Source organism: Paramisgurnus dabryanus, chromosome 3, assembly GCF_030506205.2.
Source record: "Paramisgurnus dabryanus chromosome 3, PD_genome_1.1, whole genome shotgun sequence".
NCBI lineage: Eukaryota > Metazoa > Chordata > Actinopteri > Cypriniformes > Cobitidae > Paramisgurnus > Paramisgurnus dabryanus.
This window is the reverse complement of record NC_133339.1, coordinates 35577077-35638506: the sequence shown is the minus strand read 5'-3', so window position 1 is coordinate 35638506 and position 61430 is coordinate 35577077. Positions and strand designations below refer to the sequence as shown.

The following is a 61430-nucleotide window of genomic DNA, read 5'->3' as shown; positions in this document are numbered from 1 at the left end:
GGAAGAATAAAGAATGCAAAACTACTAAACTTGTATCATTAGACCCATATGCTTTTACAGAAGAAAATATATTTGTATTTAGTCATTCCCTGGCAGAGACAAAAAGGGAATGAACAATATACCATAAAGGACTAAACCTACCATCTTAACAAACTAAACACAAAACAAGTCTAAATGTAAAATGAAATAAAACGTATAAACAAAATGCATATCTTTAAACAATTCATTATTGGACTTTATTTTTTATCATGAATAATCATATTTATACACAATCAGTATAATATTCTTATGTATGTTTTTGTGCATTTACATATTTTCTACATGTATGTGTGCCTCATTAAATAATCATTTGATCAGCTTTCAAAATCAGTGACTATAAAACAATATTACTTAAAACACCCAGAATGACAAGCTTACTGTCTCAGTTTGACACAGAAGTTGATTTCCACGTGGTACCAAATGAGGTGTGACCATAACAGGTGTTTGCAACTGCTTCGTAAGCTTATTTTCATCTGTAAAACAGTTTCTGAAAGACAGAGGGCGCTTCATTCTTGTCCTTTACATACCATACATAAATTTGATAAACACACATATTTACAGAAGGACAATATGAATGGGCGTAGATAAAATCTGATAACAGACCGGTACCACAGATACATTTTGTAACATCTACCATACTTCTTTTCCAGCGTTGGCAGAAATAACTCATTGTCTGGTGTTGCTTACATGTACTAATTTGACATTTATATTCTGTTAATTTCTCGTTTTTAGCTGTTATTATAACATTTTTTCCCTAAAGTATTCAACAGTTGCGTCTATTTCTGGCCTCCCCTGGTTTCCCGCCTGGCTGACGTCAGCATAAAGTTATTTTCATGAATGGAGGGGGCGGTCACGAGGAGCCGGTGACGTCAGTGCTTGCGGAAGCACAGAGTGGAATGTTGATACATTGTTGTTGTTTTGTAGTTAATTTAGTTCAGGGAAACACTTCGGGTCGATTGCAGGACGCGTACTCCGACCGAGACCGGACTCGAGCCGTCGATCCCAGGACACTTCACTGACATTCTACGCATCCCCGACAAAAATTCCGCGTTCACAAGGTAAAGTGTGCGAGCTTTTCTGGGAGATGTTTTGAAATTCCTGTTGAAATTGCTGATGTTCTCACGGTGACCGATAAGACTTCAGGCTGAACGTAACATTCATGTTATTGATCTAAGTGTAATTTAATACATGTTTCTTTAATATGATACAGTTTAATATTAAACTTCACGTGATATGGAAAAGAAGCATACGCGTTATGTAGTAATCCGCGGAACATTTGATTGTAAAAACATTGTATCGCGCGGACACGTGTTACATTTTTCAACTTGACAACAGGATTACTTCCAACACCGCATCTTGTTTTCTGCTTTTGTATAAATTGCAACTTTTATATGTACACATGTAGCTTACATAAAAAAAGTTTCAATGTTTATTTTTTATTGAAGTTTGATACATTTTAAAGAGGTAACGTAGGCACATCCATGATAGTTGACAGGACACTTTCAAACAAGTAAACCGCGGCGCCTCGTCTTATTTTTAGAGACGTTTAGCAATACGATTTTATCTTTTTTGCGTTTTTTTAAACTGGGGGTAATTTCAAAAGAATTAATATTACGACATGAGGAAAACACGTGGTGTGCATTTGGGAATTCTGGGACAAAGGGCACTGTGTGTGCAGTTAAAGAAACGCCAGGACATCTAACAACTACATTAAAATCCCGACTCATCCCAGCCGCGCGGAAAGAATCAGTTACTCGCGCTCTTTAATCAACATGCGGGTTCACAATAATGTGACGTTATGTCAAATCCTCCGCGCGCGGGGCCGTGAACGCGCACTGTGTTGTGAATACGACCGTGTGTCTCTGTAGAAGGCGCACCTAACCTTATGTCTCTGTGAGAGAGTCCTGGCTGTGAAGTTTTTGTTAGGATACTGCAAAAGTACTTGCATATCAAAATAAAATATTTTAATTATATAGCAAAAGCCTTAATCTTTATTCTCTACCAAACCCTACGATAAATAAGACGTTTTTATTTATGTAATCTTAAGAATACAATACAATAGATTCCTATTGTTTTATGAAAAACACTTAAAAATTACAGGGAATGTAATGTATATTACTTTGTGTTGTGTAGGTGATTAGAAATATTTAAGAAGTGAACAAAGATTTTGTCCACTATATTCTGGCAGGTTAACACTAGAGCTACGCCCTCACAGGAACAATGAGTCATAACTGGATAATGTGATTCATTTCCACAATGGATGATCAAATAACTGTCCTGAACCAATATAAAGTGATAAAACCAAATTAAACCGAAGCCTTTCCATTATTAGAGGAGTCCAAGTTAGTTGTATCCTCAAAGAGAATATGCATTAAATAATATCTGGTATGAAACGTAACCATCTACGGTAACTATTAAAAAGCCCGCCATCCATGTGTGAGGGGCCAGTTTAGACCACTTAGTAAGTTGGCTTTGTTTTTTAAGAGTCAGCAGAAGATCAAGTGTTGATGTTATCTGCTAAATCAGCAGCAGGCTTTGACTTGGAACAGACTGAGGGGTATCGGTTGGAATGCCTGCCAATGCTCAGCCAGTTGCTGGGTCGAAATAAATTTGGGTCTGCATTGATTTTAGTACAAATAACTTCCTCCTGCATGTCTGAGATGATTGATGTGTTCTCTCATGACCTTTGTCCCATGGCTTGGAAAATTTCGAAGGTGGGCAACTTTATCATGCATCTTTATTTATACTGTATGTGGGGTTGTTTGCCCTTGTCTGTGGATTAGTCTGACTCAGATTTGCTGAGGTATCTGTGGTGATAGCCTCCCACAACTAGTACGTTGTCTACTTGCTCCATTTAGAAATCCAGGGGAAGTGCACGCACTGCACTGTCATAAGACACACTCGTGGGATGGTCACTAGTAGGAGCAGGCATTTGTGCCCTGTCACTAAGCAATGCCCTGTGAGTAAACATACTTAGATCAGCAGTGTTGGTGTTTCGCTAGTCACATGTCGCAGTTACATCTGGTTTCCAAAGCTTATCATGGTAGTATCTAGTAACTTGCACATCTAAACATAGCATAATGCAAAATCAATGGCAAAAAAAGCAGCGGCATATTTGGAGAAGTGGAACTGTTACAGTACTCTTTGTGGTTAGAGCAGTGGGTCTTGAAAGTGAATGAGACCGAGGTATTTCGTGAGTTTATGACACAAAATGAAACGACGGGGAACTCCAAACCCGACTCTTGTGACAATCGCGCCTGCTCTGTTCTGTTTAAGCATCACATTTTGACCTAGGTTGTGACAATTTCACTGGTCTTCATGAAGTCTTATTGATTTAAAGTGGTCTCCAAATGGAACATCATGATGTCTTTCTTCTTATAAATAAAATTTCATATTAAAAAGATTACTGTTTTTTAACAGGAAGTCATCATATGTAATGTAAAGAACATTATGTAAAAGAATAACCTTGATATCTTAAATATTGACTAAGAAAGACCATGTCAAAGATTGAAATCAATGTGTAATGAATTTAGCCTATATTTCACAGACAGGGTCACGTATAGTAAAAAAAGCTGTTGTTATTGTTGTATATTGTATAAGCATAAGCCTTAGTAAAAGCTTATGGTGTGTCTGCACCACAAAACTGCACCCTGCCCTTTTTCTACTGCCCTTCGCTGGTTTCTGAAATGTAGAGGAGTGACCTCACCGCACTGTGGTCAGGTCTATGGAAGAGCTGTCTGGTACTTATTTCTCAAGAGCTCATTTGGATGTTTTGATTCTGTGTTGCACAATCCTCATGTCTGTCATGTTTGCTGAAGACTATTAGTTAAACTTTAAATGTTTGATCACGTAAGGGTGGAGTAAGCAAAGCTGGTCTTACATCAGAAATGTGTAAAAATGAGGGGTGGGTGGTCACATTTATTCCAGAATTTTTTTTTTACCTCTGCTTATTAACCACGTTGCAGTTCTTGTCATACGAACTGGATGGGTTTGCCTTTGCTTAGCGCATACTTGACATTCCTCCGAATCCCTGTGTCCCCAGGTGGAAAGCAGCTTCACAGTTATAGCTGCAGTCCGCAGAACGTTCCGGCGGTTCCGCTAACCGTTCCCAAGGTTCCACATACTTTTCCTTCCGCCCCACGGAACAACAGGATTTTCCAGGAAACGTCAGTTCGGGAGGGCGTGATTCCCTACCGATCGTTTTCGCTCTTACCAGTAAACAGCATGACTCACGGCTCTGCTATGCTCTCCATTTCCTTTACATAATATCCCTGTGAAAGAGCCGTTACACTCTGGAATACAGTGGGCCGGGACCAAAGGGGAAGGAGCTCTCCATCTCCCTGTGGAAAAACAGAGCCGAGTCTCTGAACGAAGCTTTCTGTGGCTCACGTAGCCGTGAAGTGGCACGTCTGTTATGTGCTGAGCCCAAACTGTTTAACCAGTGGAGTAAAAGGGGAAAACAAACAACACGGATAACCCTAAACGCAAGAAAGCTCGGCTTTGAAGTGTTGTTTGGCTTTGCACAAGGCCTTGTCTAATTTAACAACTTTACAAGGGGTAAAAACAAGGGAATCTCACATGTGCTAACATGGCAACAGTGGCGTCAAATTCCGTAAGTGGGGAGGTACTTTGTGGGTTGTTTCTCCGAAAGTTTACAATCTCAAGGTTCAAATATGCAGTAACCCTGTCGTATTGCTCAGGGAGCCTAAAAATAACGTCATCCCCTTAAGTGCTAAAGCCTGCAGTACTTAGTAAACATAATTTGTGCGTGCCAGAGGTTTGGTAATGATCCGCCTCCGTTGTTTTATTGGGATCAGATGTTACGTAAGCTATTACTTGTAATGTAAGTGATATGACGCTAAGACTTGTTGTAGTTTGCATCATGGTTTGTAATAAATGGAAAACTTCACAATATTTGGCTGAACAACTTGACAGGACAATCCTTTCCGCTTTACTCAAGATGCCAATTTATTGAATTTACAGCTGATCTGTTTCAGAGTTTCCCAACTCCAGCCCTCACGTATCTCCACCCAGAATGTTTTAGATGTCGTCTTATATAAAACTCTTATCAGCCTCTAAAATATGTGTTTTTGACTTCGTGCGGCGTCGTACAGACTGACAGGTGTATGACATCAAAGTACTGCAAGAGCGGTTTATGATTTCTTGAGTCGCTTTCGCTGCTTTGATTTCATCCGCCTGTCGTTTTTTGCGGCACTGCATGAAGTCAAGCATAAGTAATGTCTCCCTAGTAAACCGACTAACAATCCAATGAGCTGAATCATTATACTGTATATAAGGAGACGTCTAAACATTCTGGGAGGAGGAACACAAGGACTGGAGACTGATCTGTTTTATGAAGGAAGATGTAAAGGTTAATGTAGATACTATGTGTGGGTTTAGCAACATCACCTACATCTCCATGATACCACTGGCATGTCTGAACAGCCTCAGCTGGGGATTACATGAATACTTTCAGTTCTTTATACACTCACACTTTCAATACAGCAGTGTTAATCAGGGATAAAGTTGTGTAAACCAAGCCATGGTAAATGTTTATTCAGTCTGTGAATATGTTTAAGAACTAGGCAGCATTGCCTCAGGCAAAGGTTTGTAGTTTTTCACAGTATTGTTATTGTTGAGGCTTAGCTTGGCCGGATAAAGGAACCTTTACATCTGTCTTATGAGGTAATCATACACACACTTTTTGTTGCTGCATTTTAAAATGTTTTGCTAAATGTACTCCGTCAAGTTGCTTTAAAGTAATCAACATCCTTATGAACGCTTAAGCCCAAGGTATACCTGTGCCATCTGCGTACGTGCGCTGCCCGCGAAACATCATTTTCGTCACCAGAAGGGTCCGCGTTCATCCGCGTGCACTAGTGTTGGGCAATGTGGCAACACTGTCATGACCGCAACCGTCTTAAAACTGATGCCATTAATCCATCCACATCATTAAGTCCAGACGCTCTAAAATTTCCTGCGTGCCAGGGAGTGGGAACAACAAACTCGCAGGTTTTAATCCTTTGTGCGCTAACAACCTCTCTAGTGCAAGTCAATGTCAGAGCCGCGCGTTAGGGATGCACCGATACCACTTTTTTGGAGTACGAGTACTTGCATTTCAGTACTTGCCGATACCGAGTACTTAATAAAAAACATGATTTAAATTTACAGGTAACCGCTTTAGTCATATAATTTCACAAAAAACAAGGGACAAGTTTTCCAGTTTGTTGTAAACTCTGCCTCTTTGGACAACACGAGGCATTAACCCCTTACACGCCGCTCAAACATAGACATTTCTCAGACCGTGGTATCGATCCCTGGTATCGGGGGACTTTTAACAAGTACTTTAGAAAATGTGGTATCGAGGCCGATACCCGATACCAGTATCGGTATCGGTGCATCCCAACCGCGCGTATTACAAGTTCAGGTGCTAGAAGGAGTCCATGCTGCGCGCATTCAGGTCCGAGCAAGAGGCCAAGACGCGAGCATTGAGTCCATGTGCGTGTGAGAAGGAATCTGCATGGACTGCGAGTTGACTGAGCGTTTGTGATTGGAGATCCGAAAATATCCACATTTGTATAACTCTTGTTTAAGACATATTCCGAGCTGCAAATTCTTGGAAAGAAATAAGCCAGAATCTGGGAAGAGATTAAGTGTATTGCTATCAACACTGGAAAAATCTACGGGACAGATATGTGAAGTCCTCTAAAAAACTGAAGGGAAGATCCTGAACGTTGTTTGCAATGCACTAGCATCTTTTCTTCATCTTCTTCTATCCTGATTTTGTGCATGTCCTGTACACGGACGTGACTCTGGGCCATGACCGAAACATTTACAATGCGCATGTGCCAAACTCCGCCAAAGGAAGTATACCCAGCCCTTTATAGTGTTCGTAGTAGACATTTCTTAATTTGTGTCATTGCACTTTTTTACAATTTATCTGTCAGCAAACCTGGTATCACAGGAATGCGTACGACATATTTTACGAAGTGAATTGTACAAAAACGCACATTAATAGTAATAAACAATAAAAAAATCCCACACCTAATTCCAACGTCACAAGGGCGAAAGAAAATCTTACAAAAACGTACAAATGTGGTCATACAAGTTAATGCGAATTAGCCACCTTTTAAAATGCATACGAATTGCCATGAGATTGTGTTGCTTTAAATTTACTGGAGGTTTGTAAAATACATAGTGGTATTTAAAGGCTCCGTGAACTGGAAGTTGCGATTGACTTTACTTCCGTGTTGTTATGTATTTCAGAGTGAAACAAAATAAAATTGCAGGGAAATAGTGGGCGTGGCTTGTTGTGTTTTGCCCGAGCTGTCTAAAGGGGATCGCACACCGGCCGCGCCGTTCTAAAAAAATCGAACACATTGTTTTCTATGAGTATACGCACACCGGTGGCGCCTGTCCGCGCCGCCCAGCTGTGACTCAGGAAGTTGCTCAAATCCCTGTCGCGCAACTCACATAGTTTAACATTAAATAACATCATATTTGTCCCAAATCATTAACGATTAACATTGGCTGCTAACGTATATTTTGCATTTTGAAGTAGACGCTATCTGACAAAGCTCTCGCTATTTAATGTGCACTTCCAGTTTACAATACCTCAGAGTTGTCATAGACGCGACGCGGCGCAACGCTGAGCTGCGCGGCCGGTGTGCGATCCCCTTAACTGACTTCATCTGAGAATATTGTTCGACTTCATGTGGCGCCTCTAGAACTGACAGGCGGATGACGTCAAAGTACCACGAGAGTGAGTCGAAGGGGGGCGGAAGTAAATTTTCACATTTTGATTGAAGTTTATGAGGGCACATGAATAAAAAAATACTTACACGGATACATTGTTTATAGTAAACACTGCAATGTAACATTAAAAAAAATAAGTATGAGCAGTTTTAATTTCATTGTATCTTACATTGCATTTATTAAGTGTTGTTAATTAGATTTTTCTATAAATATGCTATATAAGTAGCATTAAATATAAAGTGAAGTGAATCTGGTTATATTAAGTTGATTGTAGTCATGATGAATGATCTAGTAGTAAGCACATTATGCATAGCTCTGTGAATATAAAGTGGGGCCCCATGCTTTTCTCAGTTTCAGTATGTGTATGGAATGTGGCTTAGTTGTCCACACTTAATACCCTTTCTGTGGCTTTCACAGCCCCCCCCAACATGGATTCATTTTTTTCGTTTAGCTTCAGACTGTCAAACGTTCAACATCAAAGGCAACATTCACTCCAATGACTTGTGCCCAGGAAACCATGAAAACATGGATCTGGCCTTGGAATATTAGGGTTTTCCTCTCTGTGAGGGCAGAGCAGGAAAGAGGGGCCCCTGTCAGTTCACCCCAGTTCTCTGTGCACATGGACAGGGGGACCGTGTACTGGAGGAATTTTAAGGAAGTGTGTTTGTGTGTGTGAGAAAGAGCTGAAAGGCTGGAGGCCCCATGAATGAGAAGGATTTTTTTTTTACTTGATTCCATGGTCCTCCTTGGAAAGAAAGACAGGGTCTCCCCTGTCACAGCCATTTTAAAACCAGTCGTGCTGAGCCAAAAGCTCTTCTTGTCAGGGCTGGCCTTGTGTTGTTTGTCACACAGTTTAAGATAACACATGAGAACAGTTTAGACTCAATATTTAAAGTTGTTTGCATGGACTGGCCAAAAAAAGAAATTCATTCAATGAATTACTTTCTAATGTTGTTACAATAACCAGACATGCATGCTTACAATTAAATACTGTATATTCTTTTGCTATTTTATTTGTGAATGAACATTGCGTAGTTTTCAAGTTTGATTGAAACAAAACTAGTTGAGGGATCGTAAGTGTAGCCCTCACATCAAGGGCCAGATGGTATGAATCAAGTCTTGGGTAATTGTCGTGGTGGTATTTGGTTTCAACTGCTTAGTACTATACTCTTTTGTCCTGTCATAACCAAAACATTTAAACCAGCAACTGATGCACATCCGATGTGGTTTACTAAGGCCGAATCAATTGAATGACTCAAAATTCACCAATCATGCATGGTCAGTGAATCTGCTCACTTGTCGGTGATACTTAATGTAACCATTACCAAAGAATTCCCACTAAAATGAAACGGACACTTAAAATGGCATGCAGAGGGTTTAGGGCCGGATGACTAGAGAGGAGAAATAAGCTGAGCAAGTTGGAACGTGGGCTATCTTAACTACAAAGATATGTGCTCCGAATGGAATGTATTTTTCATTCCGGAATCAAAGATTAAAAGCCCAAAGGAATAATCCTTCACACGAGACAGTTGCAGGTAAAAGTGTAGCTTGCATTAGAGATTCCACAAGTATTTTGCTTTGTAATGAGTTGTTGCTTTTAAATTTCCACTCAAAATTGTGTCACTGGCAACTGAAGGTTTGTGTCAGCATGCTGCGCTAAATATAACAAGCACAGTTAAATAAGGACATGAAATCAGCCAGGAAAGCCGTGTGTAATAGGACCCAGTCTTTCAGTCACAGTTCTAAAGCTGATAAAGAACATTGTCTAAAAGCACAAATATAACAGTGACCGTTTAAGGGAAACTATTCCCGTGTGACAGATTGCCTTCTGGAATGTTCCATTTACTGAACGGCAAAGGCTTGACAACAGCAAAAGTCAACGTTACGTTCTAATTAAAGCTGTACATGTGTGGTCTATACTTTTTATTATGTTTAATGGGAGTAACAATAAAAATATTTTCTTAGTGTTGTGTGTCTTAGTTTCCAATACGGTTATCTGAACATCCTCAAAAGATATATTTACTTAAGTAGCGAGATAATGGAAAAATAAATGGTCTAGAAATAAAAAACAATGTTTTTGCTTACATTGAAAAAGCTGTTTTCCACTGGGGTAAGAAAAATAATATCATTCAATATAATAGTATGATAACAAAATAATTTTTAATCAAAGCCCATTGGAAATATATTTTTTTAAAGCAAAAACATTACAAAAAAATAACAACAACACTATCTTGATATTTCATTTTTTTCTAATATTGCCCATATTTGGTCTTTTTCCGACGCACCTATTACTAACAGTTGTGCGAGGGTGATTGTTGATTGAAGCAAAAACATTGCTAAACTTTTGTTAGATTTCTCTAAAATAAACACGCGAGTGCTTGTGCTACTTTGTGTTTTATGTTTTTAAGGATACAACTGTGTTGAAAAACACAGGAAAGACATAAAGGACAACGTTACGTTTTTACAGTATGCAAGTTAGATAACCTTTAAATCATATCAAACTGAAACAGCGCTAATTGTCTAGTTTGTGTTTCACTTTTGTTTTCTTAGAAAACACTTTTTAGAAACCTATAAAATATATTTTTATTCAAGTATGATATTTTCTATTATAAATATTATTAATATATGTTTTAATGTTGAGTTTTAATGCTACAAAGGGTCTTGCTTTGAGTCTTTGCTAGATTTCATTTTAAAAGCCGTTTCCGTGTGTGCTGAACGTATGAATGAAGCTTGTTTACCATTTTTCTGGTCACGTGACACGTTCTTCCCACACCCATGGGTCTCCATAGCAACAGACTTGAGTAGACTTCACGCGTTCCGATGCTGCTGCTGCTATGGGACGCATGTTGAGTGTGTCTTATGCACCGGCAACGGTTTTTTTATTTGGCAATGGCGGGAGTCTCGACTCCATGAGCTCCAACGTACAGAATGGCTTTTATAAATATAGCGCAGCAGTAAAAATAGCCTGACGTGAACTGCTCGGAGAGATCAGACAAAGCCTCGTGCTGAGTGTTGTTGACCCGCTGCTATTATTGCGCTCTTGTAACCTGGCGTGGTCAACTTCGTGTGCTTTGCATACCGATCGGCGTATGTCAGCAAAGTACCGCGATAGTGATCCGAGAGCTCACCTTCTGACTAGTTCTCACTTTACTTTGATGTCATAGTGCCGGTGGTCTGCTCCCCACCACATAAAGTCGAACACGCCTACAGTCCAGTAAGCTTCAACGTGAGAACAGCCAGTAAACAGCCCGACTCTTGTCTGACTCAGTATCGAAGCGCCCTCTGCATGGCATTTCTAGTAATGTCATTTAACTCAGCAGTTTCATTGCAATGTGCATGGCACACATTGGTTTGGTACAAAATATATTTTTTTGCAAGTGTAACGTTTATAAATCTTATATGCTTTTTCTGTCATTTTCTTTTAGGCAGATTTCTGAGGAAGTCTGAATAGCTGCTTGTATGCAGGGCATGACGACTCATTTTAAAGCGAGCAAACCTTTAAAGGTAAGACTGTGTTCATAAATATAATCTTTATCTCTAAATTTCATGATATTCACATCCAGGGGCCCAGGGCCAACTAGAGAGCCTCAACAAACTTCCAAAGGGGCCTCAAGATGACTTAAAATTATATATATAAAAAAAACGAGAAGCATTAGAATAATTTGGATATTTTTCTAACAAACATAAACCTGTTTATTTATGTCAAGCTCTCGTATACTTGATTTGGTAGAAATTCTGAGGGGGGGGGCTTCAAATGTTGTGGACAATAGGGGGCTTTAAAGTGAAAAAGGTTGAGAACTCCTGTGTTAAAGGGAACATTTCACAAGACTTTTTTAAAATGTCAAATAAATCTTTGGTTTCCCCAGAGTACATATTTGAAGTTTTAGCTCAAAATGCCATATAGATAATTTATTATAGCATGTTAAAAATGCCACTTTGTAGGTGTGAGCAAAAATGTGCCATTTTGGGTGTGTCCTTTTAAATGCAAATGAGCTGATCTCCGGCAGTGTCGCAGTTGGATAGTGCAGATTAAGGGGTGGTATTATCCCCTTCTGACATCACAAAGGGAGTCAAATTTCAATGACCTATTTTTGCACATGCTTGTAGAGAATGGTTTATCAAAACTAATTTACTGGACTGATCTTTTTCACATTTTCTAGGTTAATAGAAGCACTGGGAACCCAATTATAGCACTTAAACATGGAACACAGTCATGAAATGTCCCCTTTAAGACCTTTTCACACAGAGATTACGGAAAATACACGAAAAATGCGCCCGGGATTTGTCCGGGAACGTTTGATTTTTGGTTCATTCACACTGCCAATGATTTTCTGGAATCTGTGCGTGCATTCAAACAAATACCGTAAAGATCCCACAAATACACATGACACATTTTTTTCCACAGCGTCTGTAGTTTGCTAATTAGCCGTGATTTCTCTCTCTAGAAACGCATTTTAGTTTATGACAAGATCATAAGGAACGCGTAATGCGCTGTTTTTTCATGCTGGTGAATGATCTCAGCTTCAGCGCGGATAGTGACAAGCTCCCTGATCTCTGCTTCAGTCTAGTTTGCCATCATTTCTCGTCATGTATGTTGATCTGCGTTTAAATTCCTGTGTCAAAGAATTAAAATGTAACTTCTGGTTGCGATGACATGAGCGTCCTTACTACGCCACGCCCCTTACGGCATTGTTTCTGCTTCTTGTTTCTGCATTTACGGCAATGTTACTAGGTCTCTTAATACGAGTGATCCCAGAACATTTACGGGACGCGTTTGCGCTCACACAGAAGCCCCTCTTACAATTTTACAGAAATTTTCTGGAAGCAAAGTGCTGTGTGAATGAGGTTTTAGATTATTGCATGGTTGTTTGTGTATAATGTTGTTTCACTCTGTTTGCATCGACTTTGATTATATATTTTTGCATTTTCTACCATGCAGCTAAAGAAGGAGGCGGGTGAGAATGCACCGGCACTCAGCGATGACGAGCTGGTGGCCATGTCGGTACGGGAGCTCAACCAGCACCTGCGCGGGTTGACCAAGGAAGACGTGGTTCGACTGAAACAGCGCCGTCGCACGCTAAAGAACCGCGGCTACGCTGCCAGCTGCCGCATCAAGCGCGTCACGCAGAAGGAAGAGCTCGAACGGCAAAAAATAGAGCTGCAACACGAAGTGGACAAGCTGGCCCGTGAAAATGCCAGCATGCGCCTAGAGCTCGAAGCGCTCCGTGCGAAGTACGAGGCCCTGCAATGCTTTGCCAGGACTGTCACACGAGGGCCTCCTGGTAAGGTGGCCACCACAAGCGTCATCACTATTGTTAAATCTGCCAATCACAACCCCAGCTCCGCCCCCTTCTCGGCACATTCGTAGTGATGATTGACGGTGTCCGCCCGGCTCCTGATCTTTGGACCTAGACTGGCCCCTGGTCTACACTGAGAGTCAGTTTAGTGATCAGACAAAAGGGAGGGTGAAGGACTACAACAGGCTGCATCCATTTTTTTTTCTATTTCTCACTCACAAAACACACCCATCCAAAACCTAATCTATATTGTCTGTGCACTGTGCTTTAAACTCCGGCACCGGCAGGGCACACTGGCCGTTTTGTGCGCTTTACTTTAGGCTGAGACTTAGCAGAGATGAGCACTTGTTAAAGTGTGACATAGTACTTGATTTAACCTGCCAGTTTGGGTGCCTGTGGCATATTGCATATATGTCAGAAACTGGATAACAATATATTGTATCATCATAGCACAGGAACATTGCAATATTGATAATGATGAGTCCCGAATAGTAAAATGCATCCTGGTCATGGTCTAAAACCAGGTTCAAGGTTCAGAATGATGATACATGTGCATCAAGAAGCGTTGTATGTTTTTTGATAAATAGAAGGAAATTAACCATCGGAAAATGAGACAATCCTGTCTTAAAGTAAACAGTTTAAACATAGGATTTTCAAATAGGAAAAAGGCACTTATTTTACTGTTGAAATACAGTATAATACTATGAAGCACTTGCAAAGCAGACTGACGTTGTATGTAAATATTCTAGACGGAAAACGCAAAGTGATCAAGTTTTGAGGGCACTTGATGGTGTTTTTAATATTTTTCTTTTTTACGAGAGGTTGATGATAACGTCCGTTATCTTAAAGATATACTGTTTTTTCTGACCTGTCTCTATACGACACCATAAAATGGTAGGTAATCCATATTGGATATAGCGATAACAGGAGCTGTCTTGGCAAATAAATGTTCAATTATAACCTGTATATTACAGAACTGAGACACAGCCTTAAGCTTAAGAAATAACGTCAGATTTAAGCTCCCGAAAATTCCGTCCGATCAGAAAGCATTCCTACTGCTAAGTCACTGAAGGTGCCACTGCCGGTGTTGGTAACCCTGACTAAATGTACGTATATTACATGCAAATATTTTGACACAGACTCTTGGGTAAGAACAATCTTGATGCCTTTTATATCTCCATTTAAACCAGTGCATCATTTCTTTGTTCCAAAAAACCCCTGATCTGTCATAAGAATTAAGATGTCTAAAATCAAGATTGTCTCTTACGTAAGTGGCTATGACTGTTCCACCACAGCAGAAAAAACAAAACATTAAGGGTCTTGTTATTCTCTTAGCACACTTTTTACATGTCCACAAGTGTTATATATATATGACTTTTAATCCCTGATTGCTATCTAGAGCAATGTTTTGCATCAGATTTTATATGTACACAGGACATGAAATACATTCAGTGTGGTGTGACCTGAACTGAGTAGTTTATTGAACTGATTAAGTTTCAAAATGTAAACGACTTCCCGTCGTCATTCTGAGGAAAGACACGCATTCGCCCTGAAATCCCCTCTTTCAATTCCTCTCTGTACATAAACTGGGCACACTATGAGTGTTTACAGTGAATGGTAGCGTTGGCTCGTAGAGAGGCTATTGTGGATTCCTATTTGGGATTTTGAAAGCATATAATTTCAGTATTCATCATTTCTACGGCATTGTTTTTGATCAAACCTCCAGTCAGCATTTCAAACCACGACAAGAACACGTCCTTTTACAGTTATGCATGATGTGCAGTTCTTTTTAAATGTGACCACATATCCTCTTTTGTTGGATGCAATGGGTATATAATTGGAAGTCCTCGCTTACCCTTTAGGCCACAAACGCTTTTAAGAGGAGGTAAAAAGCCCAGAAATTTCCCATTTGTCACACTGTGGCCAAATTTTCTGTTCTGCTTGGTTGCTTACCTTCTTCATTACATAATATTACAATTCTTTGGAATTCTGTTTTTGTTCCCTTGAAAGGAAGTGCTACATATCACTTCTTCTTCTTTTTATGGATGTTGTGCACATTTTCTATTTTCTGTGCAAGAGAATTGTGACAAAATGGCTTATTTTGTGCTTTACACTGACATCTTGTGGTGATCTTGTGGCGTTTCTTTATTTGTTAAAAAGCTGATGACAGACAAGACCCGCTCTCTCTTCTTGGACTATTGAGGCATTGCTGTTTCGCTTTACTGTATTCTGTTTAGCTGCCACCAAAGCCATAACCCATGTATGTGCTTTCTGTTAAATTCACTTCATTTATTCCTTTAATTTATATTATAAATAAAATGACCTCTGGTAGTCAGATCACAATGCCTTAATTCAGACTAATGGAAAGGATGCAAGATGTTGTTACAGTAATGCCAGTGTTAATTTGGCCAGTTTGGAAAGCAATGTAAATTTAATTCTTGAGAAACAATATTAGTATTGAAAGAAGGCATTGCTTGTGTCTTTATACCAATTTCATCATCTCATGGCTTTGACTGAGGCCTGTTGACATTTCTTTATTTCTAAACAGTACAGTGTGATAAACGTTCCTCCTAATACAGTTGGATGGTAAAGGTGGTCTCTAAAGTGGGTACTTTTTCTGTCTTTTATTCTTTGTATGCTGTATGTGGCCTTTTGGGCTGAATAGGATAAATTATTCTATATTTTACACATGAATATATATATATATATAAATATATTTTTCAAAGTATATGCGCTCAGTCAGTCCTTAAAAGCTATCTACCATGAACGCACATAGGAATGTTAACCGATGCTCTTTAAAACACACTTGCCTATAAAAAGTCTCCATGACATATAAAGTATGCTGCTCCAAATTATTACTTTATATTTGTCAATGTTAAGATGAAACTGTAAGGTATTGGGGGAAGTAGTACTCATGTTGGTTGTAGTTAAAATAGTGCCTTTAACATTGAGCTTGTCGTCTTTTAAGTACTGTATGAATGGGCGTGGTTGTTTTGTTTAACCTAATTTCCATATGCGACCACGTTTGCCTGTTTGATAGGCCTCTTAGCTGTAATTGTAAATATGGACAACATCAAAAGGCAGCGAAACACATAGGGTTGGATTCATCGTATTCGTGATTCACATTAATCTGCTCGTACTACATTGAACTTTGATATTTATTTTGATTTTTTTTTTAAACGTCTAAATTATTTTTATTTACATTTTCTTTTGTTTTCTTTTAAATGAACTACCCTCATGTACAAATAAAATCATTCTGTTTTTTTCCATTCTGGCTGAATATAAGGTGGTAAATTATTCCTGTACAAAGTCTGCAGTGTTTGTTTTGTACTTTTAAATAAAGCTTTTTCTCATGTAATCTCGTTTCATTCATAAATCATTTTTAAACAAGGTTTAATAAACAAACTAGTGATGCAAACTAGCATTTTTTCCACAGATACCGATAGATGATTTTCAGACTGATATCTGCCGATACCGATAGTTTGGTGGTTATATTACAGAGCACCACTGGTCCGATGCATGATATTACAGTTCCTTTGGTGTGTAAGTGTGTATTAGTACATGTTAAAGGAATATTCCATTTTCTTAAAAGAAAAATCCAGATAATTTACTCACCACCATGTCATCCAAAATGTTGATGTCTTTCTTTGTTCAGTCGAGAAGAAATTATGTTTTTTGAGGAAAACATTGCAGGATTTTTCTCATTTTAATGGACTTTAATAGAGCCCAACATTTAATACTTAACTCAACACTGAACAGTTTTTTTTCAACGGAGTTTCAAAGGTCTATAAACGATCCCAAATGAGGCTTTAGGGTCTTATCTAGCGAAACGATTGTCATTTTTGACAAAAAAAAAATGCTCTCTTAAACCACAACTTTTCGTCTAGGTCTGATCCAGCGCAACCTAACATAAATGCGTAGTGACGTAGGGAGGTCACGTGTTACATATATAAAACGCACATTTGCGGACCATTGTAAACAATAAACTGACACAAAGACATTAATTAGTATCCACATACAACAACGTCGGAACGGTCCTCTTTCACCACATTTGTAAACACTGGGGCGGAGTTTCGATACGTCATCCGTGACCTCTTGACATGATGACGTTTTACGTGAGGTCGCACTGGCGCATCACAGGATCGGAGGAAGATGAGAAGTTGTGGTTTAAAAGTGCATTTTTTATTTTTCTTGCCAAAAATGACAATCGTTTCGCTAGATAAGACCCTTATGCCTCGTTTGGGATCGTTTAGAGTCCTTTGAAACTGCAATTTTAAACTGCATTAAAACTAATAAGTGTTGGGGTCCATTAAAATGAGAAAAATCCTGAAATGTTTTCCCTAAAAAACATAATTTCTTCTCGACTGAACAAAGAAAGACATCAACATTTTGGATAACATGGTGGTGAGTAAATTATCTGGATTATTTTTTTTGAAAATAAACTAATCCTTTAATGATATGCAAAAGGTACAAAGCCCAAAGTAACGATGACGCGAGTTATCGTTTCCAACATAAATCTCTTTTCTTGGACTACAACAAACACACGGATTGAAAGCAAAAGTTTACTTCCTGGGACTGGTGATGTAGACAAGACTGACATTATCATAAATCCTCCCGCTTCGAACCTAGCCTGTAAATGAACTCCTGTCAGCATTACATTGTGTGCTAATCTTTTAAACACGGTAAGGAGCGTCACGTTTACGGCTGATGTCAGAGGTATTCAGACCAATCACAACGTACAGATCAGCTGGCCAATCAGAAACACAGAGCTTTTCAAATCCGTGCGTTTAACTTTTTTAAACCATAAACCGTTTTCTTTATGTTATTCATTTTATATACTGAACATTAAACTAGTGAAAATTCATTGCATGTTCCTTTTTTTTGATTAACAGAATAACTATCGTCCGATAGTGTGAAAAATTGCTTTTATCAACCAATACCGATTATTGGCCAATCTATGTGTTATATGTGATCCTGCCTGTGAAAACACAGCTAAAATCATTTTTCTGTTTCTACATAAAATAAATGACTAAAATCAAACTTTTATGCTCCAGATGCCATATTTAGATGATGAGACTTTAGCCTGGATTTCACAGACATGGTCATGTTTAACAAGTGACAGTTCAAGACATCATACATACAGTACTAGACTTTATTACAATCCTTCTTCCACACTTGTAAGGCAGCAGTCATTGGCACAACTCATACTTGTTAGCCTGAGCAGTCACATAATGTCACCTCTAAACAAAGAAGAGGTTATACATGGCTCCTTCATTAGTCTGATAGGGTGGGTTGCTGCATTACATAAGTCCAAATCTTTACAGACATCGAAAGAATATAAACAATTCTGTATCCATACATACCCATAATCCAGAGGTCGGCTTATTTTTAATTTCAGAAGGTTTCAAAGACATTATTTGAAAGCACTGAACAGTACGTACGCTTTGTAAAAAGAAGTAAATACATAACCATTTCAATGATACTTGACTAAATACATCATTTTGACAATCATTAAAGGTGCAGTGTGGGACTTTTAGAAGGATCTCTTGACAAATATTCAATATAAATACATAAATATATTATTAGTGGTGTGTAATGACTGCACATAATGAACTGTATTGTTTTCAATTAACTTTAAATTAGCCATTTTTATCTGCATACACTGCAGTTTCATTACATAGAAGTTAAAGGAGTAGTCCACTTTAAAGATGGGGCCCATTGACTTACCATAGTATTTTTTTTTCCTACTATGAAAAGTCAATAGACCCCATCTTTAAAGTGGACTACTCCTTTAATGTAATGTTTTTACAGTAGCACTAAATGATAAACTGTTTTACAGAGCGAATTTCTGCCCTGCTTTGTCTCAGAAGGCATGTTTGTTTTGTGGCAACTATTGTAGCTTCTCTATGCGTTTCGAAATTGAGGTTGGTTGCAATTCGCATCTCACCACTAGAAAGCCCACACTGCACCTTTAAACTTGGTGAAAAGACCATTGTACCACAAACATATTGCATGTGATGTGATTATCTGTAAATTACCCTTTAATTGTAACAAAATTTAACATTTAAATATTCCCCGGTAAACCTGTACAATTAATAACCTATAAGTTAAACCAACTGAACAATGGCTCAATACGAATGATTTGCAATTTAAATACATGCGAGTCTCGCATTGGTTACTTCAGATCCAACACACTTTAAAGGCCTGGTGTGAAAATTAACGAATCTCCAAATCAATCAGTTCGAAGTCGGTCAGGTCCCCACTTTGTCCGCGTGACACGACTCCTACAAAGGATTCCCGAGCTCCCGACAACAGTTTGAAGTGTGAGTTCCAAAGCCAGTGAAATTCAGTTTGATTCGGTGTGAGACCCAGCAAAGGGCTGCTGAGCAAATACTTCAAACAGACAGCAGCTTTCAAAATCGTTATGCCGTCTGAGCGACTCCTGATGCTTTGTGCTTATCAGACGTGCATCATAAGATTAGTTTGGAATGAGAGGGGAAGCTATATCCGGATCATACAGACGAACATTAACCCATCAGGAAAGCGTATGAGCTTTTTATAAGAATCATCAGATAAACAATATTAGTGTCTTTGTTAAAGTTACAATCAATGGTTTGGATTAAATAATGCGAACTAGAACTCATCATCTGTGTCGATCAGCATCACTTTGTCAGATTTCTTTTTTGACGTTTTGGTGGTGCTGACTCCCGCCTTGCCATTTGTGTTTGGCTGCACTACCTCCTGTGTGGACTGCTGGGTGTACTGTTGGTAGGCCGGTGAGAAGTTGTGGATTGCATCTTGAACCATGTCTCCAGGGTTCATGGTTTCCTTCAGGCCACTGGAGATGCTGTGCATGGGTGCTACATTTTCTGCAAACACAAAACAATAGATGAAGCTTCAAATATCAAATGGCATACCTTCAATGATATCTGAAACGTATAAATGCGAATAGATACCAGAGGAATGTGAAACTTAAGATGAAATTGGTTTTAGGAGATGTAACTTAAACACTTAACAAAGGAAACAACATCGTTTCACACAGTCTCACTTATAAACCCACAACATCAGTATAGAATGAGGTCACCTACCCACCAATGAACGGAAAGACCAATTCAACAGAAAGATGATGCACGTTACCTGACTTCATGGGAACATTTGCCTTAATAAACAATAAACAACACAAGCCATATCATATTTAAGATATGACTTTCTCATCTTCAAACCTGTATGACTTTTTTTTAAGATGTTTTGAAGAATGTTGGTAACCAAACAACATTGACCATGATTGTATAAACACAAAACCACAGAGACATAAAATATCTTCTTGTGTGTTTCACAGAAGGAAGAGTCAATATGAAGGTCAATTTATGTATTATGCTTACTTTTGTAAGCATGTCACCATTTGCGGATAGAAACAGGAATGACAATAATACCAGCAATCCGCTTCTGCACCACTGTCACCAAACCACTCCTCAGCTTAATTTATCTAAACAAGGATTTCAGCGTGCGCAAGAAAAAAATTGTGTTCCCATGAGCTCCCAAGTTTTTCTCAGCTGTGGATGTATTAAATGAGGTTACAGAGTATAGACTGATACACTGCAATATGAGTTCCAGCAAACTGCATCTATCCTGTGGTTGATGGATGAGAACTGGGGCAGAGGTGATGGCAGACCGCCACAAGAGGCACCCACGTTTCCAACCTCCTGCTAAAGAAGCTGAACTGTGCTTGTAGGTGTTTGCCTGGCTTGAGAACTGTGGGAGTGCTCTGTTAAAGGGATAGATCAAGGAAAAATTATTTACTTACCCTTCAGTTGTTCCAAACTGGTTTCAATTTCTTTGTTCTGCTTAATACGAAGATATTTTGAAGAATGTTTGTAACCAAGCACCATTGACTTCCACAGTACAAAAAATACACTGTGTAAGTGAATGGTGCCCCAGATCTGTTTGGTTATTAACTTTTAAATATCATAATGTGTGTTCAGCAGAACAAAGAAATTAATACAGTTCTGTATCAACTGAGGGCAAGTAAATTATGACAGAATTTTCTATCCCTTTAAGCCTCAATTGTGGCCCTCAAACAATAGTAAGCAGGTAAGTGTTATGGGGCTTGGCCCTGTAGCTAGGGCTGTCACAATGATTAAATAATCGCCTCATCGCAATTGTTTGACCTCATCGCGATGATTTCAGATCACCGCAATGATTGCACATCTTTCTAAAAAACACAAGGGGGAGCTCCAGCGCCTGTATAAACGAGACCGTATCAGACAACGCTCCTTAAATGACGGTGTAACATGATACATTGCAAAGCCATTCAATACAGTGCAAAAAACAGCATTTAAAGAAATGCCACAAAACTTTGATAAGCAGTATGTAACTAAAATAAAAGGTAAAAAACATATATTTCCAAAACAGCAATTCCAAATTTAGGGAAGCGAAGGATGCTATTCTTAAAGGGATAGTTCACCCAAAAATGAAAATGCTGTCATCATTTACTCACTCTCATGTAGTTACAAACTTTTATAAATGTCTTTGTTCTGATGAACCCAAAGGAAAATATTTTGAGAAATGTTTGTAACCAAAACATTCGTGGACCCCATTTACTTCCATAGTATTCTTTTTTCCTACTATGGAAGTAAATGGGGTCCACAGACGGTTAGGTTACAAACATTTCTCAAAATATCTTCCTTCATGTTTATCAGAACAAAGAAATTTATGTGGGTTTGTAACTACATGAAAATGAGTAAATGATGACAGCATTTTCATTTTTGGGTGAACTATCCCTTTAAGGATCTTTTTGCAGCCATTACATGTGGTCCAGTACTAATATGCCCTGTTCTGGTATAGTCAGTTTATATTGATTGCATTTTTATTTTCAGTTATTTTTCAGACACTTAATTGTATTTTATTATCTTTTTGAAAGATATATTCATTAAATAATTATTTTTAAATAGGTTTAATGTGTATTATAGTAACTGCCAGGTAAACTTTGCAAAAAAAATCATTTAAATAATCACAAGGTGTGAAAATTATTTCATGAATAGACAACCAAAAAAAAAAAAAAATAAAAATAAAAAAAAAACAGACAATTAATCGTCATAATCGCAAATACCATAAACCAGTAAATTATTCAGACAATTTATTAGACAATTAACCATCAGCAAAATTTCATAATCATGACAGCCCTAAATAGGTCAAGGGTAAACATTTTGAATCAGCATATTGTCCCTGATGTTGTCTTTGGAGCTGGTCCTAAATACCATACAAGTAGCAAAAAAGTAGCAAAGCTATAATCTTAACAATAAGGGCTGGCCAAAAAATTTATGAATGATTATTCATTCGGTGGGTTGGCATTCGATTTTCAATTTAGAGATTTGAATATTATGTTTTCAACATTACTGGCATTAATGCAGAGGTGGTGGACTGCTCTATAGGTGGTGGTATGGTATGGCGCTGAGAGACTGGTTTGCAACAGCCACCAAACACCACAAGAAGATCAGGCTCATGTTTGGCTAGAGAGGCTCGGCAGAGGTTCTGAATTAACTTTAATAATGTTGTCAATAACGTTAAATTTCTTGCAAAAACAGATCGATTTGCTTCACAAGACATCAATTTGTCACCAGGAGTCATGGGGATTACTATTGTATTGGATATACTTGCTTTTGAACTCTCATAGTGGCGATTAGTTAAATGACAGATCACTGGGACTTTTGCTAAATATCTTCTTCATTGTTTTACTGAAAAAAAAAATGTCACCAACATATCAGATGGCCTGATGGTCAGTAAATAAACATGATATTGATACTATGCTACCGTGTCTTTATTTATTACAGTTGAACTTCATTTATTTTTCGTTCGTCTTTAATTTAAATAGCCTACCGGTTTAAGTAATCACTTAAGCTGCTAATATCTGATTTGGGAGTGATTTGTTTGTTAAAAAAAATGTTAGGCTAACGTCATTGCTTTTAACAGACTTTTTTGTTTTACACAATTATTTGAATTAGGAATGAAATAGCATATAGCTAATGATGACTACAGTGTTGTTTCGGGCAAATCGGGATTGCAAGCAGCCCCCCAAAAAATCTACTTTTAGATTGAATTATATTGTAACTGGCTCATAATGCTGTGACTGCAGAGGTTTCAGGGACGTTGTGTACCCCGGTCGAGGCTGTCCCAGAGGACTGCTCTGCTTCAACTGACCACACACTCCTGACCTTTTATCAATAATTAAAGGTTATGAAGCCAGTAGTGGCTTCACCCTTTTGAGCACAGCTTTAAGACAAAAGTGCCTTCGAATGCCAGCAGGTGGGCAAAGAACTTTTTGAAGGCCAATTACAATTCCCTCACACATTTACATATAAATGTCAAGTAGTACCGTACTTTCTGGACTATAAGATGCACCGGAGTATAAGCCGCATCGTTCAAAAATGCGTCATTAAGACGAAATAACATATATAAGTCACAGTGAACTATACGTTGCTACGCCTATAGTCTGAGGGTAATCCGCGCCGTTTTTTTGTAGAAATATCTACATTTAAAACTTTATAAACGAAAAAAAAAAACTTGCTTCCGATAACACCGCCTTAGTCTCCTCTGTATTTAGGAGAGAGTATTAGCGTAGTGTACGCACTTTTCTTAGTGACGTACAGTGGTTAAATTGGGCCGGAGCTCACCGGAGCGCAGCTCTGCCTCCTCGGGTCCACAACACACCCTGCCGGAGCTCAGCTCCGTCTCCTTCAGCAACATGGTTTAAATTGGGCTGCCTGGGGCCAAATATTTTTTATGACATTCGGGTCGCGATCGGGTCGGGTCGTTTGAAATAAAAATGCCATTTAAACCTTTGTAATTTTGGATCATGCTTCTCAGAGGTCCGCTGTGTTTTTAATCCCGTCCGAATCGGCCATGTCTGTGTTTTTCTCTGCAACCTCTGTAAAAATTCCAGAGCAATTTACCTAAAGTTTTTCGCCAAACTCAGAGGTCCTTTGATAAATGTAATCCTGTCCGGATAAATGTCTGTGTTTGCTCGCAGTATCTTTTGAAACCAAGGTTCTTTTCGTGTTTTGGCCAATGTGATCTGCCGTAAGGTCTTGAGTCCCATTCATTCAGATTTATGTTTTTTTCCATTCTGCGAAATAAAATAATTAAATCAAGACGAGCTGAATATCATACACTGTTAAGACTGGCCACTGTAATATCAGTAACGTTATAAGGTATGAAACTCAACCTTATTTTGTTTCACTCTGAAATGGTAATGTTAATTAATAAAGATAATAAATTGTTATTAATCATTATTTCTTAATTTCTTTGTGTTTATTATAAGCAGACAGTTGCAGGCGGGTTAGTTGAAAACGCATCACTGGTACGCAGGCCGCGTCTCACCCAGATCCTCAAGAATGCGCATTTGCACAGGATCATGACATTAGACATTGTAGAGATGAGAGATAGAGAGGTAAGAGTGGTGCACACGTCGAGAAAACTTAATAGAAATCTAGAAACAAATTATTAAAGTATACAGCCATGTCACTCATCTCATTACAATAGCCTGTTAAATAGATAACACTGAACTTGTATAGTTTAATAAAATAATGTATTTTGATTATACAAATCAATTACAACCTAACTATAGTGATTGTTTTAATAACTGCTGACCAGCTTAGGGAATCTCTATGGCTAATTAATAAGACATATTGATGCTGATTCAGTATGTCGTTTTTCTTGTTAATTTAATCTTTTGGGTTATCTTATGCTTAGAATTAGTAAAGGAGGTTGAGTCTTATAACTTCCTTCAAAGTTTGATCAATTGTGCATAATGACATGTGCAACAAATGCATAGGCCTTTAGGGTGTCAGACTCATAGATTTGCATAATTTGGGGGCGGTTTCACGGACAGGGATTAGACTACTCCTAGACTAAAATAAATGTAAGAGCTGTCCAAACTCAAAACAACTTGTACTGACATATCTTAAAATACATCAGCGCCCTTTGTGGTGCCTACAGATGCACACAAGTAATGTTTTTAGTAAGGCATGTTTGTTAAAACTAGTTTTATTTCCTAATTACACTAAGGCCTAGTCCTGGTTTAAGCTAATTCCTGTCTGGGAAGCCACCCCTTAAAAGTTCAGGTTTTAAAGTTTGGGTCAACCTCTGGCGTAGCTTTAAAGCAAACTTGTAAGTGAATTGTAAAGTATTTATCTTTGTTTGAATAACTACTCAACCTATACCTTACACATTAATACTGGAAAAAGAGCCCCTTTGGTGTAAAATACATTAAGTAATTTCACGGCGCGATTTTGAATGATGACCATTTACGGTAAATAAGGGCTCCCCCTCCCTACAAAAGCCAATTTAACCACTGGTGACGTATGACAAATACGGAGGGTGGGGGCACAGAGTAGCAGCACAGAACCCTCCGTTAACTGCATACCCCTAATCTTGAAAGCGGACGCGACTAAGATGACGGCATTACCGGAAGCGAGTTATTTTCGTTTATAAAGTTTTAAATGTGGATATTTCTACAACAAAATGGCACGGATTACCCTCAGAAGGCCTTTGTTTATCATTGTGAATCCTTTTGCATTTATTTTGTGAAGGATAGATGCACAATTTTTGGACTTGAAGGACGTGGACCCCGTAACTTTACTGTTTAGCAGCTGAAAGATATTTTCTAAAATAACTGAAAATGTGTCTGTCTGAAAAATTATGGACATCTGCATCTCGGACGGCTTCGTGGTGAGTAAATCATGGGTTTAATATCATTTTTGGCCGAACTATCCCTTTAAGCAAGTCACCATCGCCTTTTTAAGACAGATTCATCAGGTCGAATCGGCAGTGGCACTGAGAGTTGAATCATTCTGATTGGCTGTTCAGCATATTACGAATCCATCTGTGGTGAGCGAGATTTGTGTGAAACTGCTGAGGAGTGCTGCTTTGTTTATGTTTTGTATCATTGTATTTCAAGATATTCAAGGTGTAATGTGTTTTAGCAGCATCTAGCGGTGAGTTTGCAAATTGCAACCAACCTAAATTTCGAAACGCAATGAGAAACTACGGTAGCAACCACAGGACAAACATGTCGCCATTTGAGACAACGCAGGGAAGAAATGCACTCTGTAGAGCAGTTTGTCCGTTTAGGGCTACTACAGAAACGTGGGGTGACTTCCATATAAGGACATGCACGGTATATATATATATCATAGACTGTAAAAAAAGATGGACGACGCGACGTCGCCTCCCACCATTGTAATGGATTGAAGCCAAAAATGTCAGACCACGGTCGCCGCCATGTTACGTAAAAACGTCAGTTTGGAGCCGACGCATGCTCAGAAGGAATCGTCCGTGGAGCCAGAGGCGGAGCCGCGGTATCAAACTTCCGCCAAAACGCTTGCTTGACCAATGCAATCACGCCAATCATAACGACACGCCCCGTTTCTGTAGCATCAACCTACAAGCTAAAATGAAACTTACCACAACAATGAACACTTGAACATATATCAGCGTGATAACAACTACTTAAAAGGACCAAAACCATCTTTCGGAAACTTTTATTGAAAGTGTAGTTTTTTATTTTATTTAGAGCAGAGTCCCATTCATTTGAATGGAGAGGGCGGGGTTTATGACTTGTACTGCAGCCAGCCACGGCTCATTCAAAGGTAATAAAAACAATACAGTTCATTATGTAAGTTCTTTATACAGCTCTGATAATATAGTTATGTATATCATATTGCATTTCTGCCAAGAGATCCTTCAAAAAGTTACACATTGCACCTTTAAGTTATAAATTCCGACTACTGCCACCTGCTGGTATTGAAAGTTATCTCCTCTCATACAGGATGTGCTTCTTTGGTGCGATCTATTTGTTGTGTCAGGCAACTTTAGACCTAGGCGCAGCCAGCATGGGGGCAATGTGAGCCGACCTCACAGTCTGAATTAAGTTGGCGTCGTTTTGGTGTCCCTACCCTTACAGTGACATCAATTAGTGGTAATGGTAAAGAACTGATCTTCACCAACTTAAACACAGAGACAACAGTGTGATATGAATAATAAATGTGGAGGTGTGTTCGTAGCCCGCAGGTTATGTTCAGAATACAGTTTACTGGACAGTACACACAGTAAACCGCCTACTATTTTGTGTATTGTTTCATATTGTAAGCTACAAGGACAAAAAGCCGAATGTTTACACAGTTCTTGTAACGGAAGCATCAGTAGCCATGGGCTATGGGACAATGAAAGTAACCTGGGTGACATTTTAAAACTTCTAAAGCCATATGATAACTTTGTGATAGACTCAATTCAGCACACAGAAAGTTTAACTGTAAAAGAAATACCAGTTTGTTTGTTTCAAATGAAATTGCATCATTTGACCTGCCACCGGTCTGAGTTGTTAAGCTTTTATGCAGAGCTCTGAGTCATAACTCTCTGGAGAAAGACAACTTTCGGTTGCCTCATAAAGGCCCACTGTGTGAAAAAAGTTTTGTTGTATGGGAGATTTTTAAGATTCCTAACCTGGTGCTTGACTCTTCTTCTCCTGGTACACATTGGAGGTAAAAGCGTAGCGGAGGGCGATGGCGGCAAAGAACATTTCAATGCAGATGATGAAGTTCTGCCAGCCGGCCGCCACTGTACCAGCAGCCACCTCGTGTCCATCTATGACCAGAGCTTCTGGGATCACTCCACATCGCTCGAGAATAGCCAATACCATACCTGAGAAAACAGACATACAAAATATTTGCATTCAAGTATTTTTGAAAAGGTTTCATTAACACTTCCCCGTCTACCATTGGTATCAAACAGATAGCTCCGCCTCAGATTTGTCAATGTTGTTATGTAGTAAAACCAGTTTTAATGCTCTAGGACAATTAAAATGACAATCGTTTTGCTAGATAAGACCCTTATGCCTCGTTTGGAATCGTTTATAGTCCTTTGAAACTCCGTTGAAAAAAAACGTTAAGTGTTGAGTTAAAGCAACACTATGTAGTTTTTTTACATTTAAATAATGTCTCTAAAATTATTTCAGTGAAAGAACAACTTTTAACTGGACAAATTTTACTGTTGCTGCAATCTGAGCAGCCTCCTAGCTGCTACAAGCACACTCTGAAAGTGGCGGTGGAGGGTAGGAAACACAGCCTCGCCCCTCCCCCTGCCTGCAGAAGAGTGTCTGATACCAGGCACTGTTGCGCTTTTCAACCACATGGGGGAGCTGTAAGTCATTTTTACATGGAAACTACATAGTGTTGCTTTAAATATTAAATGTTGGGCTCTATTAAAGTCCATTAAAATTAGAAAAATCCTGCAATGTTTTCCTCAAAAAACATAAATTTCTTCTGGACTGAACAAAGAAAGACATCAACATTTTGGATGACATGGTGGTGAGTAAATTATCTGGATTTTTCTTTTAAGAAAATTGAATATTCCTTTAAACTACAAATCTCTTACAGGTGTAAGCTGTGCACGATGACACTGATACATATATTTTTGGTCTGCTACTTGACTCACCTTGCCAGAATGAGAGGAAGATGACGGATTTGATGGTGAGGAACTTAAGCACAGGTTCATACGGTCTCAAGAGGTCACTCGTTGCAAAGTAGAAAAGGAAAAGGGCGTAAAGAGCCAAACTGACAGAGAAGTTGTAGATGATGGTGATGTAGAGGTAACCTCCGTTTACACTATACAAAAACAAACATCAATAGTCAAGTCAATACTCATTCATAAGTCAAGCTTAAAGGGATGCTACTTTGTCGATATGGGATGAAATATAATGAATGAAAGGGACGCTCACTTAAAATCTCCATCGTGATATTTGCCGAAGGCCTGGAGGAGGATGGTGATGACAGCCATCATGGGTTTCACCACACAAAACTGAAGGGTGGCCTGTATGATGACATTAGTAATTATAGCAAATGTGTGGCACATAAAAAAATACAAGCCAGTCTTCATGTCCCACCACAGACAACACAGGACAAAATCATGTGATTTCCCACTGCAAATAAAGAATGACTTCTGCTTTTTTAAAGGTGCTGTGTGTAAATTTAAGCAGCATCTAGTGGTATGATTGCGAATTGCAACCAACGGCTTTCGAAACACACAGAGAAGCTACGATAGCTGCCACAACAGAGATGTCATCATCTGAGGCAACGTAGTTTGTCTGTTTAGTGCTAATGTAGAAACATGGCGGCGCAAAATGGCGACTTCCATGTAAGGGGACCTGCAATGTATATAGATAAAAATGGCTCATTCTAAGGCAGTGGTGGGCATTCCTGGTCCTGGAGGGCCACTGTCCTGCAAAGTTTAGCTCTAACCCTAATCAAACACCCTTGAAAATCCCAATTAAAGGCTTCAGCATGATATGGAAATGACATTCAGGTGTGTTTGATTAGGGTTGGAGCTAAACTTTGCAGGACAATGGCCCTACAGGACCAGGAATGCCTACCCCTGTTCTAAGGTAGTAAAAACAATACTTTTTATTATGTAAGGTCTTTTTACACCACTGGAAATATGGTTATGCATTATATTGCATTTCTGTAAATAGATCCTCCAAATATTTGCACACTGCACCTTTAACATAAGGCCTCTAATATTGTTTGGGTGAAAGAGGTCTTGTCCTCATTATTTTTATTGAAATGGTAATGCTGCATACTTATTTGTGACAGGAAGTTCTTATTTCTTATATAATCAACACAATGTTTGAAATGACTGACAAAACCACTCATTGAGAATGGCGCAGAAGAAACTTTTCCCCAACTTCATTCAATGCAAGAATCAGCTGCTTAAACCTTCAATGTGGAATTCAAGTTTCAACATCAAAGGCGTTTGTCTGAAAACTCATCAAAAAAAAAAAAATCAAACGTTTGTCTCGCTACAGTCTAAAATATATCAAGATGATGCTTTGAAAATCCCCCACACACATCCGATCGGACAGAATCGTGAGTTCTGAAATTCAACTTTCTATATTAAAAAAAAAAAGGTTCACATTCTTTTCAGCCTTTATAGGATTGGGCTCTCAAATCCAATTTCCATCAGTATTATTCTCAAAGTGCGAATGGGTTTCTCAGCTGCCGTGCAGACAGCGTAGGGCTGGCGGCAACAGCTATTTTTACGTTTATTATCGAACCAATTGCACCTGCTTCCAACTGTTTTTAATCCTGCTTTACCCGCTGAAGCTTCTCAGGAAAGCACAAGTTACAATGATAACGCTTCGCAACAGTTCAGGTAGAAAAGGTAGGTCAGGTCCAGGAGACAGGAGTCATGTCAATTTATACCCGCTCCTATTGCCATGTATATTGTAGGTGCTATTTTCATAAAACTGCTTGTCCTAATACCACTTCAGATCAAAGCAGATACAAGACATAAAGAAGCTGTTATGGATTTTAGAGATAAATAAAAGGAACAAACCTGCTTGCAAAACCTTAGGAACCCAATAGAGTAACTCATTCCTCCCAGGCAGCAAGTGCCATATAGACAACTGGACCTGGAAAAGAAAAGGAGGACTTCAAAGGCTGATCTTAAAGAAAAACCCCACAGTTTTTCAATATTTTACTATGTTCTTACCTCAACTTAGACAAATTAATACATACCTATCTATTTTCAATGCGTGCACTTAATCTTTGTACAGCCTTCGTGAATGTGTTAGCATTTAGCCTAGCCCTATTCATTGCTTAGGATCCAAACAGGGATGAATTTAGAAGCCACCAAACACTTCCATGTTTTCCCTATTTAAAGACTGTTACACGAGTAGTTACATGAGTAAGTATGGTAGCACAAAACAAAATGTGGTGATTTTTTAAGCGGATAAAAAATGAGAACTATATTGTATGGCAGAAGAGCACTTAGTTTGCAGCATTTCGACCTCGGGTGTAGTAATATTTATGAAAGTTTGAGCGAGAGGGGAAGTAGTCAGGAATGATGATGTTACTGCACGCCGAGGTCGAAGTGCTGCAAACTAAGTGCTCTTCCGCCATACAACATAGTTCTCAATTTTTATCCGCTTAAAAAAATCCCCACGTTTTATTTTGTGCCACCATACTTACTCATGTAACTACTCATGTAAGAGTCTTTAAATAGGGAAAACATGGAAGTGTTTGGTGGCTTCTATATTCATTCCTGTTTGGATCCTAAGGAATAAATGGGGCTAGGCTAAATGCTAACACATTCACAACGCGCTGTACAAAGATTAATTGCACACATTAAAAAAAAGATAGGTATGTATTAATTAGTCTAAGTTGAGGTAAGAACATAGTAAAATAATGAATAGCGGTGGGGTGTTCCTTTAAACTTATTTCCTAACACAGGTTTTCGAATTTGATGATGCCAAGGACCCCCAAATATGATGAACCCATTTTTTATACATGTATGTATATGCACACATAGCAATTTACATAAAAAATTTATGTAAATTGCTATATAATAAGGAAAACATACTAGGAAAACATACTAGAAAGATACAAAGGAAATATTTATGTAGCAAGAAATGAAGGATAAATACAAAATCATTTTTTTTATTTTCCCTTTTTTATCGAAAAATTTCTGGGGACCCCTAGAACAGTGGTTCTCAAACTTTTGCCGCATGCGGCCCCCCTTTTGTACGGTGCATTCCTTCGCGGCCCCCCCAAAGAAAATTTATGACAAAAAAAATTCTACAATTTAACATTTTAATTAAACAAAACATTTTAAGTTATACAAAGTAGTGCTGTTGGTTAGTAGTAGCCTTATTTTTTAGGTTTAATTACACAGAATTCATGATAAATGAGTGTATTTTCAATACATTGACACATTTTCAAATTTGGCTTATAACAGTTCCCAATTCACCCATCTATTTCTTGTCTTCTTTAACTAGAAGTAAAAGCTAAAAATATGGTAGGGGTGTCAAAATAAGGGTTAATTTTTGTCAATGTTTTGACACCACTGAGACATCTAAAATATGTATGTCCAATGTACATTTATGTGCATAGTACTCTATTTTAATATTGTTGTCATAACAATTAGACAATGAAGAGAACAAAGAAAGATGGGTGGTCCTCATACACTTACAGAAGCTATAGGAGATGTGACCTGTATTTATGCAAAAATAGATGCAAAGACACTCACTGAATGGGCTTCCCTCTTATTTCCGACATAATGGCGCTCTCTCCACCGAGGTACTCAAAGGACAGACTGAGGAAGTTGTAGATCACAAATGCTATTAACACAAAAGAAAAGTCAACATGAGTCAAGCATGTATGACAGCTGAACTTACTGCTGCATTCAGTTACAGGTTCAAACAAAGCATTTTTGCAACAATGGGTCAATATTGACAGGATCTATTTTTGGTACATTTACACTGTAAGCCCCAATGCTGACATTTTGATGTGTAGCTTCTGTTTACATTTACTGTATGAACTGTGCCAACTACTATGAACCTACAGTGTTTACATGAATGATTCACAAAAACATCTCACAGTCAATGCCAATTTTTCAGTCATCAAAAGTCTTTGTGTAAAAAATGTAAACATAAACTACATTGTTAGCAATGGGTGCCAACACTGACCTATACATCACTATTTAAAGGGCAAATTCTCCTATATGTTCTTATTACAATATAGTTATTACCTGGGATGTTGACATATATTAATACATATATTACATATATTTATTAATTATGATTATTAATACTGATACACTAATTTGGGCAAAGAGCACTAATGACTAAAGACTTAAAGCTTATAGTTGATGACTTGCAACTCGACTGGTCCGTTTTGACTCAAGACTTGCAAAAAAAAAATGACTCGTTATTACTAATAAATCATAACATGATTTTCTGGCTCTTCCCAGCTATTAATACAATTTATTTATTTATTTTACTAAATTTACAAAATGTAAGTTTATTTGCAAAACCTGCTTTTATATTTATTTGCATGCACTGCTGCAAAAGTTAAAGACGAACAAGCAAGAAAGTCTCATTTTAAGACATCTTACAGTTTTTTACAGACGCTAGGACACATTTCTCAATACTTAGGTCACTTTTGCAAAACTCTTCACACAGTGAGCACAACAGAAGTCTATGTGGGCTAAACTGAGGATCAATTATCATTGCTTTGGCACAAAATGCAAGACTTAATCTCTCAAATGTCATGAATTCTTTTCTCACTAGACACAACAATTGCCAAAACTCTTTATACATACAGGCCAATTTGCACATGCTTACATACTGTTTTCAAAACTGTTAAACTTCAAAACAAAAGCATAATGCAAAACTGAATAAGACAACAATTTGCTACATTTCTACAGTAATATTTTAATGAAATATATTTTAAATCTTAAAAATGCTATAAAAACAATTGGACCAGCCACAGCTGCCCACAGCCGAGTAGAATAGCATTACTATTGTATCTGTATCAGTGGATGGTGTGTATACAGATTCTTGTATTTTGGAATCACGCAGTGCAAAAAAAAAAATATATATATATAAAATATTAATGAATTCGGCATCATGTCTGATTCATTCCAGTAACATATATTGCAGTGAATTATAAACAGAGGAAACATTGTGTAATGCAACATGTTGTTAGTGTTTTTTGGGTCATTGCTTTGTGGGTGACAAAGTGTGGTTGTCTGCTGTCAACCTTTGCTAGTGTTTTTGAAGAATGAGTTGATTTGAGCCCTGAATAGTGTTTTGGTAGTTGTAGTGCATTTTGAATGTGAAATGAACTGGTTTGCCAAGCTAAAAGTTGGTTAGGAGAAATGTGTGAATAGTTTTGCAAAAGTGACCTAGGTATTGAGAAATGTGTCCTAGCATCTGTAAAAAAAAAAACGTAATGAAGGTTAGATCTCACTGTCTTCGAGTGTTTACAGCTGAAGACCAGCTTGTGCCATAAGAAATTACAATATAAATATGTTTCTCTGCTCTTTCTCAACCAATTTATTAAAAGTAACTACAATATACAGTATAACCATGTGCATTTTTACTTCACCATTGACTCATTTACCAGCTAATATAAGATATAATTTTAGGTAAAACAATGATATGGATATACATTACAATAGCATAAATAACAAAAGTTAAACATCAAGTCTCATAATCTAAGAATAATGGGATAGGCCTTACAGTAAAAATAATAACAGAGACATTTCCCCCGCCTTCTTTCATCAAAATAGTTAACTACAACAACAGGTTTGTTGGGTTACAATGATCCTGTATCTGTTTCCTTCTTTGAAACCTGCCACCCAACATCTATAAAACAGGTCTCTCCTCCCTCACTGCAGGCCAGACTTCTGAACAGCTCACGTCATCCCACCAGCATGATATTGGGGCAGAGTAATATTACGGCTAGCAGGGAAAGCAGATGGTTTAATGTGTATAGCAGGCCGGCAACCATTCACCCTACCTTCATAGCAGTCCCGAACAGAGTCGAAGTAGACGTAATACTGGTCATTACTGATGAACAGGAGACTGAGCCAGGAATCAAAGGCGTAGATGGGGACGATGAAGAGTATGCGGATGATGTAGCGCTGCTCGTTGGGTACCGTGTAAGACCTTAGGTGTGAGTAGATCTGAAAGAGAAAGATTTGGTTAAGACAGGCGAAAAACACCTTTTTGGCATTTTGGAAATAAAATAAATTCTGACGAGTCTTTTTGCTCATTCAACTGGGGCAAAACAATGCAAGGGAAAATTATATATCATTGGGTATGTGTGTACATTGTATATAATTATGTATGATAGCAGGTGTTTACATACGAAATGAGTTTGATGAGAGGAACCGGTGGGTTGCAGTACCATAAAGTTGGATAATAATTTATGGATGTACCACAATTACAAAGCAAGTTAAGTACACTAATATGAACGGATATTAACTATTACACATACTACAATTAACTTAAATGTCACACTTCATCTGTTTTACCTTATCTAATAACAGTGGCAATAAAAACCAGGAAAAAATTGCAGAGGTAATAATACAAATTATCATGTTGGCATTTTGGATCACTGAAAAAGCATTTATAAGTATTTATAACTAGAACAGAAACAGATTTTAAAATTTTTCCAGCAAGCAACATACTTTAAAGGTGCACTGTGTAGATGTGCATCTCGCAGTGAGGTTGCAAATTATACCGCTCACCTTTCTTTCGAAACACATAGAGAACCTACGGTAGCCACCACAGCATCGTCTGAGACAATATAGTGACGAAGAAGTTCGTAGAAGTTCAGTTCGTAGAAACACAACATTTAGGGCTGCAACTAACGATTATTTTCATAATCGATTAATCAGGTGATTATTTTTCAGATTAATCGACTAATCGGATAAAATATTAATACTTACTTAATGAGATGTTTTCACATATTATAGCTAAATAAGGCACTAAGTTAGGGCATTCACTTGTAGAAGTGTACTTTAAAAACTGCAAAAGCCACACACTACTACAGAGTTTTACTAATATAATATTTTTGATTTAGAGATTTTAAGCCTTAAATAAAAAAGTCTGTGCAGCTTTTAAGTAGTAACTGCGTTCGTTTGCGTTTATGCTTCCGTGCTTTTAACCAAGCTGGTCAGAAGATCACTTGAATAAACGTGCAGCTCGCGTTGTATGAGGTAAAAGTGAGCTTGTGTTGTATTAAGAAACAGCACCTGACTTTTTTGGAGCTGTTTACAATTGGTATTAAGATGTGTTTTCGTTTGATCGGACCACAAGTGGACGAGAGCAACACATCACGTTTACACCTGGTATTTAAATCTGAATCTTTTGTCCACTTTTGACCACTTCTGTCCTGAATACTTTGAGGGGTCTGTGCAGACTGTGGATGAGTCTCTCTGTTGTCTTTTAAACGCGAGCGGAAGTAATGACGAGTTTATATGGAAGCTAATTAATATTATGTCAGAGTCCGCTGCTTTTGTTGTAAATAAACATGCTGCACAGTGTGTTGTACATGTATATGTTAGAGCTTTCTCTGATATTTCAGCGCAATTGATGAAATAAGATCGCGCAACTTTCACATGCTTGCAAAATGAAACTATGCGGAAATCAGCCGCTTTAGTTTTATCAATGAAAGGCTAAAAATAGTGCTGTACACCGTGTGTTTGTGCCAGAGGAGTCAGAAAAGACGCAAGACATTGTGTTCAGTACCTCAGATTAGATAAATAGGCGGAGAGAAGGCAGTCACAGCTTGCATTGTATGAATAAAACGTGACTAACTTTGAGCAGGCAGCTGGTGCTGTATAAAGAAACAGCACCTGACGTGTGCATGTTAGCCGATGGTGGAGCGTGAGCACGTGACGTCACAGACCAACTAATCGATAATGAAGTTGAACAAATCCCTTAACCATTTTTATCGATTTTATCAATTAGTTGTTGCAGCTCTAATGGCAATGAAAAATGCCGACTTCCATGTAAGGGGACACGTAGTGTATGCAGATAAAAATGGCTTATTCTAGGGTAATAAAAACATATTGGTTCATTGCGTAAGGTCTACACCACTGAAAACATAGTTAAGTGTATTATATTGCATTTCTGTCAATAGATCCTCCTAACATGTACACATTGCACCTTTAAGAACCATATGCTGTTTTTTTGCCAAGCACATTATTGCATTCAATGGTGTACGATATATCTTATTTACAACATCTTTAAAAACAGCTAATCCAAACAGATTTCAAATTCATAGTCAGAACTAACCAGTTTTCAATTCACTTTTAAATTCACTATGGGGTGCCCCCTCGTAACCTCAGTCTCTTTAAACTGCCCATTAACAGTGAGTGAGGCTCAATAGTCTGTGACTTTTGGACAATCGGTCATTTGAAATCAGATTATTTCAGTTCACAGGTGGAAGCGTGATATATTTGTGGGCTCTTGAAAAAACAAAGGGAGTTGGTCTCTGAACTGATGTCCTCTATTTCACCCAGCCTGCAGGGGAAATAAGTTCATGATGTCCCAGACTCTATATGCGGAGGTAACAGTGAGATGGATCTGAGCTTGGAGTAATGGCTTTGCCATTGACTGTCCGCTGGCTCCCGAAGAGACCAAGTCAAAGCTCATTACAGAGAGAAACTGTTGTTGGTGCTTTGAGGGTCCCAAAACGAAGGGCTGGTGAATCAAAAGGTGTAGCTCCAAAGTGAACGCTCGTAAAAACCAGCCACTGGCACCTTGTCAATGCAATGTATAACAATTCACTTCATTTTAAGAAAGGGCAGGCCCAGGAGGTAGTTATGTTCTAATAGCTGGTCTTCAAAGACTCCTTTGATAGGCCCTGGTACTGATGGGAAAGTTTTCCAGGCAAATCGGTAACTTCAAAACAGTGTGTTTAAGAAACCCAATCTCAATTTCTGCATTTAGTATGCGAAACGAATGAAAAACTCCACTGGGAGAATCTTCTGTAGCACAGCCGAGAAAGCCACTGAAATACTAAAACAATCCTGAGGGCTTCTTTAATCTCTTCAGGATTTACATATGTTGCTCCACACAACCCTTCACCAATCCTCTGCAGGCTACATTTTGCAAAACCACAGAAGAGGTGGCGGTGGATGAGTCGTATTGCTGTTATGCTAAGGGACACAAAGCACAGTTTTGACTTGATTATGGCTCAAAGAGGAAAACCACTACACAGTGAATTATTTTCAGTCGGCGTACACCGTTCCAGCATTCTTTGGCTGCTTCAAAAGCTTCAGATTGTACTGGCTTTGGTACGCCACGCAAAACACTTTTGGGCGCAATCGAATCAAAGTCAAAGAGCCGAAAGAAATATCGCTTCTGACCCCTGCTCCCTATCACTAAAATCCCAGTAGTTCAATTACATAACAAATGCATGAGAAACACATCCTTATATTAAAATTTCTTCATGGGTCATATAGGCTGCGATGAAAATGATTCAAAACGTGGGTGCGGAAATTAGATTTCAGCCTTGCCTGAAACTGAACAATGCTGGCCAATATAATTGGTAATTCGATATACAAGATGAGTACATTCATACTGCGCCGGCCCGGCACTTTACCTGACGATTACTTTTTACACAACAAAACTCTCAAACACCACCACAAACTGATTTCATTTTCACCTTATAATAAGTAAAAAGCAATGCATAGTGCCGTAGGCAACACAGCTTGTTAACAGTAATGGATATTCGGTTATAATAAATGAAATAAATTCCCTGGACAAATTTAAGCACTTCATAATCCATCAGCACGTTAAGATGATCAAACCTCAGCACCTTAACTGTATATTGAACACCTGGAAACACTGCCCATATCTCTTTTACAGGAACAGCTGGTGTAAAGGTTAGTGAACGATGCTCTTTCATCAGCCACAAAATAACTTCCTGTATAAACAAGGGTTGGGCGTACAAATGTTGGCTGTAGCTTCTAAAGCTGTTCTTCACACTTCAAATGTGTGAACATACTGCACTGCCTTGAGACTTCCTTACGCCTAAACTTTTAAAGCACAACCAAATACGGCCAAGGATTGTGCAAAGCCAAATCTGAGGTTATTTTATCTAGACCTATTTAATTGACATAACATACACATTACTGCCACCTGGAAAGAACTTTCGGTTGATAGAGCAAAAGCTAAAGGGCACATGACGGAAGAGTTGCGTGTATCCAGCTCAAAGCATCAGCGACCACCAAATCCATATCCTGTGTGTACACTGTGCTCTTATCAACACCAGTCATTACTGTGGTTACTTTAGGTTAGTCAAGGACAAGTAACAGCTCTCTGAAAGGATAATTGATCATTTAGAGCCACGGAAAACAAGCATGGCTGCTTAATGCAAACAGGGCAGGTATTTATTGATCTCTGATCAATGATAACAAGACAGGGAGTGGAGTGTTAGATACAGTACCTCTGCTGGCTTTTCATGACTATATGGCATTGATATTTACTCAGATAACATGATCTGCATTTAATAATAAACCTATGGACAGGTATGAGGGTGGAGACAGCTTGTAATTCCCCCGCCTGTCTGATTTGCTTTTCTTTGCGTGTACTGAATAAACCAAAGCTATTAATGCCTCAAGCTTTTCCCATCTCACAATGCCACTCTGTTTAATGCTGAGATTTTGTTTTATTTAAGCTTATACAGGCTTGCACATGTTTCTGTTTGCACTGGTTGAAAAGCAGCAGTTCACACATACTGTACTTTTCTATTGTAGCTATGCGACCTGAAAATTTTACCATTTGTAAAACAGACAAATATGTTTGCGACAATAACTGCTAAATTATCCTACCTGATGACATGTGATGATCAGTGCCGACCATACGAAGATTCCCGATAAAGCTTGAGCGGTGGGGGTGTTGAGGAACATCTGGTCGTCCGGCACGACTTCAGTCCTGTTACCTGTTCTGATGACCGTCAGGTTAGACATGTCGGTTAAGTTAGTCGCCAGCATTGAGTATGACAACCGAGAGACTGAATCGTTCAAGTTTTTATTAAAATCCACCGGAAGAGAGCCGATAGCCTCCGTTGAGTCATTCATCTGTGGAGGATAAACAAAAGTAACATCTTAAAATACTATATTTAATTTAAAGAAATTTCTAATTTGGGATTTTTTAGGATTTGGATTTTTTAGGATCATAAGTAATTGTGTCGCTTATTATTATTCCATATTATAAGGTTAATATCAGAGGACAAGAGGGAAACCTTTAGGCTATGTATGTATCTGTATGTAATTAGGTCAACCACAACAGATAACCATGCTAAACCAACAACAAACTAAAGTTTCGGTTACAATCAGCATTGCTACCTAAATAAATCTATAACTTGGTATGGTCATCACTGCAAAACTAAATAAATAAAAACAAATTGACCAAAATATATACATTACTACATTATGAGATTAAAAACTGCATTTTTGATACCATGGTAAATGTTTACATTTTTCCCCTCACCAATTTTGAACAATACGTATATTTAGAAATAAGTCACTATATGAAAAGCAATATGGTCTGTTGTTCACCAGCTAAATAAAGAAGGCCAGTTTATGAATCACAGTTTTTTTTGAAAACTATACATTTAAATGTGAGCGCAAGAAGTATAATATGGTATTTAACAGTATTCCTAATGCACTTGTTAAGTTAGTCAGAAATTAATTGCAGGGCTCAACATAAAGGACTGCCCGGTGGCCCAGGGCAAGCGTGAGAGACGTTTGGGCCAGTAAAAATTATTGTCACTTGCCCGATTGGGTCAGTGCTTCACCCTCAGTCACTAAAATATATTTTCATCAATATATATAATTTAACATCTTGGAAGCAGACATTTACTTGGGTGAAACATGACGAAAGAAACGATGCAATATTTTGCACAGTTTGCTGTCAGTTTACAGGTAAAGAAGAAAAGTTGGGAGCCTTTTTTCGTTGGAGCATGTCTGTTGTATATGTATACAATTATATTTGACTTTTGAAGGATTTTTTTTAATATGTGACAGACACTGACATTTTTTTATTGGGGCCTGTGAAAATTTTGGCAGGGCAAATGAAAACTTGAACCACTTGCCCGACTGGGCCAGTATAATTTTTTTTTGCATAGAGCCCTGAATTGTAGGGATGCACCGATACCACTTTTTTGGAATACGAGTACGAGTACTTGCATTTCAGTACTTAACGATACCGATACCGAGTACTTAATAAAAAACATGATTTAAATTTACAGGTAACAGCTTTAGTCATATAATTTAACAAAAAAACAAGGGACTAGTTTTCCAGTTTGTTATAAACTCTGCCTCTTTGGACAACACGAGGCATTAACCCCTTACACGCTGCTCAAACATAGACATTTCTCAGACCGTTGTATCGATCCCTGGTATCGGGGGACTTTTAACGAGTACTTTAGAAAATGTGGTATCGAGGCCGATACCCGATATCGGTGCATCCCTACTGAATTGCGTAATTTAAATGTAGTTGCTTATCTACCCTCCTTAAAAAATAAATCAGCAGGATTTTATTAGGAGTATTTTATTAAATAAATGTTAACTCAAGAGAAATTTCCTATTCAAAATAGGACTGAGTATCTTTCTTTTCCGATACCTCCTAAAGCCAAGGAAGCACACTTTGGAATCTTCAATATTTACCCTCTAGAATTGTTAAGATATAGATTTAATATTGATCACAATAATTGTACTTTCTGTGATTCTGAGATTGAAACAACAGTACATTTGTTTTTTGACTGTAGTAATGCTTTTTGGTCTGGTATGTATGAATATCTTAGTTCTCTGAAAATTATATATTTTTGGCACAGTAATGGAAGATAAACAAATTAAATTTCTATTGAATAATTTGTTGATAATGGGAACATTTTAAATCCATAAATGTAAATATATGAATATAAAGCCAATGTTTTCTGTTTTTCAAAAAGAATATTGATTTTACTGTACATTTAAGTAGAGTAAAACTGAAAAGTGCAATAAGGTAATTTAACCTGTTGAAGCACTTTAAACTTTTAAAATGTTTTATTTTAACTTATTTATTTTATGTATAAAAATTTTTATATGTGTTTTATTGACTATTTTTTTAATGCTGTGCTTTGTTCGTTGAGAATGTCATTATACTTTAAATTATGTTTTGCCTTATTGTAATTGTCCGTTCATGCACAGTAAAAAAAAACATGGTAAATGTTTTGTAAGGGTTAATAAAACCTGTGACACGGACACTAACATATTAGCGTAAATAAATATTTCCTTTAAACTTTTAAAACCGCTTTGATAATGTAGTTGATATTTTGCTCATCAAGTAGGTTATTTAGATTAATCCCCTCAACCGATGAGCAGCTAAAGTATATGCTGCTTTAACAGAAAGCGAGATACATTGATAAGACTTGACTTACCGTGATACTGTGTCAACACCTGTGAGTTCGGTCCTCCGGCGGTCAAATGCAGTATAACTCAAATGACTTGATCAAAAATAGCAATTAATTCTTAACACCGCTCTAATACATAACATATAAATATACAGCAAATATCACTCGTAAAGAAAGATCTATATAAGTCATGTAGCCATTGGTAGAGACGGCCGCGCGACTACACCGATGAGTCTCTCTCACTTCCTAGTTTTGATCGACAGGTCTGATCAACGTCTGGTCAGGTTAATCCGCTGTAAACCGCCTGAAAACTAACTAATAAATCCCAAGAGAAAACTAAATTCACAATTATTTAAAAAAAACAAACACTTAACTTAACTCTGCTTCAACAAATTCGTTTTTTCGTTTCAAAATAAACAGGTGTACGTACGTCTCACTTTAGCACACCCAGGTCATGTGACCTTTAGACAGTTTTTGTCACGTGACGCGAAAATAATAAAAAAGCACCTGTCGAAGAAAGGTACTGAATGCAGTACACTTTGTTTGGCTGTTAGGGTCACTTACTACATTTTATATTTCTCCACATTTTACAATAAATAAATATATTTAAAACCATGAAATGACAGATGGAACGATTGGTTTATGTTGAAACATAAGCAATTAAAAAATATATAATAATCAAACTGTTATGCTATAGCATTGTCAAAATAGTACTTTTTAATCGCAGTCAAAATTGAAAATGGTTTACAGTATACCTTCCAGGAACACAACAGATTGTGACCCTGCCTGTAAAAACCAGTCTAAAGTCCAAAATCTAATTATTAGATAACAAGCACCAAAGTTCGATTGTTATTAATGTCATTATGATTTTAATTGAGACATGGCTTTATATCAGATTATATTTTCACAAAATTTTCTGTGTTACATTATGTAGGATGATTTTATGTAGAAAATAGAAAAAAATAAAACTTTAGCTGGGTTTTCACAGGCAGGGTCACGCATGCTAACAGGAGAAAGCACACGTGATGTCAGAAAAGATAACCGTTGTATGTGAGGCCGGTGTGTGCAGTTTAACCAGACCAAACTTAAGAGGTAAGAAAATAAAACTTTAATCAGATAAATATGACAGTTCAAATGCACACCACAAAGACAGGCAAAGGAGTGTCCTCACAATATGCTTGCAAACTCCATAAGCATTTAGTGTGCAATAAATCGTAGCACATTGTCAACAAGTATTCAGGTAATAGACACAAGAACAATCAATTGCACATATTTGTCACTCGTGCTCGTCTAAAAATAGTGTGCACTGTGCGCAACCTCCACAGAAATCCTGTTTACCACACTTGACAGCTTTTGATCATATCTTTAATAGTTTTCATAGTTTCAGCACTGTTGTCTTTAAGTGAAAGGCCCAACATAACCGGCCGGTTTCCTGATTCCTGCGAGACGAATGTTACCACATTTTTTGCGTAGACGTGTGTAAAAGGCTGCAAGAAAACACAAACAGGCATAGGTTAAAATAAGTTAATTTCACATATTGGTAATCCAACAAAAGCCCATCCGCTGCTTGTAATGAATTACCTCATCCTTTCCCAGGAGTACTCTGGACGTGAACATTGGCACGCTGATGTCACCAGACCTCGTGTCAGGTGTTACAGACACGAGTGTACCGATTTTTCCATACTGTGTCAGGACGATGAATATGTAGTTGCTGAACCCTGTGCAGACAACTTGAGTTGAATTTCCATTTATTGTTTTTTCTGCTTGTCTTGATCTGATGAGAGGTTGAGGAGCCATTGTTTATTTTAACCTGTAAACAATTAAAACTAAGTTAGACATTGCTGTTGTAGTGCAAAACATTAAGCCAACTTAAAAAAAGTATATCGAAAGAAGATAGGGAAGCATGTCTAGCATTTAGCTGTCCTAGGCTGTTTTAAACACATTAGCTCTGTGTGCTAATGCTAAGCACGGAGCAGTAGCGTCCGCATGCGGTCCCTGACGTCTGGCTTCTGAAAAGCGGCCAAGAGATAAAGGAACACCGATGCTTTAAAGGCCCAAGCGGAGAAATGCTAGATACACACGCAGCACAGACAGAGTTATAGAATGTATAAGCGCATATAAAAGGTAAGGGTAAATAGACAACTACTTACCAATGGATTAAAGGAGTTATTTTATTAAGAGGCCGAACCAGATCCCGTTTAACATCCCCTAGGCAAAGCCGGAAAATGATGCTGCATATGCGCACAAGACAGAGAGTGAGCTGCGAATAAACTAATGTTTCAAGTCTGTTTATTTTATTTTTTAGTAAAGTTTTACGTTTACTTTGAAGCTTCTTAAGAACATTAAATTACAACGTTTGAATAGAACAACACTTTTCCATGTATTTTTCTGTAATTCTGACATTTCCTGAGTCTCTGAAATAACATGACATCAAAGTACCGCGAGAACGATTTAAACGCACAGCGTTTGACTCACTCTCACGTTAGTTTGATGTTATACGCTGATCGGTCTGCGCAGCACGTTGTTTGTTAAGGTGCATCATGTTCATAATGTTCTCTATCCATAAGTCATTCAATATACAAGATCACATCAGTGTTATATAACCCTGATGCTCTTACAGTGTGTATTTTGAATTTATATAAGAGGCATACAGGCTAAAGATGTTTTCATAATTGAATCACAAAGAAGAGAGGCTGCTCAGTGTGAGTGTGTTGTGTCTGGACTGTAAAAAATATTATGAGCCTTAGTAGATTTAATTGATGAATAAACTATATTTAATATAATTTTTTATACATACGTATATATTTTTATATAGATGTTTGGAATGAAATCTGCTAATTCTTTGTTTTAAATATAATAATAACATTTTGAGTAATTCTACATGAACACATTATAGGGTTAATTGAACCTAATTTTATCATGTTTAATACACTTCAATAGAAAGTTAACTTATTTTTTTTATTTTTTTTGAAACAACATTGGTAAACATAACTAACTAGGCAGTGGATTTCTAGTTATCTGCATGCTTTGCATGTGACTGCATTTGGAGAGATAATTTTAAAATTGAAAGTTATTTTATTAACTTTAAACTTTAGTGTTTAAAGGGATAGTTCACCCAAAAATAAAACTTCTGTCATCATTTTTTCACTCTCATGTTGTTACAAACCTGTATAAATTTCTTTGTTTTGATGAACACAGAAAAATATCTTTTAAGAAACATTTGTAACCAATGTAGCCCCATTCACTTCCATGGTATTCTTATTTCCTACTATGGAAGTGAATGGGGCTCACAAAGGTTGGGTACAAACATTCCACAGAATATCTACCTGTTTGTCATCAGAACAATACAGGTTTGTAACAACATGATAGTTTGAAAATTATGACAGAATTTTCATTTTTGGGTAAGCTATCCCTTTAATGTTAATTTATTTTTGAGATTTAGAAGAGTTTCTGTTTCTTCTACTTTTGTCCTGCAGAGTTGAGCTCCCACTTGCCTCAGTACACTATATAATAAATACAAGTTTAAAGAGCACCAATGGCATGTCGGTGTGTTAGTACATGTTAACGATATGCAAAAGGTAAATACCCCAAAGTAAATGATGACGCAAGTTATCGTCTCCAACAAAAAAACTTTTTTCTTGGAATAAAACAAACAAACGGATTGTAGGCAACAGTTTACTTCCTGGGATTGTAGTAAAAACCGACATTATCATAATTCCTCCCGCTTTGAACTCACAAACTGTAAGGTAACTCCTGTTAGCATTGTACTGTAGCGAATCTTTCAAACATGGTAAGGAGCATCACTTTTCAGGCTATCGTCAGAGGTATTTAGGCCAATGACATTGTGTCCAATGAAACAGTATATAGATGGTTTTAGCAGTAACAACATAAACAAAGGCTTTCATGGAACACACGTAAAGCCCGATTTACGTCTGGTAAACTCCGCTAAGAATCAATAACAACAAAGTCCTTTTAGAGTAGTTTATTTCTGATAACAAGCTAAATAAACAACAAGTAGATTAACTTAGTTCATATTGCATAATATTTTTTGCTATATATGCTATATAATCTTATCTTACACCAAGCAATATCAATTTGTCACACAAAGCAGTGAGACTGCTTAGATCCAGGTTCTTAGGAATGCTATATTTCCCTAGGTCCAGACAAAAGAACCTGCTTTTAAATTTATGCTTAAAGGCGCTCTAAGGGAATCTGTGTGACGTCACTTCTTGTTGATGTTCAAAGTGTTGTCAAACAAAACGGAGGGTAGCTAACTTTTCCCCTCCCTCTCTCTAACTCACTCTCACCCTTGTCCATCCCTTTCCCTTCCATGTTTCCTCATGCGCACTAACCCCCCAAACCCCACCCACAAATCCTTCTTGCCGTTTATTGGCTGGAACACTTTTGTTATGTTTCGTGGGGGTAGGTTTGACCACTTTGTTTTTGTTGCCGTTTGTGGAGCCTGGGCTGTCTATAGAGACTGCGTTTTTTAACAGTATGTTCAAAAAGCGTGTTCTTTCTTGTATATTTATTTCGATTATGAAACAATGGGCAGGGAATTGTAGATCTATCAGACATTTTAAAATGTACAGATAGTGAGGAGATGTTTCTGTTTGTAACAAAAAATATTTAATTGTCTAAAACGCATTAATTCGTTTAAATCCCAACTCTTGCGAGAGCAATTCAATAGATTTGGGTTTACTTTTTCTGTTGTGTTTTTCTGTTTGTGCTTATTTTAAAATATAAATAGTTGTTTATTGAAATGTATGTTCAGCACTTTGGTCAACCCTCTGATGTAGGTTTAACTAATTTAACATTTTAGATAATTGTACATGATTAAATCAGGATTCCAAGCTTAAAACTACTCAAAAATATAATGTGTAATATTGGTACCAAAACATTTTTAAGTAGATATCACTATATCATTTTATACACTAAAACACTATGCAAAGCGTGTTCTTTCTTGTATATTTATTTCGATTATGAAACAATGGGCAGGGAATTGTAGATCTATCAGACATTTCAAAATGCACATAATTGCTCCTTCTATCCACCTTCAACAGCTTGACTGCATGTGGTGTCTGGGTAACTTTATCCTCTGCTTGCCTCGCCCATCAGTGGTTTTTGTGTGGATGTGTCATACTTTTGCTGAGTCTAGTCCATTTGACAATGTGTGCCATGTTCACTGACTGTTCAGCTCTCTTTGTACCAGACTGGAGTTACTCTTGCAGAGTGCTTGAGCTTTACATCAATCTAAAAGAAGTTGCCATCTTTGCACTTTTGCAGAGGTTGACTAAAAGTGGCAAGTTTTTGTTCTTTCTCTCTCTCTTTTTCTCGCTCAAGCTCTCCCTCTCAACCACCAGAAAATAAATTGTGACTGAATGATTAGTTCTGTTAAAACCAGAACAAAGAGCAATTCCAGTTCTCCCTAAATCCGAGAGGTAATGATAAAAGCATTTGAATTTTATGTTCGGTTTGGCCCATGTACATAGACGAGAGAATGTTCAGTTGTTCTGTCATAACATAACACATAAGGTCTTGTGCAATGAAAGATGATGGCCCCACAAAATGAAACTCGTTTGCCAAAGCAAATCTCAAACGTGGCATTTCCATGAAATGCACCATTAAGTAATCATTCTCACAGCTCTTAGCATTAGGTAAAATGGGCATGCATGCAATAAACATGCTGAGAGGTGATTTGCTCTTCAAAGTGCCATAAAGAGGCAACAATCTTAAACTTTATGGGTTTTGGGTGCTCTGGAGGCAAAGGGAGAAATGAGGTAGGAGCAAAGCGTATCATGGCCAATATAAAAGAGAAAAACAACCACATTCATTGTTCATGAAAATCCTCCCACAGAAGAGGCCTATCATTTTAATATCTCTTTAATGTTCTGCTGGAATTATGCATGTCGTTTGGGTTCTTTCTGTTCCCACAGCAGGAAGATCGGTCAGATAGGCTGACAGGATTTCATTAAAATTACATTTTATTCTTCTCAACATTAGTTACACATTTTACCACATACCTGCACTCTTTTGTTCAGAATCTTTCATTTGGTTTCTAATGAGGTGAGGATTATACAGACATGATGAACATCTTTTATTCTGCTTAACAGAAGTGACTTTAAGTTTTCATTTATGTTGTAATAAGTGTTCATGCTGTTTTGTCGCAAACAAGACTGGGAAAACATCAAAGTGCTAAGTATTCCTCCTTACCCTCTGTATCCCCTATAATGTAGTACAATGGGTTGCAAATGTTGATCTCTGATTAAATGAGAAGATCAGATGCAAAAGCCGCTAAACGCCACCTCTGTAAAAAAAATATAATGATATTAATAGCATGCAATCGGCACGTATTATATATATCCATCAAGTCCTCTAAGTGCACAGAAGATGAACTGGATAAATGTGGCGTTAAAAACGACCATGGATCACATTCAAACGTGTGTCCCTTGTTAGTACTTGGACCTAAATATGACATGGATTACAGCGCCCCCTAATGTGTGGTTCAGTTTCTTAATTTTACATTATGAATCATTTGTAATGTTTCAAGTTGCATCTTAAAGGTGCAGTGTGTAATTTTTAGAAAGATCTCTTGACAGAAATGCAAAATAATATACAAAACTATATTATCAGGGGTGTATAAAGACCTTTTCATAATGAACCGTTTTGCTTTTATTACCTTACAATGAGACGTTTTTATCTACATACACAGAGGGTCCCCTTACGTGGAGGTCGCCATTTTGTGCCGCCATGTTTCTAAAGAAGCCCTTAATGGACAAACATTTTTACTAAGTTGTCTCTGACAATGACATTTTTTACCGGTGACGGCTACCGTAGCGTCTCTATGCATTTAAAAAGCGAGGGGTGAGCAGTGGATTGAGCCATTGGTTGTAATTCGCAACCTCACCACTAGATGCTGCTAAAATTTACACACTGCACCTTTAAGTGATTTTGCAACTGTTTACTATAACTGTGTTTTCATTACAGAGTTGCGCAAAACATATGCAATATTTTCTAAATGATATTTTTTATATCTTTTATATCTTATATATTTTTATATATAAAAAATATATCTTATATATTTTTTCTAATATTTTTTAAAATCTTAGTTAGTTGTTTCCACTAATCGATGATATGAGATTAAAACATTGTTTATCCTCTCGTGATAAGTCATTTCAAACATCACGTCGAAGGATGTTGGTTATTTAAGGCCATTAATTTAATGAAAGTATAGATGTAGGAGTGTTATCTTAACATGAATGCTAAGAAAAGTCCCTTATATTTGGTAGCGGCAATGTATGAGGTTTTTCTTGGAGGTAATAGTACATTATTTTAAATCAAAGGAGATGTAGGAGTGTTGTCCAAACATAATTGGCAAGGAAAGCCTCTTATGGGAGCAAAGACATGAGAAGTTTCTGGGGGGTTTTAGTACATACCGCTTCAACTTCAAATAATGATCATGTGACCTATATACACTCACCTAAAGGTTTAACACCATACTAATACTGTGTTGAGTGTTGACCCCCTTTCGCCTTCAGAACTAATTCTACGTGGCATTGATTAAACAAGGTGTGGAAAGCATTCTTTAGAACTGTTAGCCCATATTGATAAGAGAGCATCTTGCAGTTGATGGAGATTTGTGGGATGCACATCCACGGCACGAAGCTCCCGTTCCACCACATCCCAAAGATTCTCTATTGGGTTGAGATCTGGTGACTGTGGGGCCACTTTAGTACAGTGAACTCATTGTCATGTTCAAGAAACCAATTTAAAAAATGATTCGAGCTTTGAGACACGGTGCATTATCCTGCTGGAAGTAGCCATCAGAGGATTGGTACATGGTGGTCATAAAGGGATGGACATCTTCAGAAACAATGCTCGGGTAGGCTATGGCATTTAAACAATGCCCAATTGGCACTAAGGGGCCTAAAGTGTGCCAAGAAAACATTTTCCACACCATTACACCACCACCACCAGCCTGCACAGTGGTAACAAGGCATGATGGATCCATGTTCTCATTCTGTTTACGCCAGCTTCTGACTCTACCATCTGAATGTCTCAACAGAAATCGAGACTCATCAGACCAGGCAACATTTTTCCAGTCTTCAACTGTCCAATTTTAGTGAGCTCATGCATATTGTAGCCTCTTTTTCCTATTTGTAGTGGAGATGAGTGGTACCAGGTGGGTCTTCTGCTGTTGCAGCCCATCCGCCTCAAGGTTGTGCGTCTTTTGGCTTCACAAATGCCTTGCTGCATACCTGCATTGCCCATTCTGACGTTCAGTTTGGAGTTCAGGAGATTGTCTTGACCAGGACCCCACCCTTAAATGCATAGAAGCAACTGCCATGTGATTGGTTGATAAGATAATTGCATTAATGAGAAATTAAACAAGTGTTCCTAATAATCCTTTAGGTAAGTGTACATCAGTTGACCTGAAAATGCAAATAAACTGTTTCCATTGCAGTTTTGCGAAATACACCTTTTCCGAATTGCCTGATAAACCACCTCATGTGAGCGTAAAACAGTTTTTTGCAATACATCAGAGTTTTTGCAAAAAACTTTGACTTTTTTAGAAGTGGAGGTTTTTGCCAAAATGCACTTAGAGGGTTTTGCAGCGAAAGCCTTGTTAATTTGTTAAATACCAATTAAATGACTAGTGACATTTGTAAAAAAAAAAAAAAGCATTTCAATTATTGACTAATGCCCTTTTCATTTCAATTAAAGCAAAATTACTTAACCTAAACAGAAGAACATGATAAAAAATGTTCATTTAAACGAAAACATGTCAGATGCACTTAAAGGATTTTGCATCTGAACTCTTCACATGGGCTTGCTGAACTAATACATGTTTTGTGTACATGTGAATTTTGTATTTTCAGATAGAGATGACTGCTGCTAGGGGTGGGTTGTCATATTAGTGGAGCGGAAAGTAATCTGCCAAGCAACCGACTCATGGCAGCTCTCATTAACCCCTGGTGAGAGCACTCCACCAGTAATGTTAGGTTTGCACTACGCTGTAAGACCTTACTCAGATCTTTTGATCGACATTATTCTGACAAAAAGCTGGACTTGATATGTAACATATATTCTGATACCCAGAAAAAAATAGTCAGTTTAGTGCCAGTAACAGTTAAACAGAGTAAACATGCAGTCTTAGATTATGAAAGTCTTTTTTTAATTTTGTGTGTAGTTTGCATCCATGTATGTGCCATCAGAGGCCAAAGACAAGCCAAATTTGATATAAAACTCCCTACAGTGAAGCTCTGTTTGTTGTTCTGTGTTGGCAGATATGATAGTTGTTTTTGACTTATGTAGGCACCTTAGGATGCAAAATTATACAAAACTTTCAGTTTATGGTGGCGTTCGAGATACTTGATAACATGGGGTATTGGACCACAACATAATCTCAATATAATGCATCTCAGCTTTTTGCCTACCAATATAACTGGATTGTTTTATGCATATGTTTTGCTAGTTAAACATAGTATCCTATTTTTTTATTTTGGGGTAAAATGTAGTTACTGACGTACCTGCTGCAATGTGAACATTGTTGAGTTAAATACAGAAACCAGTTGATTTAAATGTTGTTTAGTTCTGTTCGGTTCTTTCATTAATGTAAACAGAACACAGTTTAAAAGGGTCTCGCACAGCTCTATTTCCGTCTTAAAATGTAATGAGAAAATCGTTAATGAAATTCTTAAGAAACGATTTAAGGTTCATTAAATAGGAAGTAGTTGAAATCCCAGCCAGAATCTTTAGATTCCCACTCCTTTCCGTGTCAGCCAGTAAGCAAAGCGAGTTAATTAATAAAAGATTATAAAGACAAACATTTATTTTTTTAAATAACATGCACTGATAAATCATGCACAATAAGACATGTAAAGTGCATTAAGATTTCGTGTCGACTTTGAAATATTCAGCAATTACCAGAGTTAGCCTAACATTACTTCCTTCCTCCCGCTTTGAGTGTTATCATAAATGCCCATACATATTCATGGGCATCTACGTCACGTGAAACACATCATCAGCACTCTTTCAGAAAGTCTGAATGCACCGGTTCACCAGCTTCATCTCAATTCCAGTCGCTTAGCATCTGATTCATGTTGATCTGTAAGGGTAGATTCATGATGCGAGTGGAACTTAACAATACATGTAATGAAAATTGCTCTTCTGCCATCTGGAGTCTTATGTGAGGGTCTCATTCATGAAGTAAGTGTATCAACAAAGGCACACTTACCACACACACACACACACACACACACACACACACACACACACATACCACAGAAATACATACATTCCCAAAGTGACCACTAGAGTGCTGTGCTGCATTGCAGATAGCATTCAAATGATGTGTAAAGATTGTTAAACAAACAAACAAACTAAACTGTAGACTTACAAGAGTAAAGCACACTTTGGATTTCCCGTAATGCAAACAGATCCAGAGGTTTCTAAAACACTCCACTGTGTGATCTTAAAATAATACCTGGAGACATTCAAATTAGATTTTTCGTGGGATTATCTGTGATATTTAAAAACACAGATACCAAATAACATGCTTGTGTATAATTGTTGGAAGAGACTGCACATCCAAGGTGAATATATATGTTTTCACCTTATTGTTTCAGTTTCTGAAAATCATTTATAGAAGTATTTACAGAAATCTTTTTATAGAAATTATGTCTTGGCACACTAACATTGTCTTAGAAACAGGTGATAAATAACTGAGATCCATGTGAATACAAAAACAAAGAAATTGTATTCGTTATATAAAGCTTTATTTATTATTTAAAGACATTGGAAAGAGCCAGTTCGAATGCAACAGTTGCCAGATTGCCCCTTCAAATGCAAGTCATTGCATAGCCTCGGGTGTTAAACCAAGTGAAAAGAGAAAGTATAGAGAAACTGTAGGCGACGAATGATGCAAAGTTAAATGATGGAAAAATCCAAGTGCACATATTAAGTGCTTAACAAAAAGGCCCTTCCAAACAATTGCAAATATCAATAATATAATTGAGAAAGGCTCACATAGAAAACATAAAAGACCACTTCAAAGAACCTACAGTACATGGAGAATATGGGATTAAAGGGCTGATTTAAACCCTGAAGAATAAAAAAAAAAACTATTTGGACCATTCTCACATCATGCTGGGGTAACGCATCATCGTGTTTCTGCACAGGCAGTTCAAGGAGGCAGTGGAGGCAGTTCAAGTGCATGCTGTCACATAAGCAAAAATGGCCACATAAAAACCAATATGCTATGTATGCCAAGTATAAATGGTAACGGAATGAGTTATTGCCTAATATTATTGCTATTAAATGCTAACTTGTCTTCCGCCATTTTGAGTACCTGAAGTGGTCGCAAAAGAACTAGAAGCTATGTTGTGAGCATAAAAATTGCTATTTTTACAACACTAAGAAGGCTCGACACAACATGGTACTTTGCTCGAAGAATCACCTGTGTCTCTACACGTGAACTCGAGCATTGAGAACATTGTTTGTGTACACAGAGTTTACTAAAAAGAAGGTTTTGAAAAACTGACTTTGGTTGTTTTGGTGTCCGCTCGCCACCATCTTGCCAGTCAAGATGTATCGATCTCCGAATGCGACGTAAGGAGGGAGGAGAGTAAAGATGGATAGCTCCTAAAGCATAGTTCCATATAAATGCACGGATAATATGTTGTTTGAAAAACAAGTGAAATACAATATTGACCTTCTAGTTGAAAAAGGAGCCTCATATGAGATTCACTCATTCGCATTCGGAGATCGATTCTTTATGTCAAAAGATGGCGAGCAGACACCATAACAGCCAAAGTCAGTTGTTCAAAACCTTTCTTTTTAGTACACAAACAATGTTCTCAATGCTCGCGTTCATGTGTAGAGATCCAGGTGATACTTCGAGCAAAGTTTCATGTTGTGTCGTGCCTTCTTAGTATTGTAAAAATAGTGGTAGTTCGGTAGCAGTGGACAGCGGCTGGAAGAACGCATCAGGGATTGAGTAGGCATCACTGTTGTTTTTGGCAGTCCTTTTAGTTTTAGTCTTTTGGACGAAAATGCTTTTTAGTTTTAGTCACATTTTAGTTACTTATAAACTTGATAGTTTTAGTAAATTTTTAGTCGTTGAAAACACAAAAAGGTTTTAGTCAAGTTTTAGTCGATGAAAACACAAAAAGGTTTTAGTCAAGTTTAAGTCAATTTTAGTAAAAAAAGTATTCTTTAACAAATAAATTTAGGTTAATTAAATGTGCATTAAGGTTGTCCCTGAAGGCTTGCCGTAGTTTACGTCGGTGTGCCTTCTGCGCATGTCATAACAAAAAGATGGGCCTGATATACCCTCATGTTGAGTTTGTGTGTTACGCTGAGACCTTGCTTATAAAGTTGAGAAACGCGTGCCTTACCTTGTTATTTAAATACACCACAAAAAGTATGGGAAATGGGCTTAGGTAGATACATGTTAAACCTTAAGCTTACCATAAAATCTGTCACAAGCCAATTGTCGAGTAAAATTGTTAGTTACCTTTAAAAAAATATTAGCGTGATGAGCCTTCAGGTGCCGCTTAAGGGTGTTTTCACATATGTTGGTGCGCACTGTACTCGAAACGCCACACTGTACACCATGTGACAACGATCAGTGCTGTCATTGGTCTCTAACAGCCCCTACCATCTCATGACCACCCCCCATGTTTCCACGACAACCAGCCTGACAGGAAGAGCGACGCTAGCAGGATATGGAAATAAACAATGCACGTCTTTGCAACGTTTCTTTGCTTTAAGGCAAAATTGCGCAACTGTTATATTTAAAGCCCTTCTCACGGAGCCAGCACTATTTTTGTGTGTGGAGGACAGCTGTGCATTTATAAAATCATCAGCTCAAACGTCCAGTAGACAGTGAATCTCTGCAACGGACCAGGTGTGTTGTTGTTTGTGAAATCTGGTGCCCGTGCGCGGCATGGCGGCAGCCGAGTGGTGGGCGTGAGTAAGACTGTGCTGACCCAAAAAAAGGATAGGAAGCGGCAGCATTGCTGATTTTTTTATAGCTAAAAACACACAGATTTTACGCAAAATAGGCAGAAATGACATGCATTGTGAACGTCAGACTTATAATCATTTTCGTTCCGTCTTGTCAACGAAAACTCGAAAGCGTCTCGTCATGTTTTCGTCACCTTGGAGACATTTTTAGCTTGTCATCGTCGCATTAGCGACATCGCTGATGAAAACAACACTGCATCACACCCTAACCAAGATTATATATTTTTTAAAGTAGCGTTTCTTTTCATGACAGTCAAGGTGCGAAAAGTTGTCTTTCGTAGCCATTTCAATTATCCATAAAAATCATAGACAGTAAAAGATAAGATATCCGTAAATCGTAGCAAGCTAGCCAATGCTTGACAGTAGCCTACTGGTACTCGGTAGGTACTCAACATGGCGGCAGGCAACTGGAATGACGTAAAGGTCACATGACTGATATTCATGAATAGGTGAAACCAGCATCATCTCACAAAAATTCATACTTATTACACGAGTTGCTGAAATCGTATGAAGTTGTACGAAGTTAATCATGCACCATAAAAAAAACAATAACGAAACCCCACCCCTAACCCCAATGTCACAGGGATCAAGGCAAATCATAGAAAATTTTTACAAATGTGGCTATTAATACAAATAAGCCACCTCATAAAATGTATTTGAATTGCCAGAGATAGCATTGGTGAAACACAGCAATCAATGGTCTCTTAACCCAGCTGATGTAGCCTAATGAAGTGAGTTTGTGGTATGAGTTGATTGCAACTCTGGTTTAGTGGCATGCAGGATAGGAGCAGTGGATGTGAATGTAGAGGAATAGGTTTGATTAAGAGCCACCGCAGAGAGAAAGAGAGGGAGAGAGAGACAGAGAGGTGCAGTGCTCCCATGCTACTGGCTGACCTTGCACAATTCAGCTCCACGAAGCCAAGTCACAGCCATCCCTCTGCGGGTAAAGCCTGTTGACCACATGGGTCAAGCCCAAAAAACACAGTTTTCCTTCCTGTCATACAAAATGCCCCCACCTACAAAATGCATACGCAGCATTAAATGTACCATAAATATACTCTGAGCCATAGGCACATAATAAAATCCGAGATTTATATTCTTTAGAATAACTTTATGGTAAGTCCACACAGGACTAATGTTGTTGCTTGTGCAGGGTGAATATAAATAGATATATTGATTTGCGCATGGGGGTGTATTAGTGTGGATGCTAACAGCAGACACAACAGCTCATCTGATTAGCTTGTTGGTCAGAGTATGAGAGAAAACCAGCAGAGGTCTGAATAATCAAACCTTGGATCCCTGTGTGCTGTCTGCCAATAGACCCCCTCATTACTGGGATTTGACAATCAGCTACAGCGTTGGTGTCTCTGTTTTCTGGTCCATGGAGGCTGGTGGCTTTGAGAGTGTCATGAGAGGGGGAGGCATTATGGAGCACTTCTGTGATAGAGAGACATGCTTTTTAAAACAACAGCTTGTTCCTTCCATCCCTTTCACATTTCGGAGCTTCCTGGCATGTTCTGTGTTCGGTCCTGCAATGTTCTTGCCTGTTCTGTCTCTCTTGTGCTGCTAATTACATGGTTACACTAAGCTATTATTAGGCATCTGCTTTGTTTACTTTAATGCTGTCTTTGTCTGTGCGCCTGTTTAGTGTAGCCCTGGTTTCCAGGCGAGTACACAATCGCACATATTCGTGCGGTCGCTGCTTATGTGAGATCAAAAACAACTTAAAGCTACTATCATTCAGCCATTTAACTGCTGCTCAGAGCCATTATGATATGTGAAATTTCAGTCAGTCGAATATTATGTGCAATTCTGAGGCATCGTGGACTGCATCAAGTCCTTGCAAATATGTTTTTATATAAGCCATTGCGAGTCTGTGTTTTGCACTCTTGTGATCTTCAATATAGATAATAATGTAACCGCACTGTTAAAACATTTTGCTGGCTTAAACAATAAAATTGGCTTCACAAATCATTTCAACTTGTGCCCTGTCTGTGAATTCAAGGCCAAAAGCGTTTATGCAATCTCCAAAAAACAAAAAGAATAAAAATGAAGCTGTCACTGGTACGGTACTCTCTAAAAATGTTCTTATATGTACCATTTGTGTATACATTTGGTACCAGTACATTGCTTTCCACACTGTAAAAAATATTTTCTGCCTTAAATTTTTTGTCATTTCAACTTACTATTATTTATCTTGACAAAAGATTAGTTGCTACAACTTATTAAATTAAGTTTACATATTTCAGCTTTATTATAACAACTCATCTCTAGTCAAGTTAAATAATAATAAGTTAAAATGACTTGAATTGAATTCAAGGCAGCTAATATTTTTTTACAGTAATATTGGCACCCTTGGTAATGAGCAAAGATTTGTTTATACTTTTGATATTTTGCTCAAAATATTAACAAAAAAAAATCCTCTGTTTTCAATGAAAACAATTGCAAGCACAACACAGTTATATCTTAAAAAATAAAATATAAACTTTTTGTCAATATTTGTTGTGCTGCCTCCCTTTGCCAAGATAACATCTCTGAGTCATCCTCAAAATATTAACAAAAATATATCCTCTGTTTTCAATTAAAACAATTGCAAACACAACACAGTTTCAACTTAAAAAAACATGTTTTTTTACTGTGATTCAAGTCAGGGGACTGGGATGGCCAGGACAAGACCTTGATTTTGTGTTCAGTAAACCATTTCATGTTGATTTTGATGTATGTCCTGCTGAAAGATCCAACCACGGTCCATTTTAAGCTTTCTGGCAGAGGCAATCAGGTGTTCATATAATATATGTTGATATTTAAGTCCATAATGCCATGTATTCTACCAAATGCCCAGACCCACCGCCATATTTAACTGTGGCATGAGGTATTTTTCCAAATGGCTACGTCTATGTGTGAGCAAAACCCACCTTTGGTGTTTATTGAGGCTTTTTTATTGAAACCCTACCAAACAGGGATGACCGATTGTAGTTCTGGGGACTTTCTGATCCAAAGACCCAACTAACTTTTGCAGTTCTCCAGTTTTTTTGGCCATTCGAACCATCCTTCTGACAGTGCATTGGGACAAGATAAACACACGTCCCTTTCCTGGCTGATTCATAACACTTCCAATTTCATAATTATTATTGCCCTGGTGGTGGAAATTGCCATTCCCTTTCAATACGGTTCACTTCGCATTGCGTCAGTTAGCTGACGCTATGGGGGGAAACTCCTGTTTACTCCGTGACTGAAGCCTATTGGTTAACGTCTGTACAAAGTCAGACACAAAGTACAAAGTACAGACCAATGACGTTTGAACCCGCGCGCGGGAGGAACGCGTCCCTATATAAGCGCGGTTCAATCGTCAGTAGCTCATTATTTTCTCCTTCAGCGCGAACCTCTCGCTGCTCCGAAGAAAAAGAAGAAGCCTTACCTCGCCGTTGACAAAAGCCCTGCAGCGGAGTCCAGGCCTAGCGTCTTCCCCTGCCGTTTTCCGGCTGAGAACCGAAGATAGCAGAGTCCAGGTCTAGCGTCTTCCCCTGCCGCTTTCCGGCCGAGAACCGAAGATAGCCTTCGCTTGCCGTGGTACGAGCCCTGTGCAGCGGACACACACCTGACGAGGTCTCCCCTGCGGCCGCCCGGTAAGATCAATATTTTTAATATAAAGCTATAAGCTAAAAGAGCAGGCGCTGTTGTAATAGCGTCCAGCACAGCGGCTCGGTGAGCCTCTCTGCTATGAATTTCCTCCGAGCGCGTTACCGGTCTGGCACCTCCCACGCCGGGACCGAGCTTATGCTTTGGTTGTTTTATCCATGTTTCGTGCTCCCCCTGCTGTTCCTCTCTCGCCGGGATGAACACACGGCGAGCCATGAGACTAGATGGATGCATAGACAAGCACACACAGACTAACCCCCCCTGTGTTCTGTGACACCGCAACCGTTCATGCTTACAGAGTCCCTTCGCTCCTCTCACATTCAGTGGCGAGATCTCTGGCACATATATTAATCCCCCGAGTGCATCGGGTGATACCGTCACGACGCATGGCTGTTCTGTCTGTGTTGCTGCTCCCCTCTGCCGTTCCTCTCTTGTTGAGATGAACAAGCGGGGAACCGTAGACCTGGATAGATGCATACGACAAGCAAACACGGGCGGTCTGCCCCTGTCTCTGTCATAGCACAGCCACTCGTGCTCCACGCTCGCGGAGTCCCTCGCTCCTTTCCCCACAGTGGTGAGGTCTCTTAACGGCTTAGCTAGCACGCGGTATTACGGCTCGCTGCCTCTAAATGCAGCTGTCCAGTGTTCAACGATTACAGAGCTTCATGCTCCTCCCCTCCTGGAGCGGCGCGATCTCATTCGTCTGCTCGATAGGGCCGATTCGCCGCTATTGGAGCACCAAGAACACTCATTATAAGAGAGCTTCATGCCCCTCCCCTCCTGGAGCGGAACGATCTCATTCGTCTGCTCGATAAGGCGGACACGCCTCTATTGGAGCGCTAAAACACTTATTATAGAGCTTTACTGGCCTGAGCCGATCTCACTTCAGATAGCTCATTCTTCGTCTGCCTGGTAATTTCTCTCTGGTTTAGACGGAATCAGAGGCAGAACGAATTTGTTTATAATATACTGAGGCCCGAATACCTCCCTTTATTCAGTCCCGTCCTATATCAGTGCGCTGAATATTGGTACATTCTTATATATATACCCGGTTTCTCTGCCCTTTTAATAAACGGCAAAACCGCGGGCCTCACGGCAGACTTCCTCTCTGCGATGGGTTCAGTCTGACATTAAACCACCTAGACATACTACCCTGCTCCGTGAGCCGTTCGGTCACCGTCACTACTGAGGCTTGTGCACCTGAACGGCTGAGCTCTGGTCTCCGCAGCACAGCTGCATCAATAGAGAACGAAACTGTCTGGGAGAAAAGGGGTTATGTCGCGCCTCGGCTGGACTGCCCTGAAATGTTTTCTGTGTGCTGTTTATCCAAACATACTGTGTAATACTGTCGGCTATGCGACCTCACTATAGTGGCGAACGGTATTTAATTCCTCTAAAAAGAGTAATTTCCGTGCTTACTATACTGTGTATTGACACCCACGGTTGTACGGTGTCTCTAAACACTTTATCGCCTTACTGACAAGCAATCAGTAATACGCACACACGGCCCGCTGTTCATAATTCTATCGACGCTTGCCGAAAAAACCCCGGTTTGGCCATATACTGTGTATTGACACCTCACGACTGTACGGTGTCTCTAACACCTTTCTGCCAAATTCGCTCGCAGCCCACCTCAGTTTCTTCGCTACGATGCTGATGGCGCAAACGAGCACGGTCTTACGGCTGTTATTCTCTCTTCCTAGAGGAAGGACAGCCTCAGACTTTTGCATGGCTCCAAGCGTTTGAATCGCGCCCTCTCCGGACGGCCACTCAAAGGCTTACAGCCAAGCGGTTTATGACGTTTTTCGGCCATATAGCTGATTTATATTAGCGGATCCGGAGACGCTCACACCTCCGCTCCAATACTCGGAGATATTAAGGGTAATATCAACCTCAAGTGAGCTTGCTACCCGCCACAATAAGTTTCAAAGCTTAAAGCGCGCGCACAGTCAGACGCGCGCGGCATCTCGTTTAAGACGGGCACACGTACCCCTCTAACGAGCCTCAGAAAGCTGAATATCGTGGCATTCTGTTCATAAGTCCACTTCAGTTTGACTAAGCAAAGGTCCCGCCCCGAGCTGACGGCCGGGAAGCTTGCTTAAGTTACACACGGCTGCATGAAGTGCTGTCATTACGAGCTAGCTCAGCATTTGCTGTGGGTTGAACACGCTTTACGACGGCAATCAGCCTTCGGCGCGTGGAACGCCGTTTGTCTCATATAAATCACCTTGTACTGTGAATACGGTACATTAAGAGGATGATTTAGCACTGCTATATGGCCCCTATATGGTTCTACACTGGTGCTTCACTGGTGCTTCACTGGTTCTTCACCGGCGCTATATGGCACTAAAATGGTTCTTCTATCGTTACGATCCAAAGCAACTGTTTTGGTGCTATATAGCACCGTTTGTTTTTTTAGAGTGTATTGAACTAATTATAGATATACAGAACTGTGCAAGAGTCTTAGGCCAGCAAAGTTTTAATGTCCATCCATATTTATTTTTCACTCAAAACAATTTTCAGAACTTAATGTCTTCTTCAGGCATCAGTCATTATTTAGTGTGACCTCTCTTGACATTTCCTGTATTTTCACTATACAATTATAAAAACATCAAATCTCCATGGTGGCTTTTTTGCACAGTACTGTATATTTTTATAAAACTGTTGTGTTTGCAAGTGTTTGTTTTCAATGGGAATAGAGTTTTTTTTTTTTATTAACATTTTGAACAAAAGATCAAAAGGTTAAACAACAAAGACCAAAGTTGCCAATATTAGTTGAGGGCACTGTATGTTCCTTTGAGCTACTAATATGCACGTTTAGGTAGTGTAGGAGTGTAGACCCTAGTGTCTGTTCTATTATTGATCAGTTAAATAGTAAATCAATCGGTGCATTTACTTATTTACATTTAGAATGGGAAGCTTTAAA

At 38.4% G+C, this 61430-nt stretch overlaps 3 protein-coding genes across 4 annotated transcripts; 1 reads left to right on the top strand and 2 right to left on the bottom strand.

Moving 5' to 3' along the window:
* Window positions 1-911: 911 nt before the first annotated feature.
* On the top strand, window positions 912-16449 carry mafk (v-maf avian musculoaponeurotic fibrosarcoma oncogene homolog K). Of its 2 annotated transcripts, none has more exons than XM_065260516.2 (3): window positions 912-1097; window positions 11224-11298; window positions 12734-16449. In XM_065260516.2, the coding sequence occupies exons 2-3, from the start codon at window positions 11254-11256 to the stop codon at window positions 13160-13162; spliced, it is 474 nt and encodes a 157-aa protein (XP_065116588.1). In that variant the 5' UTR covers window positions 912-1097; window positions 11224-11253; the 3' UTR covers window positions 13163-16449. The 2 variants fall into 2 exon arrangements, with proteins under 2 accessions (XP_065116588.1, XP_065116580.1); XM_065260508.2 differs by having other exon boundaries at window positions 914-1097; window positions 11220-11298.
* Window positions 16450-18229: 1780 nt separating this feature from the next.
* On the bottom strand, window positions 18230-42310 carry tmem184a (transmembrane protein 184a). Its single transcript, XM_065260529.2, has 9 exons — window positions 41864-42310; window positions 39273-39521; window positions 34445-34610; window positions 32169-32259; window positions 30477-30552; window positions 28864-28955; window positions 28581-28750; window positions 27591-27788; window positions 18230-19960 (listed from the first exon to the last, which is right to left on the bottom strand). Exons 2-9 carry the CDS (start codon window positions 39519-39521, stop codon window positions 19725-19727), a joined length of 1278 nt encoding a protein of 425 aa, XP_065116601.1. The 5' UTR covers window positions 41864-42310; the 3' UTR covers window positions 18230-19724.
* A 611-nt stretch (window positions 42311-42921) lies between these two features.
* psmg3 (proteasome (prosome, macropain) assembly chaperone 3) lies at window positions 42922-44136 on the bottom strand. The gene is made up of 3 exons (XM_065260541.1): window positions 43987-44136; window positions 43418-43646; window positions 42922-43323 (listed from the first exon to the last, which is right to left on the bottom strand). Exons 2-3 carry the CDS (start codon window positions 43631-43633, stop codon window positions 43171-43173), a joined length of 369 nt encoding a protein of 122 aa, XP_065116613.1. The 5' UTR covers window positions 43634-43646; window positions 43987-44136; the 3' UTR covers window positions 42922-43170.
* Window positions 44137-61430: the final 17294 nt, after the last annotated feature.

What these genes read in the sequence shown, in the direction of transcription:
- psmg3 (XM_065260541.1), bottom strand. Translation starts at nt 43,633, where the DNA reads ATGGCTCCTCAACCTCTCATCAGATCAAGACAAGCAGAAAAAACAATA. An exon ending in TACTCCTGGGAAAGGATGAG is followed by an intron (nt 43,324 to 43,417) that starts GTAATTCATTAC and finishes GTTTTCTTGCAG; the next exon opens with CCTTTTACACACGTCTACGC.
- mafk (XM_065260516.2), top strand. Translation starts at nt 11,254, where the DNA reads ATGCAGGGCATGACGACTCATTTTAAAGCGAGCAAACCTTTAAAG. An exon ending in AAGCGAGCAAACCTTTAAAG is followed by an intron (nt 11,299 to 12,733) that starts GTAAGACTGTGT and finishes TCTACCATGCAG; the next exon opens with CTAAAGAAGGAGGCGGGTGA.
- tmem184a (XM_065260529.2), bottom strand. Translation starts at nt 39,521, where the DNA reads ATGAATGACTCAACGGAGGCTATCGGCTCTCTTCCGGTGGATTTTAAT. An exon ending in CTTCCTCTCATTCTGGCAAG is followed by an intron (nt 27,789 to 28,580) that starts GTGAGTCAAGTA and finishes CTGTTTTCTCAG; the next exon opens with GTATGGTATTGGCTATTCTC. An exon ending in GAAGAAGAGTCAAGCACCAG is followed by an intron (nt 19,961 to 27,590) that starts GTTAGGAATCTT and finishes TTGTGTTTGCAG; the next exon opens with AAAATGTAGCACCCATGCAC.